General features: G+C 29.5%; 9 protein-coding genes across 11 annotated transcripts; 2 read left to right on the top strand and 7 right to left on the bottom strand.

Moving 5' to 3' along the window:
• Nucleotides 1–512: 512 nt before the first annotated feature.
• Nucleotides 513–1,001, bottom strand: LOC109796529 (ethylene-response factor C3). Its single transcript, XM_020356197.3, has one exon. It carries the CDS (start codon nt 999–1,001, stop codon nt 513–515), a length of 489 nt encoding a protein of 162 aa, XP_020211786.2.
• Nucleotides 1,002–7,356: 6,355 nt separating this feature from the next.
• Nucleotides 7,357–8,987, bottom strand: LOC109795656 (peptidyl-prolyl cis-trans isomerase 2). 2 transcript variants are annotated; one of them, XM_020355141.3, is made up of 2 exons: nt 8,840–8,987; nt 7,357–8,128 (listed from the first exon to the last, which is right to left on the bottom strand). In XM_020355141.3, exons 1-2 carry the CDS (start codon nt 8,900–8,902, stop codon nt 7,574–7,576), a joined length of 618 nt encoding a protein of 205 aa, XP_020210730.1. In that variant the 5' UTR covers nt 8,903–8,987; the 3' UTR covers nt 7,357–7,573. The 2 variants fall into 2 exon arrangements, with proteins under 2 accessions (XP_020210730.1, XP_082915313.1); XM_083059187.1 differs by lacking the exon at nt 8,840–8,987 and adding an exon at nt 8,254–8,805.
• Nucleotides 8,988–10,781: 1,794 nt separating this feature from the next.
• On the top strand, nt 10,782–12,579 carry LOC109795655 (AT-hook motif nuclear-localized protein 20). The gene has a single exon (XM_020355140.3). The coding sequence runs from the start codon at nt 11,305–11,307 to the stop codon at nt 12,004–12,006; it is 702 nt and encodes a 233-aa protein (XP_020210729.1). The 5' UTR covers nt 10,782–11,304; the 3' UTR covers nt 12,007–12,579.
• A 3,755-nt stretch (nt 12,580–16,334) lies between these two features.
• On the bottom strand, nt 16,335–20,705 carry LOC109795975 (protein EIN4). 2 transcript variants are annotated; one of them, XM_020355556.3, is made up of 3 exons: nt 20,205–20,705; nt 18,597–20,024; nt 16,335–17,330 (listed from the first exon to the last, which is right to left on the bottom strand). In XM_020355556.3, the coding sequence occupies exons 1-3, from the start codon at nt 20,346–20,348 to the stop codon at nt 16,803–16,805; spliced, it is 2,100 nt and encodes a 699-aa protein (XP_020211145.1). In that variant the 5' UTR covers nt 20,349–20,705; the 3' UTR covers nt 16,335–16,802. The 2 variants fall into 2 exon arrangements, with proteins under 2 accessions (XP_020211145.1, XP_020211144.1); XM_020355555.3 differs by having other exon boundaries at nt 18,597–20,704.
• A 7,406-nt stretch (nt 20,706–28,111) lies between these two features.
• On the bottom strand, nt 28,112–33,832 carry LOC109796774 (AT hook motif DNA-binding family protein). The gene is made up of 6 exons (XM_020356561.3): nt 33,027–33,832; nt 32,734–32,786; nt 31,566–31,697; nt 29,383–29,535; nt 28,634–28,922; nt 28,112–28,553 (listed from the first exon to the last, which is right to left on the bottom strand). The coding sequence occupies exons 1-6, from the start codon at nt 33,385–33,387 to the stop codon at nt 28,489–28,491; spliced, it is 1,053 nt and encodes a 350-aa protein (XP_020212150.1). The 5' UTR covers nt 33,388–33,832; the 3' UTR covers nt 28,112–28,488.
• A 903-nt stretch (nt 33,833–34,735) lies between these two features.
• On the bottom strand, nt 34,736–37,348 carry LOC109797310 (c-Myc-binding protein). The gene is made up of 4 exons (XM_020357306.3): nt 37,210–37,348; nt 37,012–37,133; nt 36,810–36,933; nt 34,736–35,362 (listed from the first exon to the last, which is right to left on the bottom strand). The coding sequence occupies exons 1-4, from the start codon at nt 37,228–37,230 to the stop codon at nt 35,276–35,278; spliced, it is 354 nt and encodes a 117-aa protein (XP_020212895.1). The 5' UTR covers nt 37,231–37,348; the 3' UTR covers nt 34,736–35,275.
• Nucleotides 37,349–41,942: 4,594 nt separating this feature from the next.
• Nucleotides 41,943–51,467, bottom strand: POK (Vps52 / Sac2 family). The gene is made up of 20 exons (XM_020357153.3): nt 51,217–51,467; nt 50,991–51,085; nt 50,834–50,891; nt 50,648–50,743; nt 50,361–50,462; nt 49,993–50,076; nt 49,602–49,682; nt 48,852–48,995; nt 48,644–48,735; nt 47,984–48,065; nt 46,970–47,152; nt 46,123–46,238; nt 45,973–46,031; nt 44,989–45,089; nt 44,110–44,160; nt 43,491–43,670; nt 43,279–43,413; nt 42,986–43,060; nt 42,571–42,628; nt 41,943–42,482 (listed from the first exon to the last, which is right to left on the bottom strand). The coding sequence occupies exons 1-20, from the start codon at nt 51,241–51,243 to the stop codon at nt 42,178–42,180; spliced, it is 2,124 nt and encodes a 707-aa protein (XP_020212742.1). The 5' UTR covers nt 51,244–51,467; the 3' UTR covers nt 41,943–42,177.
• A 584-nt stretch (nt 51,468–52,051) lies between these two features.
• Nucleotides 52,052–55,696, top strand: ATWHY2 (WHIRLY 2). The gene is made up of 8 exons (XM_083059185.1): nt 52,052–52,212; nt 52,672–52,790; nt 52,884–52,987; nt 53,085–53,177; nt 53,390–53,484; nt 53,648–53,715; nt 53,816–53,904; nt 55,253–55,696. The coding sequence occupies exons 1-8, from the start codon at nt 52,169–52,171 to the stop codon at nt 55,367–55,369; spliced, it is 729 nt and encodes a 242-aa protein (XP_082915311.1). The 5' UTR covers nt 52,052–52,168; the 3' UTR covers nt 55,370–55,696.
• A 7,985-nt stretch (nt 55,697–63,681) lies between these two features.
• On the bottom strand, nt 63,682–68,655 carry LOC109796807 (carboxyl-terminal peptidase (DUF239)). The gene is made up of 7 exons (XM_020356613.3): nt 68,338–68,655; nt 67,927–68,167; nt 67,397–67,723; nt 65,871–66,041; nt 65,415–65,468; nt 64,656–64,802; nt 63,682–64,390 (listed from the first exon to the last, which is right to left on the bottom strand). The coding sequence occupies exons 1-7, from the start codon at nt 68,367–68,369 to the stop codon at nt 64,013–64,015; spliced, it is 1,350 nt and encodes a 449-aa protein (XP_020212202.1). The 5' UTR covers nt 68,370–68,655; the 3' UTR covers nt 63,682–64,012.
• Between the last annotated feature and the right edge of the window lie 2,712 nt (nt 68,656–71,367).

Genomic DNA, 71,367 nt, shown 5'->3' with positions numbered 1-71,367 from the left:
TTATGTACAATATACACCTTAACAATAACGACAAAAGAAAACTGTAATCATCCTAGTACCATATACCATTTATATTACTAATTACAAAATAATAACTACACAGGTAAAAAATAAATAAAAACTTGTTCTATTCGATTAAATTTGAACTAATTTTTACAATTATAAATTGTATTTAACCATATTTTTAATATTTGTTTAATAAGCTAAAATAAATAGTGATAATGTTAAAAGTTCATGGAAGAATTAATTTGATCTAGATGTGGAAAAACGTATGTACTTGTTAAGAAGAGAGGATAATATTATAGAGGCGAAGATTGAAGGTGAAGAGAAGTGGAAAAAGACGTGGGAAATGATTTATTTATTTTAGTTAGACTTGGTATATATGGATTGGAGTGGAAGAGTGAAGCATGCATATGCGTGTATAGTATATATATAGTTGAAAGATTGATAAAGAAGAAGAAGAAAGTGGGTGGTGGGGTGTGAAAGGAAAAAGCAAGAGTTGAGTAATGTAACTAAGAAGCATTCATATCCATATCCATATCCTGGGAGGAGAGAGTAAGAAGTTGTTCTAAATAGTCAGTCCCCAAGTCCTCCAACACTATGAGATTATTGAGATGTTTGAGGTTCTTGTTTTTTAGGGTTTTTCTGTTGATGGCATGTCTCTTCTTCAACTCGAGAACGGGAGAGGAGCCTTGTTGGAAAGAAGCACAGTCGATGTTCCGAAGAGACTGGCGAACGGTCTCAGCAGGAAAATTCAAGACAGCCATGGAGCCTCGCATGGCCAGCGCAGCCTGGTCGTAGGCCAAAGCAGCTTCCTCGGCAGTGTCGAAGGTTCCCAACCAAACCCTGACTCCGTTCCTGGTGGAGTCCCTTATCTCGGCGGCGTACTTCCCCCACGGCCTCCTTCGGACCCCTCTGTAGGAAGCCTGAGGCTGAGGGTGGTAAAGGAGCATTTGTTGGGAATCATTTTGGTTGAAAGGGAGGGAAGAATAAGAAGTCATAGCAGTGATTTGTTTAGACTATAGGTGTGGTTGTAGGTGGTTATAACTTATATAGGTGAGGAATGCAAAGGCACTTGCTAGTTGCTAGCAGGTGGTGGTTAAGTGGTTAATGGGACCCAACCCAACCCAACTTAAGCCAAGGTGAGTGAAAGGAACTTGTGGGCTTGGCGGCCACTGCTTCTTTAATTCTCCAACCATTTACATCTTAGACTAATGTCTGCCTTCTTTTTCTCTTTACTTTAGGACTGCTTATCTTATCATCTTCTCGCTTTTCCTTTCACATGACTGTTCGTCGCCACAGTTTAAACAAGGAAAAACTTAAATATATTACTCTCATCAATTCTATTTATATAAGAAAAAGGGTAATTTACGTCACTATATTCTCGTCGGACAAAGAAAAATTTGACGTTAAAAAAATGCGGTGGCATTTTTGTAATTAAGTCTAACTTTTTTACGTTAGATCTCATAGGGGTCGACGTAAAAAAGCAAATCTATGTCGGACATAAGCTATATCCGACGTAGATTTGCTTTTTTACGTCGGCCCCTACGAGGTCCGACGTAAAATATCTACAAATTTTAAAATGTATTTGCGCGTGCGTCAATATTTAAACAAGAGAGCTTTGAGTGTAAGTGTCCTTCGGGTTTTCTGAGTTAAGATTTCGTTTGAGTGTATTGCATCTGAGTATATGTTTGCGCGTTTGGGTAATTCTTGAGTTTTTGACCGATTGCATTGGGCTCGCGTTTGAGGTTAGTCTGGAAAATCCTTTCTTAATATATTAGCTTATATGTTGAAAATAAATGTATGTATTTATCTATTAATATACTAGTTAATATTATCATCTTCTTCGCGTTTGGCTGAATCATCGTTTGTTAATACAGGTAGAAAATGCTATGTGCGTGGGTGGATCTGCAAGCAAAGTGGGTGGATCTGTAGTAGAACGGGCCGTTCTCCAAGCAGAACGGGCAGTTCTGCTTGCTTTTTTTTTTTTGGTTTCCAACTTTTTTACGTCGGCTCTTGTGAATTTTCGACGTAAATTTACATCGGCTATCACAGCCGATGTAAATTTACGTCTCCCACATTTATGTCAGACCTGTTTTTGACGTAAAAAACTTAAAATAAGCGACGTAAATTACCCTTTTTCTACTGGTGATCATAAGACCTACTGCTCATAAAAATAAATACTATTCTTTATTTTACAAAATCAATTTGTACAATTAAGTTACTTCAAATTTTATTTTCTTCAAAATAGCTGAAATTTTGAGTTTATGTTTACAATAATAGATTTAAACATATAAGCTTCAACTTTGCTACTAACCTAATCATAACAGTTAACACAAGATTTTATTATATACTGAATTGCCCAATAGATTTTATTATAAGAAAGCGGGGTTCTAGGTGAAGACCAAAAAGCAGCTTTTGAAAGGAGAAAAGAAGGTCGCAAAGCCACAGAAAAAGAACACAGCAAAGAGGAAGTATCTAGTCATGCATATATATATATATATATATATATATATATATATTTGTAGCTTCCAACTAAAAGGCTCAATATATAGTTTTTTGTTCGTTAGTACGTCATTTTGACAATTATTTGGTAATATAATAGGAGGTGCTGGGTTAAGTCTCTTTAAACTTTTCATTTTTTTACAAATTGATTAGACACAGATTTTAATTTTAATTTTATTTCAATTGATATTTTAAGTTTGACCGATTAAAAAATTAGACATCATAAATTTTAATTTTGTTATAATTAATCCTTAAAATTTATCATTTCAATAAATAATAAATTACTAAGATAAAAGAAATATGAATTATTTATTTATTTTAAATTACACTTATTTATTAATGTTTTGGTACATATTATTTTTATTTTCATATATATTAAAATATTATATAATTTAAAATCAAAAAAGCAAATAAAGACTTTTATTTATTTGTTTTTATCATTCTATTCTCTTTCTCTCTCTTTTTATTCTAAATTCATATTTTTATTATATTTTAAAAATAATTGTAATAAAGTGAATGATTGATATTTATGATAATTAATTTAACTCTAATTTAATAATAAAAAATTGTTTGTATAAATAATATTTTGTCAAATGTAAAATTTAAGAATTAATAAAAACACAAATAAAATTGATAGTTTATTTACAAATGAGATAAAGTTTATTTACTTTTTCATATCATGATTTGTATTTAATTACTGATATAAACTAAATTACTCATCAAATTAACGAGTTTAGTTACAAAATATATATTAATCGTTAATTAATTTAGTTTGAATAAGATTTTTTTAATAATTATTCATTTTTTTTATAAAGTCACGGGACTTTTTTTTCTCACGATCTTAATATTATATACAATCGGTTAATTATATATAGATAATATATAGTATAGTACATTTATACTAATATTATATAGACTTAATTTTAAATTTGAATTGAATTTTTCATTATAAATCTTGTTATACCATATGAAATTAACATGAAAAAATTGTATATATGATGACTTGATCCAAATAAATTTTTTCCACAATTTTTCTTCTCAATTTCAAAAGCCTTTTTATTTAATTTAAACCTAACTGAACAATATAAAACCTAATTATTTCAAAAATATTTATTAAAAAAACATAATAAATGAAACAACGCAAATATTAAAGAAGGTCCATTCCTTCCTTTCAGGTCGTTTAGAAAAATGCATGAACCTGTTACCATTGTTGACAATCGATGCTGAAAGGTTACAATCAAAACGTAACAAGATGTTGATGCAGAAATTGTAGTTTCTTTGGATTACAGGACCAAATTAATTAAACAACGCCAAAAACTATATATCAACCTTTTCTTTTTTTCAGTTTCAGTACTCTGACGTTGGTGTGATGTAAATAAATAATTCATACATATTAAAATTTGTAAGAAGCTCTGAATTTTAAACCATTAATTAATTATTTTCTAAAATATAAAGACTATGGAAGTAATCTGATTGATAATTAAGCACGTAAAGGGAGGAGGAAGTAATGAACAGATATATGAAGATGATGAACACGATCGTTGCTTTCTGCATGCACTGTACTTGGTCAATATTCTTCTTTGTGATTCTCTGTTTGTCTTTCTCTGCTTGCAACCACACGTGCATGAGAAAAAGACAATACATAATTAATTATAGTACACTGGGATCAAGAAATAATTAAAATAAAAATGTAGAGGCTAATGCCAGAGTAAAAAGAGCTTTCAAACTTCTAGAAACGTTGAAGGTTGAAATTTGAAAGGGAAATCGTAATATGGCGGCACTGCCTAGTGCTTACTTTCTGACCAAAGGAATTCGTCTAGAAACTACAAATTTTTTTTATACACAGCTAATGGTATTAAAGATGATAATTGTAGTTTACATCTACACGTATTCTTTTATATGCATAAATTTTAATATTATCAATTCATTAGAAATTATTTTAAATGTGATAATTTATGATCAGATGAAGATGATAGCGAAAAATATATATTTTACACAATCAAAATGTATTCAACTTCTTTTAAGAAAAGGTAGAGATTAGATACAATAGATTTATAGAATATTAGAAGTGTAAGTTGTCTTGAAATTGAACTCATGGTTTGATGAATATTAATCCAAATTCATCACAATGATAAAGAAATAAGCCCATAAACAAGTTTGAGCAGTCATTGTGGACGAGTAATTAGAAAAGCACTATTTTAATTGAAATAATGAATTAAATAATAAAAAAGCATATGCGCACTAATTAAATTTTTATATATAACAAGTTTCTATGGTTGATTTTTATAATAAACACTTCGAAAGTGATACATAAATTTTTTATTTATTGATAACCTAAATTTATTTACAGTAACGATATATAAAAACTAATCTCTTAAAATAAAATCTTCTATTTTGATTTAATTAAATAACTAGAATAAGTTTTTGTAACGATAAAGTAACTACTACTTTTATTCATATTTTTCCTTTATAAAATCTTTTATATCATTTTTGCCTAATAGAGAGATCAGGCTTACATATTTTTTCTTCAAATAAATAATGCCAATCATTATTGTTTCTCTATTTCTCTTTTTTTTTTCTTTTTAATTCCTTTTATAAATTAAAGGTTCATAGTTCCAGTGTATTACTTGCTAACTTGCATCATCCTTTCGAAAATGATGGTCAACCATTTCTTCTTACTGTCAAGTATCGATTGACAGCGAGTGTGATGTAATAATTGGGTCACAAAAAAATTTACGACATGTCCTTGTCTCCTCATTAAGGGGGGTCGTTAGTTGGAGTAATATTTACCAAAGAAAGTGGTAAGGTTCAATGATTTAATCTATTAAATTTAAAATAAATTTATTTTTAGTTACTTAAATTTAAAATTACTATTTTTAATTTTTATAATTTTTAAAAATCTTATTTTAATGTTCAGATAATCGATAACATATTTAAAAGTGACTTATTAAGATAGTTAAATAATATCAATCAGATTTAATACGATATTTTTATTAAAAAATACTAATAAATAGATTTTATATAATAATATTTAATAAATTTCTTAACAAAATTTGAATACAAGAATTAAATAAGATTTTTAAAAATTATAAGAATTAAAAATAATAATTTTAAATTTAAAAAATTAAAAATAAATTTATTTTAAATTTAAGGGATTAAAAATATATTTAAGCCTTTTTTTTTATGTTGGAGGTAAATTTACTATTAGTTTATTAAATTTAAAATCAACTTTTTTTTAAGTATATGTAATTTAAAAAATATATGTTTTAATTTATTGTGATAGTAAAATTGATTGATTCAATTCTTTAAAATTTTAATATGATACTTTTATTAATAATAATTGGACTTGTGCCCGATGCACGAAAAATAAATTATTATAATTAATAAATTTTATTTTAATAATTAATATATATAAAGTGAAATTAATTGAACTCAACATAACATGAAAAAAAATATTTAAATATATAAATAAAATGACAATGATAAATTATTGAAAACATGATAATATGAAATATTAGGAAAACTAAATTGCATTTTGTCTCGACTTAAAAAATATCAATATCTACAATCTTATTATATGAACTTTTATCTTTCAATCAATTTTTCATGCTGCAATGTTCTTTAGTAATGTAAACTCCCAAGTCATGTCCTCTAAAAAGAAGATGAAAGTAAAAAAGGAAAAAACTTTTAATAATATGTTAGCTATACATCAACGTTAAAACAACTAACCTTTAAAATTAAAACTTCATACAAGTTTACCAAAAAATGGTTTTCTTATAATTGATAGAGAAAGTGTGAATCATCATATTAGAAGTACAAAAGTAACAAAATCATAAAGTGGACAATGTATATATGAAAAGAGTATTTTTAGAAATAGAGAGTATGATAAAATAAGACAATCAAAATGAAGTTTTGAAAAGAAAAATGCTTTAAAAATTAGAAAATAATTAAGATCAATTGACATTAAAAAACTGCAACTAATACATAAGAAATAGATATCCATAATTAATTCTCTGAGTAAAAGACAAAGTGCACAAACAATTTGATAAAAAACGTATGAAGCAGAGAGAAAGGAAAAGAAGAAGGGTTTATAGTATTATATGATTAAATTCAAATCTCGTGCAATGTTTCTCTCTTAATAAGAATTATCAATTGACATTGAAAAGCTGTAATCAATACATAAGAAATAAATATTCATAATTTTCTTTTGTTCAGAACTCAAAAGTACTAAAGATTTAGAATTTATTAAATTAAAAAATAAAATTCAGAATAATTATGATAACATAAATTACATAAATACCATTATTTTGAGAGGAAAAAGAAAATCACATAGACACATACTTCCTTTTATTATAATAAAGATATTAATAAATAAATTTCATGTGACAACTTTAATTAATAGTGAATTTTATTTGACAAGTTTATTATCAATATTTGAACATAAAAATTAAGATAATGTTTTTTATACTAAAAAATTAATTTAAAAGACTAAAAATAAACTTACCAACTATAAAAAAAAAAATATTTCATATATAAGAAAATAATAATATACTTAAATCTTTTTAAAGAAAATTTAGTCAATTTTTAGTATTTGTGAAAAGGAAGTATGAATTTTGTTTAAAAATAAAATGGGCTAATAAACTTTAAAAAGATCTGTATATAAAAAAAATCCATGATGAGTAATAAGCCACATATAATAGCACTGACTTATTCCCGCTTCTTGCAGATCAACTTCAAAGTAATGATTGATCCTTATTTATCAGATATTATGATTTAAGCATTGCTTTGCAATTCTTTTATAATTTAAAAGTATAATGTATTTGAGGTTGGAAGCATATAAAATCAGAGGACTGTGGAACTAGAGATGGCATTCCTTACTTCAGAAGAGAATTGGGATTTGGGAGTCACGATAATATTTGATACAAAAAAAACTCTTCCAATACAAATTACTTATTATAATACTAGTAATTTGTATTGAATAGTAATATCCAATATAACAAGTCACAAAAGATCCGCTTATTAATTCAGAATTCAGATCTCAGCTATCTGCCATTGCCAACAATAGTTTTCATTTCTCTAACTGCCCACAGTCATCTATTACTACAGGTTCTAATGTTCTGCCACTTCCAGAACCCACCTTCTCCATCTCCTTCACAACATTGTACCCATCAACAACTTTTCCAAACACTACATGTTTTCCATCAAGCCAGGGTGTCTTTGTAGTACATATAAAGAACTGAGAACCATTTGTATGAGGTCCAGCATTTGCCATGGAGAGAATTCCAGGGCCAGTATGCTTCAAATTGAAATTCTCATCCTGAAATTTGGCACCGTAAATAGACTCTCCCCCAGTCCCATTTCCTCTCGTAAAATCTCCCCCCTGACACATAAAATCTGGAATAATACGATGAAATGTAGACCCTTTGTAATGTAAAGGTTTCCCAGATTGACCAATCCCTTTCTCACCGGTGCATAGGGCCCTAAAATTTTCTGCCGTTTTTGGGGTTGCATCAGCATACAACTCCATCACTACTCGCCCAGCTTTCATCTTTCCAATTAGAATATCAAAGAAAACTTTCGGATTCTTTGACATATTGATTACCACAACAGAGTTTCTTAGATCCTATACATATAAAAGTTGTAACTTGTAAAACACCAATCTATAATATTAAAACAAACTGGCAATACACATTGCTCTATTGGCTAAAACTGAGATAAAAACAAATATAACCAACAGTATAGCCATACCTTGATTTTTGCCGAAGAAAAAAAATGGCAAAATTCAAAAGCCCCGAATGGGATTCGAAAAAAATATATTTTTGTTTTAGCTTGAGATATAAGAGTTACAATATTACAATATTTGCCTCAATGCAGAGGTGTTCTCCCTTGTTAACTGGAACACACCAAAAGAAATACAGTGTGGCAACATTAGATGTAGCTTAGGTTAATGTTTTGTGCTGACGTCAGAACTGATCAGCACAAGACCGTCCATAAGCACAACAGAATTAAACAAAATCATCAAGGAAACAATTTTCACATGCAAATATTGTTCCCTTCGCAAACAAAAAAAAATACAAAAAAAAAAAAGAGAGCAAGCCCTAAATAATGAAAACAAATTAAAATTGGGTTAATTAGAGAATGTTCATCATTCTCCACAAAAATCCTCGAGACAGGAACAACAAGAGGATCTGAATTGAAAAGAGGATGAGATGCAATTTAGCACATGTTTTGAACTCACAGGCTGTGATAGAGCGCCTGCAAGTCTTCGATATGCGCGGAATCAAACAAAGGCAACAGAAATGAAACGAATGAGAGAATGGAAGAGTGAAAGTACCTTTGGCAGAGAGCTTGAGGTTGAAATTGGTACTGAACAATGAAGGAGGCGCAACAATGGCATTGATATAGAACAAACCCTAGCCCTAGCCAAGGTTTAGGGTTTTGCATATTTGTGGGTTGGGCTTCCTACTCCAATGAGCTCAATTTAAAGGCCCAATATTGAGAGCTGGTCTTACAACCAAAAGCCCAATTTCTAGCCTTTTTCTTTTATTGACTCTACAATTGATCCCAAAATTGCGGACGAGCACCAAATGAAATTTTCGTGATCATATCATACCCTAAAATAATATATTATTAATTTTGTTATTCAATGCAATGATGAAATTATAATTTACTTTTTTATATGTGAGAATCCTTTTATTTTGTTGTTTGAATATTTTATAATGGAATGTAACGCTAACTTCATTATATTATTTGAAAATGAATATAATGGAATAAATTATACATTTTTTAATTTTCATGTTACATTTTTTTAAATATATTATCCATAATATTGTGTTTGGATTAAAATTTTTGATAAATTTCTTATTCTTATATTTTAATTTGAGTTTTTTCTATTTATTAAATATTGTATTTAGATAAATCAATTTCAACTTATTAAATGTTAAAATTTTAATTTAGATAGGATAATTTAATTTTCATTATTTGTAATTTTTTTAAATGTATATATAAATCAGAATTTTAATATTAAAGTTTACAAAATAAATATAACTAATTTTAAATATTTAATAATTTAAAAACAATTAAATATTAGACTATATTCAATAATTTAAAATATTTAATATTTTAACAAATTATTAATCTTTTTGTCCATAATAAGTGGTGTCATGTTAGTTTTTCAATGTGATATTAATTACACCTTTTCATAATACTCTTTAGATAGTAATTATTATGTTGCATCATTTATAACAAAAGAAAAATAATTATAATATTAATTTTTTAAAATTATTATTCTCTCTCATCTATTTATCAATTTTTATTTATCTATGTAAAATAATTTAGAAGGATATTTATTGTGAGACAAAAATAGATGAGAAAGAAGAGAGAGATTAGTCAAAAAAGAGAGAGAGAGAGAAAGGAAAAAAAAAAGAGAGGAAAGAGAGGTGATGATTTACAATTGGTTTGGTTTGAAATGATTTACAATTCTTAATGTTTTTTTTTGCACGTTTCTATTTTTTAAAACATAAAAATAGACAATTTCATCTCAAAATTTAAATATTAATATAATAATAAAATAAAATAATTAAACATAATCAAATAAAATAATGGGTATTAGGTGAGATAATGTCGATAAATGATAAGAGATAATACATATGTGACATTGGGTATAATAAATGTATGGCAAAATGAGTTGCATAAGGGGTACTAAGTATAGTAGGCGAGTTTGGGAGTAATAGAATCAAGTAAATTGTGTTAATGTGTTAATAATTAACAATAAAATAAATTTATAAAATATTAAAAATTTTAATTAGTTTAGTACTCAAACATTGGATTTTTAAAATGCAAAATCTATTATATATTTAGGGTTAATTATTTTTTATTTGAATTGGAATTGATTTAATCAAGAAAAGAAAAATCAAACCATTTTAATTAGTTTGGTACATTATTGACAAGAGGAAGAAAAACAAGAAAAACAGATAAATGAGATAGAAAAAGAAAAAATAAGAGATAAGAAAAAAAAAATTAGATAACATAGACAAGCGAGAATAAGTATGAAAATTTTTACTTCTAACTTTAAAAAAAAATTGAAATTGTATTAATTTAAGTAATTAAAATACTTTTATAAATGATTAGAATTTCAACTTTCGGTCATTCTTTTTCTAACAAAATATTTCAACTAAAAATAATTTAAATTCAACAAAAAAAACGTATATTCTTTAATTTCTCAATCCAAATACAATATAAATATAAAAGTTTGAGTTCTACTTTTTGAACATCCAATTTTTTTTATATATAAAAAAAAAAAAAAAAAAAACTCAAGCAACACCTCATTTCCCATTTGCTCATTTCTAATTATTTCTTCACCTCAATTTTTTCACACAGAACACCGGAAAAGGAAAAAAAAAATTAAGAGTGTTGATCTGATCTTGTCTTACACAAGTGTCTAAAAAAACATTTTTGCAACAGTTTCTTTTTAGTTACAGCTATGATCGGTTAAATAATGGAATGGAACAACTTACATTACCCTTCACTCCATTCTTCTCCAAAGTCCAAACATAGTCTTAGTCCATTCGAAGAGAAGAGCTATTTCTCCCCCGGTAGAACCCAAACACAACATAAATGCTTAGTAATTAATTTGTCTACTTTCTCTTCAATTTTCATTGCCGTTTCAATCCATAATTACGTCCACCGTCCATCTATATTTATTATCGATTCATTATATTTATTACTCATCCATTATATAAGTGTCTAGTATTTGTTAGAGTTTGATTATATCTCCACTTCATTTTTGTTGAACTAATCATGGCGAACCAGTGGTGGACCAACACAGTTCCCGTGGGCGCGCTTCAACCCGATCTGGGCCTCTCCCTAAACGACGTCGCGCCGCCACCCAACGAGGAGCCCAAAGAAGGAGCGACGGACGCGTCTTTGCTCGTGTCCACCTCGCGCAGGCCCAGGGGCCGCCCACTGGGCTCCAAGAATAAGCCCAAACCGGCCCAGTGCATGGCCCAAGACACCGCCAACGTGATCGAAAGCCACGTGATCGAGATACCCAACGGAGCTGACATTCACAACAGCCTGATTGAGTTCGCGAGAAGGCGGCAACGAGGCGTGTGCGTCATGAGCGCCACCGGCGCCGTGGCGAACGTGAGGCTCCGGCAGCCCATGCCCCCCGGCGCCGTGATGGTGCTGGAGGGGCGGTTGGGGATTGTGTCGCTGAGCGGTTCGTTTCTTCCCGGAGCGTTAGCGGTGGGTTTAAGCGTTTATGTGGCGGGTGGGCAGGGACACGTCGTCGGAGGCAGAGTGGTGGGTCCACTCGTTGCCTCGGGAAAGGTTATAGTCATTGTGGCTGCGTTTTCCAATGCTTTGTATGAGAGATTACCCATTCAGGATGATGACGATGATGATGATGAAGACGATGATCCTTCAAATAATATACCAGACATGAACGTTGAACCTTGTTCTCATTGCTCTCTTTCTCGTACCAGATCACCACCCTTTTAATCCTTAGACATAGACTCATCTCTATTTCGATATTTATTAGTACTATGTTGTTGATGGTAGCTTATGTTATCTGGTTTTAATGTATCAATGTTGGTTTAGAACAGAAACAGTTCCTTCCAAACTCTTCCCTCGTAATAAAAAAACTTATCTCTCTTGCTGTCTTGCAGTTGTAAGTAACCGATGATGCAAGTACGTACGTTAACATTTTACAAATTTATAACATACCAACATGCAAGCTGCCTCTCGGAAAATGGAGTTTACTTTTATAACAAGAGAAAGAGAAGGAGTGTTATACCACGTTATTGAAGGAAAAACAAAATAAAATTCAGTTTTTCGGTCTATACCAATTTCTTTCTAATATACCATATGCATGAATTCCAGGGCCAAAACATCAAAATTATGTTAGCTATTCCTTCCTGTAATATATAATATGCTATTTTCTACTATTTTTTAATTATTAATATATTATTATTGCAGCAATATTAATTTTTTCCTTATAAATAGACTGGTCTACTGTCAATTTTTTAGTATATATTTTCATAAAAGTAAAACTAATAATAAATATAATAGTACAATAATACTATAATCTTAAAATTAAAAATTAAAAATTAAAAAATAATAGTACAATAATACTATAATCTTAAAATTAAAAAATATTGTTACAATAACAATGTATTAATAATCTAAAATAATTATAAAAATAAACATAGTAAAATAGGTTGCATATAATACTACTAAAATTTCTCTTATTACATGTCACTTTTCCTGCAAATTTTTATGAAAAATTCGCAGGAAACGTTGTTCCTACAATATTTTTTGCAAAATTTTATTTGCAGGTAATACTTTCGTGGATAATATATTTTTGCGAATTTTAAAATTCGCAGGAAATTTTCCTGCAAAATTTATTGCGAAAAAAATTTGTAGGAAAGTTTCTTGCAAAAAACAATTGCAGGAAAGTTTCTTTTCCTGCGAGTTTTTCCGCAAGAAATACTACAGGAATGTTTTTTTTATAAATTCTATCAATAATTCTTCAACTTTCCATCCGAAACATTTGTTTCCATGCCTCCAACATGTGATACGTAATCTTTTAAATTCTAAGATTGTAGATTATAAGCCTAACACTCAACCATACAAATCAACTTGTAAGGTAAGTGTTGTCCCAACTTATACACTCTTTAATTGTTTTATTTTCAATCGATGTGAGACTTAAATTTTTTTAAAAATATTAAATTTATAAATTAATTTTTTTTAATTTTTCCTATGAATTAAAACTTGCAGGAAAATCCGCAGGAAAAGTTACCTGCAAAATTTTTCTATCATTTAGTAAACATTACTTGCAAATTTATTTTTGCAAGAAAATCTGCAAGAAACAAAATAAAATTCTTACAATATTTTCTACAAATTTTTACTATGGAAAAAAATTTATAAGATCATTAAAATTGTAGCAAAATTTGTAAGAAATATCTGTAAATTATTTTTCACAAATAAATGCGCAAAAAATTTATGCGAATATTTTTTTACAGGAAAATTCGTAAAAGAATTCTACGAATATCTTTTTGCAGAAAAAATTGCAAAAAATTTTTGTGAAATTTTTTTGCAGGAAAATGACATTTTTCTAGTAGTGTAATGATGATTTGTTACTATAATAATAAAATAATAAATTTGTATTATAAAAATAATTAAAATATATAGTCTCGTACATGTATGACTATCAAATCTAGTTATTGCTCTCTCTCTATATATTATTTAATTAAAATCTAAGAAACTGAAATAATTTTAAAATTTATAATTCTGATTAATATTTAAAAAATTTAAAACATAAATAATTATTTAATAACTTCAGCTGTAAAATTTTTTTTATTTATAAATTCAAGAGGAGGAAAACAACATTTGAATTAAAAAAAACGAAAATGAAAGTTAATACAAGTTATTAAAAAAGTAACGAAGACTTACGCGTAATATTAATAACAAATAAATGTCAATATTAAATGGCGTAACTTTACATGTTTCTACGCATTAAAGCATCTTTAATAATTGTTTTTCCAAGTAATTTATTAAGATTTTTATTTTATTTTAAATGAGACAACATTATTTTTAAGCAATTTATATTACATTTTTTTATAAATTTTATTTTAATGGTGAGATTTTATAAGAGCATCTCCAGTGGGAGTTGCTTATAAGCAACTCCTGTACCACATCACTGTAACATCAGCTCTGACCTACTTTATGGGTTGCTTAAATTTTAGCAGAGTTGCATAAAGTGAGTCAGAGCTGATGTGACACAGAAATTGCTTATAAGTAACTCCCATTGCAGATGCTCTAAGTAATCTATATTTTTTATAATTATTTTTATTTAAACTTTGTTTTTTGATAACTTAAAAATTAATGTAATTATTATAATTAAATATTAACTTAATTAACTATAATAAATAATATTTTAACATATAAAAAAATTAATAGTAACATTTACACAATTAATTTAATGTGTATAAAAATATTAAAAGTAACGAAATTACATAACCATGAAAAATATATAACAATGATGGATAATTAGTTTTTGATTTGTGGGTATGGATAATTAGTTTTTGATTTGTGGGTGATGAAAGGTTGATGATTTATACTTTTTATCTTTATTTTTGAGAGTTGTTTGAATTTTCGGTTGTTCGTTGATAAAATTAATACTAAAAAATATTATTATTTTTAATTCATAAACAATATTGTTTATTTGAGAATCGCTTCTTATTTTAAAATAATTTTTTGTATATGATTTGTTAATAAGTAATGTTGCTTATTGATAAGATACACTATAACTACTCTCTATTGAAGATGTTATTGCTAGACAAGTAAAAAAGGCATTGAAGCATTTTATACTTTTTTTTCTCCCCATTTTATTTGACATTTTGACAATTCATTTATTTTAATTTGATTTTCGTTTTATAATATTAATATAACAATACACATTTTTTTTATTATACTATTAATCGTTATTAATATATTCTTTAACTAATATGTTACTCTCTTTTTTTCAATAGTTGTTTTATTGGTCAGAATCCCAAAGGATTAACAATATATTAATAAGTTACATGATTTTTTAAATAGATAGTATATTTCTAAGTCTTTGTGCCAAAACCTTAAGGGAGTATTTGGTAGTAGATAATTATTTTCTTTAAGAATCATAATTTTCAAAAATTATAAATTTTGAGAATCATAACTTATGGGAATAATTAAATATGTTTGATTATTCATTCCTGAAAATATTCATATAGAATTTTTGAGAATTAAAAATTTTAATGTTTTATCACAATAGTATATTCATGGACATATAAATACTTTTTACAAAAATATTCTTTATTAAAAATAAAATCATTATATATATATATATATATATATATATATATATATTTACTCTTATCACAAGCATGACATTAAACTATTTTTCAAAATATATATATTTACTCTTATCACAAGCATGACATTAAACTATTTTTCAAAAATTAAAAATTTATAGTTAAAATTATTTAAATACATAATTTAGTAAAATAAATAAAGAAAATAGTTACATAATAATTAAGAAAGATAAAAATATATTATTTTATTTCATTCAAATAAATAAATATTAACAAATATCTTTAAATTATAAAAACAAAAGAAATTTTGATAATATTATTAAAATTAACAAAATCAATAAATAATAAAATATAAAAAAGAGAGAAATAGAGATGTGAAAGGGAGAGATATGACAAATAATCATCATTTTATACATTACATATAATAGATGATATTTCTTTTATCAAAACATGACACCAATGGAGATAACTTTAATACAATTAAAGTTGTAAGAAAAATTAGTTTATGACAAAATCGATAAATACTTTGTCAATATCATGGTAACAAAAAAAAATATACATTATAACACTGGGTATAAAACATGTGCTAAAAAAATTATTCTAACTTTTTTTTGCATTTAAGACAAGACCAATTGTAATCAAATTGTTAGCAAGAATTAGGAATGACAAAAATTCATACACATAAATACTCATGGATACCTGGTAGATAATTAAATGAATATCCGCTAATAATGAGATAAGGATGAAAAATAAAATACTGTGTCCACATGTATCCGCACTTAAAAAATATAAATATTTTTAATTATATATTTAGTAATTTAATTTAATTTATTTTTATACTAAATATGTCTCATAATTACCTTTTTTTTCCAGTACAAATATGTTACAATTTTTTCAATATAAATATATATTTTAAAATTATTTATTTTTAATTCAATTTTATTTCTTATCTATTTAGTTAAAATTTTACATATGATCAAGTATCCATAAAATATATGTAGATACTCATACATATATAAAAAATTCATAAATATCTTCATTAAATAGAATGAATGACAGAAAACAACCACCTACCACTGTCCCGTCGCTATCCCTAGTAAAAACTTTAACCATCGTATCAATTTTTACAACTTTACCGAATAACAAATATCACAACAATATATACACACTTGTGCATCATAGTTTTGGCACATGCCTCCATCTTTTCATAAATGCAAGAAAATATACGCATTTTTAGAAATTTTGCATTTGATCATTTTTCTGTTTGATGGTGGGAAGCAGTTACATACACCTTGTAGAAAGCTAACTCATTCAGAAAAATGGTTAGCAAAATGAACCTAGTATACTATCTAGTATATTTAGTTTGTTAAGAATTCCAAGTTTTCCTTTAGAATGTCGAAGTAATGAATTTTGATGAACCAAAAAAATTTTAGATAGTTAAAATTGTTCTCACAAATTTTCACCTGCACGTTCCAGGACTGTTCTAAGTTCATCTGCTATCTCACGAAGGAGGATAGGTTTTCTAATCAATCCATTCATTCCCACCTGTAGACATCTCTCCTTTATGTGTTCTTCGGCACTTGCGGTAAAAGCTATGATCAAGGGCCAATTATGGCTTTGGAATTTCCGAATCCTTCTTGCAACTTCAAAACCATCCATTTCAGGCATGTGAAGATCTAACAGAATAATTCTGAATGAGTTACCTGAGGCAGTCATAGCACCAAGACATTCGAATCCTGATGAAACAGCAGTTACTTGACATCCAAGTTTCTCAAGCAGCTTCTTGGTCACAGTCCTGTTTACATCATCATCATCGGCTAATACAACCTTAAGCCCTCTAAACTGGGAATTTGAAAATTCTTTAGGTACAAGAATGAATCTTCCCTGAGATGATCCTGTCTGAAACCTGAGAAGAAGTGTCACTCCTTGTGCCAAACCCAGAGAGTTAGTTGATATCCAAATATTACCTTGCATCATCTGCATATTATTCCATTTTAACAGTCAGAATTACAAAAAAAAATACACCATGGTAAACTAAACATATTTCAGTTGGTTTATCACTGAAGGCTTCTCAACCAACCCACAATCAGCAAATAGGCAAGGACAAAACCAAATTTGGTTTTAGGCCGAAGTGTTCAAAATATACAGAACAAAAATGCAAGAACCGATTTACTGTTTTGTATTCAATGTTTATTGTTCACCTAATACAACAGAACAAAAGCGAGAAACTTGAGAGTCTATTTCATGTTGAAATCCTAGAACTAACTGATCTTACAGTTGAAAAAAGTAGACTACACTCTTAGTATTTCAATCTTGATTTTCTCCCTGATGTTTGAATCCATATTTTTAACTAACTAGGTTAAGATCTCAAAAGAGGATAATATATCATATACATGGGATAAACAAGACAGAATCCTTTAGTTATAGAGCAAAATTCCAACAGTAAAATGTTGCTAGACCTGAAGGACACCATGACTGACATTAACAATGACAAAGAATATATATATTTTTATTACTGAAAGGAAAATGACTGGTGTTAACATACATGAGAAAAATTACAGGTCATGACAAAAAAAGGCTGTCTCCTTGGCTGAAACATGCAAGGAGAGAAACATGTGCAAAATTGAATGTCACTTTCACGGTCACATACTAGAGATCAGTGATTTTGGACTAACAGAATGGCAAAGTCAGTACTATGATTTTAATTGAATGGCAATGTCTGTCACATTAAACTTTAAGATTTTCTACCATACAAAATCCTTATATTTTAATGAAAAACATTAAATGTGAAGGAGACGTCAATGCATACAATCCAATTTGGAACAGAATGTCTCCTTTGAGCATTTTAAAAGGACACTGCTATTCAGCATCATATGAGTCCATATTGCAAAACAAACACCAAACTAACCATACTATATGTGGTTTTCAAATGTCAAGTAGATGACCAAAAAGATTAACAAGACACCTGAGTGAATCTACTGACAGATTCATTATTACTTTCTCAACATCATTAACAATTCCCAATGCATCATAGGGGTCAATCCAATAATCATCTTCTACGCATAAAATGTAATGCAAAGGTTTACAGCCAACACAATCCATACAATTAATCAAGCAGCACATAATTTCTCAAGATGGTGCTTTTAAATAAACAGTTAAAACATAAACTTGGGAATAATCCATATAACTACAATCACTAACAAAATTGATACATAAATTTTCAAAAGAGAATGATACACCTACCTGCACCAGCGTTTTGCACATGCTGAAGCTCAGGCCTTCCTCAGGTTCATTTTTGCAGCTTCTACCAGTGTAAATTCTTGTTGAAACTGATTCATCTGACTGGGAACTAATACCATTTATCTGAAAATTAAACTTTATATTTATGTAGTCATTTTGCATGCTTGATCTCCATATTCCAAAATTTCTATCATCTTTATCTCCACCATCACTTTCAACATAAACTTGAAAAATGAGAGTTCCTTTATCATATACGCTCAATAAATAGCCAATCATATGTAAAATTACTTGGAAAGACCTTGCCTCATCACCTATGACCAGATTAGGCAAAGACTTGTCAACATCAACTTCAAGACCAAAGCCTTTATATATACACAAACACTTGGCAGTGCAAGACGCCTCCCTCATCATTGAATGTAGATGGAAAGGTTTCATCTCTAGCTGGAAGCTTCCATTGTCTTTCGCAGCAATCTCCATGACATCATTAATCAATCGTGAGAGTGCATTGCTTACTTTCAAAATTGAGTCGATAACAATCTTATGTTCATATCTTATATTATCCTCTTGAAACATTGAAAGCAAACCCAGGATTGAATGCATAGGTCTCCGCATTCCATGACTCATGACTTTCTCAAACGAGCTCCTCGCCTTCCTGGCCATCATTGCATTCTTTTGAGCCAGTTGCAACGCCTGGTTTTGCTCTGCAAGTTTCTGGCTTATAAGCTGAGACTCTTCAAGCACAGATGCATGAGACAAGGCTACAGCCACCTGGTCAGCAACCACTTCCACTATCTCCATTTCATGGCAGGTCCAAGCCCTGGAGTTTGAATTTGGAAGAACCAAAACCAGCACACCGTAAGATGTTTCAACCATCTCTGGTGTCCCTCCTTTGAAATTGGAAACATGAAGTATTGGCATGCGAATGGCTGCAATGGCACCCGAATCCCCAGATCCACCACCACTACTTGCTGCTCCTAGTGCTGAATCAGGCCTCAAAATCCAAACCCCTTTGCTCTTTTTAATGTCCAACACATCAGGGTCACCAACAGGAATAGAATTGCGAAAACTCCTTGCTGAGCTTGGTTTCAACTCATGAGTCAAATGCATTTCTCTCCTGCAATCATCAGGCATCCAAACTGCACAATTGTGCAAATCTAATGCCTTGGAAAGCTCAACAAGGGTCGTGTACAAGATTGTGTGCTTATCCAGCGACTTCCTAATTTCACATGTGAGCATCCTAACATGCCAACTAGCTTCCTTCTGTTTCTTCATCATCCCAACCTCTTGCCCCAATTCCAAGACATTCTTCCTCAAGAATAACTCCCTCACTTTGATTTTCAGCAGAAGAGGAATGAGGGTGGGAAAGGTAATGGCAGTGGCACATGAGACAAGTGCAGTGAGGAACTTAGCAACAGTGAGGGAAAGAAACAACTGGAAGGAGTGAGGGCCATAGTAAGTATAAGCATTGAGTAAATGAGTCAGTCCACAGAGAACTATGAATGCAATGAATTGAAGGAAGACCAATTTGAAGGGGACATTGGAGCAGCTCACAAAGTAAAGAAGCTCAATGGGAATGGAAAAGTATGCTATGGCAATGAAAAAGTCACTCACTTTCTGGCACACCAGCACGTTCTGTGTGCTCCAAAGCCCTAACCCTTCCTCATCACAGTTGCACTGTGAATATTCCACATCGATGGCACACACAGAAATCACCGTAACCAAAAGGAACAACATAAGAAACAACCCTCTTTCCATGGCAACAACTTTTTCCTTTTCTAAATCACCCCCCTAAGTTAATAGCTCAAATTAACATTACAATTGCCACATACATATATATGCACATTATAATGCCAATTTAAATAAATTCAAATGATTAAACAAATAAATAATTGATATAGTTAACTAATTGGATACAACAGTAGAAGCTGACACCAGTAACAATTTGGGGGCAGAGACCAAGAAGATAAGAATCACGCTTTAGGTGAACGATACGGTGCCAAAGTCCAATGACTTAGGAAGAAATTTTAATCTAAAGTTTGAACTTTGAAGAGAGACTTGATTGGTCTTGAAAGCATAGTGGGACCCACAGAGCTTGACATGAACCGAACCAAGACTCCCTTGCTCTGCTCACACACCTTTACATGTAATAATAAATGTCTTTACCATTTCCATCGAGGCATCAACCATTAAATTAATTATAACATAAGATTTGAAAGATTACATAATATCACTTTTAATAATAGTTAAGCAGGTATTCTTGTTCCTCTTCAACCACAAACTGTCAACCATTTTTTTAAAATTAAGTGCGATACATCGCATAAAGGGAGCTAGTAGAGTATTGTCATTTCGTGTACTCTAACTTAGGATACCAATTGACAATTGATTAAAAATTAAAAGGTGTAAATACGTTTTTAGTATAAAAATGCTGGATCGCCGAATGAATGCTTCGAAACTTGTTTTGGATTATTAAAAAACTGATTTAAATAATAAAATATTAAATTAAATAATTATTTTATAATAAATTTATTAAAAGATATTAATATTTTAATCATTCCTTGAATCATATAACAATCCTCTTTTTAGTATGTTAAATTTAGGATAATTTTAATTTTAATTCTTTAAATTTGAAATTAAATTTTTTAATCTATATAATTTTAAAAAATATTAATTTAACTTTTATGTTCAAATTTTGTTTGTGGATTTAATAAATATTATTGTACAAAATTCATTTACTAATGTCTTTATTAATGAAAATATTTCATTAAATTTAATTGATGTTATATAACAACTTTAATTTGTTATGGGTAACTTAGAGCAACTCCAATGGGAGTTGCTTGTCCCATGAAGCAACTCAAGTCCGGGTTTCTTATTATTAGAGGACTCTGACGTGGCAACATGAGTTGTTTGAAGAAGAGAGAGAGTTGTTTCCTCAAGCAACCGTTCCTTACCAGATTTCAAGCAAATCTTATTGAACATATTTGAGAACGTTTCGGAAATAATAATGATGAAAATTAATTTCGTATAATGTCTATGTATTTATTATTATTTTATTTTATTTTTAATATCTACTTATTATGTATTTTTTCTCATAATTTATTTTCTTTCATTGTAGTGCAATTACCCTTTTTAATAAAAATTTAAAATTAATTCATAAATGATTAGAAAAAAATTCTAAAAGTTGAATTTCTTAAAGTTTCTTACCATTGGAATAAATTTGTGTTTGAGTTGCTTAATACTGACATGACACTTGGGACCACTTTTTTCATTTTTCAATACATGAAGCAACTCAAATGAGTTGCTTCCATTGGAGATGTCCTTAAGAAAATAAAATAAGATTTTTTGAAACTATAATAATTATAAAAAAAAAATTCAAAATTTGATGGAATAAAATCAAACTTATCTTAAATTTGAATAATTAAAAACATATCTAAATCAAGTTAAAATATAAAATCATTCTAGTTTAATACACGAATACGATATACCAACCCTTTTATAATATATTTGAAATAATTGCGAAAATTAAATTATTTCAACCATCTATTATATGAATAATAAGTTTTATTTTGTTAAGTTTTCTAAAAAAATGATTTTAAGATGTTTAATTTCATTTACATGCAATAAAAAAAAACCAGTTTTATGAAATAAATTGATTTCAAAAAAAAAAGTTGTTGAAAAACAATAGTTTTAAAATTTTAAATTCTAAAGCAACTTATTATTTAGGAAAAAAAAGTTTACATATATAAGCTGATATAACAAACAACTAGCTTACTTCACAAACAAATTCTTCTTTTTAAAAAATTTTTTTTTTTAAGAAAAGTTGAATCTTGTTAAATATTTTTTTAAGGGTGTTTAATTTGATGAATCAGATAATCTGAACTGAACTAGTTAAATTGGTTTAGATTTGTTATTTTGGATCCAACTCAAACCAAACTGATTAAATTTGATATTAATTAATTTAGGTGTTAGATTTAGACATTTAAAATCTAAAATAACTTGAGAAAAATCAATTAATTTATATATTTTTATTTTTATTTTTAATTTGACTAACAATTAATATGTATGTATCATTTTGATTATTTTGAAGATGTTTTTATGTTACAAGATGTATATTTTTTCATTCCTTTTTCAAAAAATTATAAAAACCAGGAAAAATCATTTTACAATATATTAAGGGGGGTGTATTGGTTTAGGATTTCGTAGAATTTTAAAAAACTTTTTTTTGAGTAAAAAAATTCATTGGTATTCAATCAGAATTTTATGTCACTTAAAAATAATCTAGTGGTATTCAATATGAATTTTCAATATTTTTTAAAGAGTCCATTAAAATCCATTGGTATTCATTTGAGATTTTTTACAACTTAAAAATAATCCATTGGTATTCAAAAATATAAGGATTTTAAAGGATTATTGTGTGAGAGGGATTTTGAAGGACTTTCTAGTGTTATTTATAAATACCAAATTCATAAAACAATCACATCCAAACCCATCGGATTTTGAAGGATTGTTTGAAGTGACTTTTCAAGAATTTTCAAGTGAATTTTTCATATTTTTTTTTCTATGCTTCTGTCTTCTCCATTTTTTCTCTGCTAATAATACTGTACTATTGTTCATTGCTCATATATAATATTGTAGTACTGTTCTCATCTCATTCCCCTATTTTGTGAAACTCCGATATGTAAATGATAGTGTCATTGATTAGCTATATTTTTCTGTTCGTTCTCTTTAATTGACTTGCTTTATTTTATTCTATATAGTTGAATTTGTTCCTTTATATAACACAAAAAAAAATGCTTAAAATTTCAACTTTTAAGTGATAATTTTTTTTATAACACACGTCAAGAAAAGAAAAAAGTAAAAGATGAAATTGATATCATAATCTCTACAATATATATATATATATATATATATATATATATATATATATATATATAAAAGATGAATTTGTTAGGGTTTCTGTGAGTAGAATGAGATGAAAATGGATTTTAGTTGGGGGAAGAACCCTCTCAGCATAAAAACTGCGATTTCTCTCCTTCCTTAAGTTTGTTACTCTTATCCCCCTTCTTTTACGACTCAACAATTATTTTATTTTTTTTACTATGAATTTTTCTTTTTATTTTTATATTGTGAAATTAGGACTTTTTTATATTTAAAAAAAAGAAAATTAACATATGACATTGCAATATCTAATTTTTTAGGGTTTAGGATCTATGTCTTCATTAACTTATTTTTTAAAAGAGGAAATATTGTTAAAGTATTTGTTAGAATAATTTACATTTATAAATATCGTTAAAAGTTATCATATAATATATAACTAAAATAATATATATATATATATATATATATATATATATATATTCTATATATCTAAATACTTATTCTTTAAATAATAATAATTATTATATATAATAATAATTATTATTATACTAATATTATATATATTACATATGTAATTAGGTAAATATTTTTTTGGTGGATTGTAAATTTCCTAATCGACGCCAATTTTTAGCTCCATTTCGAGGTGTAAGATATCATCTACAAAATTTTGCAGGTCAGGGTAATGATCCTGAAAATGAGAAAGAATTGTTCAATCTTCGTCATGCGTCTTTAAGGAATGTGATCGAGAAAATATTTGGTATTTTTAAATCAAGGTTCACAATTTTTAGGTCAGCACCTCCATTTTTATTTAAGACACAAGTATAACTTGTGTTAGTATGTGCAACACTACATAACTTTTTACGTAAAGAATGTCGTTCTGATGAATTTCCAATTGAAGTGATGGATGAACCTTCATCTTCAACATTACCAGTTAATGAAGATCATACTTTTAAACCTATTATTCAAACCCAGGAGCAAGAACGAAAAGACGCTAATGTTTGGAGGACTAGTATAACTATGGACATGTGGGTGAATGCTATTTAAGAGGATGAAATATTATGAAGAATTATTATTATTATTATTTATCTAGACATTATTTTTTTATTATTTTTGTCTTTAACTCTTTTTAAATTTGAATGTATGAAATTATTTTTGAAATCTTATCAAATGTCAAAAATCCATAAAAATTCTACAAAATCCCACAAAATCCATTAAAATCCTGATTTAAAAGTCTTGCAGAATCCATTAAAATCCTGATTTTAAGTCTTGTAGAATTCTACAAAATCTTAAAAGTCATGAAAATCCTGCAAAGTCTTTTAAAATCCGCAGGATTTTTTTTAACTAAAAAAGTCATTTAAAATCCTAATCCAATACACCCCCTAAGTGTCATTTTCACATATTGTAGTGCATTTGAAATTCTTTAGTAGATTAAGAAAATAAATCAAGAAAAACATATTGGAAATCTACTAATTTAATTAATTTTTGTCAATATATCAATTTAGTTAATGTTAAAAAATCTATTTACTTTAAAAAAATATTTTTTTTTAATTTAATATTATATTATTTTAAAATTAATTGAATATTTGATGACCCAAACTGAATCAACTCAATCAATATCAAATTAATTCGATTTAAAAAATTTATAAAATTTAAACCAATACAAATCAATTAAATTTAATTGGTTTGAATTTGATTTTCATCCAAATTTAAACCATAAACACCCCAATTTTTTTTTTCCAAACACACTCTTAATCATAAATACAATTAAGCAAACCATGAATTGGGTTGTTCATACTTAATTTTAACTTGTCTCTAAATTTTAATTGAATTAACTTTTTTATTATATTACGTCTCTAAATTTTATCGAATCCGATAATTTACAAGTTAAATTAGGATTAAAGATATTGATTGAACTAAAATATAGATAATATAAGTCTTTATTTCCCATTAATGTGATTAAGATTTTAAAAAATTTATTTCATCATTATAATTTATACATGAGAATATCATATAAATTAAACGATTACTTATAAATTACGGACAAAACCTAACGTGTTTACATCAACGTAAAAAATATAGACAAAAAAGGTGAAAAGTGCTATAATTATGTAATAATTAATTTTAGTATGAAGTATTTTTATTTATTTATTTATATATTTTATTATTAACAAAATAATTTATGAAGCTATATTAATTTTACATAATTTACAAATTATAATTTCAAATCTACCTCTATATTATAAATTAGAATATAATTTTTTAAAAAACTTTTTTTTTCAAAAAAAATAACTACAATTAACTAAAAATTTACCTATACACCATATCAAATTATTATTTTTATCTGTAAACTTAATCTTTTTGATCGTTTATCTTTTTAATTTACTTTATTTTATTTTTATTTTTGAAATTAATTTTTAATAATTTTTGAAAGAAACTGTCGATATTTAAAATAATTTTATATCATAATTTAAATTATTTATTATAAATTAAAACTAAAATTTAATATTTAAAATAATTATTTAGTATAAATTTAAATTTTAAATTATATAATCATAAATATTTATTTTGGATAACATGCAAACTAAAATATAGTTTAATTTATATTTATTTATAAATACATAAAATAATACTTAGTCTCGTATTAAACTATATACCATAAAAAACAAAAATATCCACACAAAAAAAGTCTCGTATTAAACAAATATCTTCTTCGACCCAAAATATCTTTTGCAATATTTTGTATTTGTCGAAGGATAACGAAGAAAAGGACGTGAATAACAATATTTTATTTTTGTAAAGTGTTAGTGACGCACATAAATGGCACTATCGTGCATTATGACCCATCCATTCCTCACTCAAAAAATCTTGCTTCCAACCAACTTGTTAAATTATTAACCAGCTTAAATACACCACAAAAGAATAATGTTATTTGTATTAGGATACAAATAAGTCTTACATTGATAAAATAAGATAACAAATAATAATTTATATATCACAAATATACTTTAATGATTGAGAGGCCTTTTAGGTGATGATCAAAAACAAAACCGTGAGAGCTTAATTCAAAAGTAGGCAATATCTCATTATTGTGGAGTATACTTATTTAATAACTTTATAAAAATAATCCTCGTAACCCTCATGTCCCTTATTTGAGGGAAAGAATGTTGGGATACAAACAAGTCCCACATCGATAAAATAAGACAACAAATAACAACTTATATAGCACAAACATACTTCAATGATCGAAAAACCTTTTGGATGATGACCAAAAGCAAAATTGTGAAGGCTTAATATCTCATCATTGTAGAGTATGTTTGTGTAATAACTCTCATAAAATATCCCAGAGAAATACCATAAAATAATCCCATCAATTTGCACACATACATGTTAATACATATTTATGTTTTGTTTTGATTAATATTTTTTTCTTCAAATAAATGAAAAAAAATCAATATTTTTTCCTACCTTCCTCTTCTTTCTATTTTATTTCAATCAAATAAATAAGAAAAAAATAAAAACTATAATTATAATAGATAATATGATCTAATAAGTAGAAGTAGATTAAAAAAATTAGAAATGTCAAATAAATGTTTATATCATTGAGTTGTAATTATATCATCGTTGACGAGAAAATAGTATGTAATATCAATGTACAGGATATTATATTGTTATTTATAAAAAAATTATTAATTTTTATAATAATTATCTTGAAAAATATTAATTATTATTTGTAATTAATTAGTTGTCCGTCAGTCTACTTCACAATACAAAATTTAAACTCTAGATATATTTCTAGGCCTAAGTATATGTTTGATATACATAATTTGATTTAATCTTTATATTTTAAAAGTTAATTTTCAATCATACAATTTCACTTTTTTTTTATACTAAATTATATATTATATATTTTATCTTCATTTTAATTTTTTATGTTTTAAATTTAGATTAGTTTGGCGTTTCCAAAATAATGACTATTTTTAATTTTTTGGACATGATTTTCAATCATTTGAAAAGAAAATAATTATAAACAAAAGTGTATACGAGGATGATGACAAAATGATGAAATATATGATAACCTCGTAACTATATCTGGATCAATGGTTAACTTTGTTTACTTTTATCTGGGTATTTGATATACTAATTAAGCATATCCAAGAGTTGATGACTCGTGCATTTTTTTAGTAAATGACAATGCTAGAGAGTCAAGAGGAAGATAAATGAAATGTTAAAGATGTGAAACAAATTATAAAGGCTAATGTATTCTACTCAAACATAACTAAAAAGGGATATATAGATTGAAAATTTAGTTAGACATTTTACAATTTTTTTTAATTTCTTTTAACAAGAGGTATATTTGACTCTCCATCAAAACTGATAACAAAATTTAATAATCATATGACAAAAATACTATAGAAAAAGTTAATAAAAATAAATATTGTTTTCATATAAATAGCTTTATCCAAGCTTTTTTACTTGTATTTGAGCCGTCAATACGAGCCTCATTATTTTAGTTCAATGTCGTTTCCTTTCATATATATTATATACCTTATCAGCTTAACGGCCAACTTCTATCACTTGGCTACCAGAAAGTGAACAGAATTAAAAAAAAAAAAAAAAAGAGACTCGTTACCTTTCAAATAGGCTTATTGAATGAAGAACCATAATAATATATGCTTGACAGAATTTTGAACAATTTGAAGACTGCACTTTGAAAATGGAAGGAAATATAGTCCACAATAGATTAGCTAATCTAGGAAGCATATATCTATGATATTTATCCCGGTATAGAGAAACTAACAGACCAGCAAAAATGAAGTAAGCAACCCTGATTTATAAATACAACATGAGTAAATGAGGCAGAACAATATTTTCAAGGACAAGCATGAGTATTAATTTTCAGAAGCCACGATCCTTAATGAATGGTGCATACTATAAACGGCATCACGTGACAAAGACTGCTGGTATGTAGAGATATCATACATCGATTGTTGCTATCATATCCATAACCTGTCTTCATTTTTCAATCAGGAATTTGTTCATAACCCCCATTCTCAGGAGACTGGTGTGCCCCATGACCTGTCCTTCCTGCAGACAGGAAATCTTGCTTCAGTCACAGTATTCCCTCTCTTGCCCCATAATCTTAGAAGGGGTGGCTAAGTCCATACCTGTCAGCTCAAAACCAGTATTTCTTGAATCCGGATGGCCCCAGTCTGTGGACCGGGGAGGTGTCCCATGCAAACCAAGCTGTTGAATCATGAAATGAGTTCCCCCCATAGCTTGATGCTCATCATTACCACGGATTGGATTTCCACCGGAAGAGTCAACCGTTTGGCGGAAGCCTAAACTTGATACTGGTTCGCTAACTGGAGATGGCAACTTGCTGGCAGAGGCATCACCTTTTACACCAGCACTAGTATCCTTCTTGTTGTCAATAAAAAATGTTCCAACGATGACCTGTGTAGATTAACATTTCATCAAAAGTGACTTCAAGCTGTAAATCATATCAGGCAGGGCTTGGTATGAGTGGAAACAGGAAGGCGTAAAATAAATTAGTGAAACTTGACAGATGACACTATATGTGGATAAAAAACAAGTCTACATGTATGCCTGATTTTATTCCAATGTTTTTTCCCTCTCCTTTTTACTCTTACCAAGTACAATCCTAGACAACCACCTCATCTCCCTCTTCTTTCCTTAGTAGGAAAATTTTATGTATGAAATGTAAGATCACATTTATGTCAATAATCATAAATCATGTTCAATGACATTATTTATATCTAAATCCTTCTTACTGGTTTGACCTACAATTTTTCAAGGCATAAATGGAATACTGATCAAGACCAAGAAAAATAGATGTAGTCACAGCTCATATCTTCCATCTACAAGTTCATTCATAGTTCTTTTTTGAATTTACCTGAACTGGACCAGCTGCTTTAAGTGGCCCACCAACTCCACCACCTATGATTTGTCCATCAGTATTAGATAGGCATACACTGAGACCACCAGTTCGAGTTCCAAGTTCATTACGGACATAAGAACCAGTTAGTGAAATAATCTCAAACCGACCCTGATGTCAAAGCAAGAAAGAGTTAAACTGTGATAACTGCAATATGAGTACATGATTATTGAATATGAAATAAAATTCATTTGATTAAAAAACCAAGCAATAAAAATTAACAATTATTATTTTTGGTGAATAGCCATGTGTTCATTAAGTTGTCGACTATGACTAACTTAATAATTAATTCAGTGACAGCTCAGGAAAATGGTATTACGAGTTTACTGCTGCTTGGCACTAACTTTAACTGAGCAGTCACAATCTAATAGAGACAAATTTTTGTAAAGGTTCCTCTTGGTGTATGAGCTCTTGAAGATAACTGAAGAAAGAAGATCAATTTTCCTGTAAGAAGAGGGTGCAATTGTCTACGGAAAATAAAACCGTTCCAACTTTGACCATCAGAAAATTTGTCCATAGAAGTTGGGTTTATACAAACTAGTCATAACCATAAGCGCACGTGTATGAGAGAAAATAGGGTGAGAGAAAAACAAAAAATATGGAGAGAAAATTATGGTTATTAAATAATATTTTTTTAATTAATATTTCTAAATGCAAACTTGGAAATTTTAATCACCTTGTTTGATGGCAAGAGAGAAAAATAAAAACTTAAGGGGTGAATTATATTTTCTCCCCCAAGTAAATGCTAAACTTACACTTCCTTTCTCTCCAATTTTAAAAAGTACACTCTGCACTTCAGATATATGTTACACTCAGTCCAATTACAGTAAATGATTTAAACAATAATGAATAAGCCTTCTACTAGGGACGGAAATGGGTAAGACTTCAGTAAGGCATTGTATCCATTCCTATAACCACGTTTAGAACAAATACCAATCTCCAAACCGACCCTACAGTAGCTACATGCTTATAACTTAACATCCTCACCCATCACCCGCATTCTAATTAAATAAAATATGCTCCTTTAATGAACTTCCTTTCCAAAAAACTAGTAAAACAAAGAGTAGAAGTAGATGATATGAAGCCACAAAGACTCTAGACAACAGAGTTACAACAAAAGCACTTAAGGTTTTGAGATGAGAAGTATATGATGTTAGACTTTTAGACTTTAATCCGTTATAATTTGTTTTATTGAATAAGTAATTAAGTATAATATTCCTAATTTTATATTTTATATATTAAATGATATATGTGGGGATGGGATGGGGTGAGTATTAAAGTACCCATACTGGCATACCCACTCCTATTCCTAAAATTTTTTGCTAGTATTTATTAACTGGTCCCAAACACATAAATTTTTGCAAGGATTTGTCATCTCTCCCAAGAACAACTTTTCCTCTCTGCAACTTTTAGTTTCTGGATACTAATTTTCAACATCTACTTATTGGTTTTACGCTTTTAAGAACAATATAATGATTTCAATATCTTACTACTGGCTTTAGAGCTTCACCCAAAATCTCTATCTACTCCCTCAGTTTCAAAACTTTAGTTCTTTTAGCTTTTTAGTTTTGTTTCAAAATTCTGGTTCTTTTAGGATTCCAGTATATCTTCATGTAACTTTTCCCAATTATACCCTTACATGTAGTTGAGTAATTAAGATTAGTTTAATAAAAACATTCATGTTACTACTTTTGAATGGAGACGTAATAAATATGGGTAATTTAGTCTAAATGCATATAAATTAAATGTTTCTTAATTTGTGTCTTAAAAACTTAAAGAACCAAAGTTTTGAAACCGATATAGTATTTTTATCTTTTGATAGTAAAAGTTCAAAACTAGTTACCATTACCAATAATGTCTGGTGTCTGAGAGAAATTATCTTTAAGAGGCTCATTAAAATGAAGTAAACTAAAGTATAACTCACATTAATCTCTTTAGGGAGGAGAGTGTAACTTACCCTAAATAAACAATAAAACCCAAAATAAATAAACAAGATTTTGACCCTTGCTTATCTTAATACTCAAGATTTTGAGCAAAAGTTGCAAGTTTCAACAGTTCCATTTCCTTTGAAAGAATTTTTGAAGAATAGGGAATAGAATATAACATAAAGATATGATATAAAACAGTGACTTATATTTTACCTCGTAGGTAATGTTGCCTCCTGAGGTTGCTGGCTGGCGAAGAGAGGCATTAGAGATGGAACCAGATGCTGACAGGATACACATCTCACGCCTACTTTGTTGCATAAATAACATGATTTTCTGGCCAACATCCTATTGAGTACAGGGTTAAGCAGTTATAGAAGAAATGCATATATAAAGAAGAAAGCTGAAAAATAAAACTGGAAGAAAACATAACAAATTCAAACATCATGTCATGGATAGATGAAAATTTACAAGTTATATAAAGAAGAGTGGTGAACTACAAGGAGAAAAAGAATAACATCAGAAAATCATATTTCACTGAAATAAATTTTTATGTTGAAGATAGAGAGAAAAAAAAAAAAAAAAAAAAAAAGAGAATCACAATATATCAGTCATTCACCCACAGGTTAGCTGTAGCTATTAGGCACACCCATTGTGCCTCACCTGGATCCACTATGGGAACCCTTAAGCAAGTGCAACTGGGCAAACTTGAGCAAAAGACCCAGTGTGACTATGCCGACCCCTCAAAGGCATTACTCCTGAATCACAGTAGAGCGCTCTCTCCAAACACACCATCTGATTTAAGAGACATTAGGCCTGCTTGGGTAAGATTTTCCAGAAGCACTATTAGGAGAGGAAAATATGAAGGAACAATGAAATAAACTTCTCCATTAGCTAAAATTTGCATAAGCATAAGCTAATTTGTAGAAACTCACTTCCATTAGCTTCTCCATTTTTATTTTTTTTTTACTTATGCATTAGTTTTACCTTATGGAGAAGCTTATTTCAAATTTTCTTCCTATTTTTTTCTCCTATAACTGCTTTTGGAAAAGTTTATCCAGACAGACCCATTGCCACATTATTCATCAAATCTCTGTCCATCAACTCACTTAAGTCACTTAGAACATGATCTACCAAGACATTACCATTTGACAAGACTGAAATCATCACCACAAAAAGAAAACCAAACACAACGGAGAGGGTGGAAGAGAACATAAATATAGAAATTAATTAATAATCAGTAAGAGTCAGCAGTTGAATTTTGCAATTCTAAAAATGGGCAACGAAATTAAATTAGTTGACATATATAAGCAGCTGCAGAACCCTAAAATGAAGAAACAATAAAATTAATGGAGTGGTGTAGTGTCGTGTGTAGAAGGCATACCTCACCCGCAGCAACAGAAATGACATGAGGAGTGAAGCCTTGCCCTGCATTGCCTGCATCACATTGGCAGCAGAAGCATCAAATTAAAATTGTGGCCTCTATCATGCTCATGCATGCCTTTGCTTTGTTAGTTCTTAACATCAAACGCTTCATAAAACTAACAACAAAAACTTGTATGAAACGCAATCCCTATGTGAACAATACTTTTGGAAATTAGAAGAAGCAAGCATTAAACCTCCAATTAAGAAGCAAAAGAAGAACTAATCGGTGAAATCGAGAGAGGAAAAGCGAACCTAGAGCGAAGGAATGGGATTTCTTAGAAGCGAAAGAAGAGGAATGGAAGGAGGGAGAGTGGGGCTTCTTGTCCGCGGAGAACGACTGAGAGGAGGTGGTGGAGGCTTTCTTGGCGGCGAGGGCTTGCTCCGGCGTTCCGTACTTCCTGGGGCGGCCGCGCTTCCTCTTGGCGGGCTCGAGCTGGGAGGAAACGGCGGAGGCGACGGAGTGAGGGTAGAGCATGTGGGAGGCATCGGCGTTGGGGAGGAGGCCGTTGGTGGGGGAGGCGGAGGTCTGGGGCGGAGGGGGAGGAGGGTGAGTGTGGTGGTGGTGGTGGTGGTGGTGGAAGAAGGAGGTCAGTTGGTTGTCATTAGGTTCCATGTTTGGGTGTGCGCTGTGAGGGCTCGCACTCGCACTGCAAATTAATTTTTTAGATTTTTTTAATTAATTTTATAATGGAAACAAAAACACTTTATCTTGGAAGAAAGGCTGAACCCTGTGATTTGGTGTGTGTCTCTTATTTTGACCCTTCGTTGCTTCATTTTTTGAATAATTAAATTTATTTATTTATGTGGGGAGGAGTGGGACGTGGATATTTGTATGGGTGACAGGCAAGTATTGAGTAGGAGTAGTCACAGACAGTGACACTCACTCACAACTCACAACTCACAACCTTCGCTTGGGCCTCCTATTGGATTGGGCCTTTCTTCCCCTAAGACAAACATTTCTCTTTCCTCTCCTCACGCATAGCTACCTAACCAATTTAATTACCTCTATATCATTTTAATTATTATTCTACATTGTTAAAAACATACAACTTATATGGATACAAATAAAGCATATACATGACAAGTACAGGACGGCATAAGATACAAATTCAATCTAATTTTCAACCCTCCATCAATTCTTACAATTATTCACTTAAACATTGCAATCTTTAATAATGATCAAACTTACATATGACGTAGGTAGTAGCTTCTCCAAGATCCCATCCGGGAGCCTAGTTCATTTGATGAATATTCTTTCTTCTTTATATGGACTATTTAGAAAACTCGATTTCTTTTTCTTGTAATAACCAAATTTAAAATAACCTTTATGTATAAAAGCTAAAAGTCTAGTTAAACCTATTATTCAGTAATTATAATTCAACCACAATTCCATTGCAACTTTATTAGTTGAACCAATTGAATCATTATTATAAAATGTAATAGTTTAGATTGAACATTTTATACATTACTACTAAGTTAAACTTGATTCAAATATGATTGAAATGATTTTTTTTTCTGCCGCATTAACATGTTAGCTGAGAATGGGGACAATGGTCTTATTTACTTTAATTTTGAGAAAATAGAAAGGCCATCACACACTATCCATTAAATTACATATTGTTTAAAATAATTTATACATCTTAAACAATATTAACTGCACAAGCTATTATGACAAAATAATAAAAAGTACTTTAGCAAAAATGTTATTTCTAAAAGAACTAAAGTGTAACTGCAAATTAGTTAAGCATTTAGGTAAAATGATAATAAATAAAGGTGTTGTTAAAAAATAAACTTGATTTTTAAATATTTTTCCAAATTAAAACTCTCAAAATGTCGGATGATTTGAAGTGAAAGGAACAGTAACTTCATAATTGGAAAACACCAAACACTTGTCTTACAAATTAGATAATTTGAAATTGAAGGAATATTAACTTCATAAATATAAATCAACACCAAACACCTATCTTAAATAATATTTACTAAAAAAATAAAACTTTTCCAATGGAATAATGAATATACAAAATTAGTAATTTTTGTTTCATACAAGGACCAAACAAAGTCATTCCCTCTCATGTTTTCCAACAAACTCCTCACGTTGAAGACCGGACCCACCAATATAGAATAACTTGATAAGAAATAAACATCATCTTATCGATATAGATCACAGCTTAAGAAAAAGGAAAAGGTGATTACAAGATACAACAGAACCCACCAAAGACAGGGAGCAAGAACAAAATAAAACATAACCAAGATCAACCAATAGTCACCCCCCCAAAAACAACAATAATAATCTTATCTCATTGGGTGTGGTCGGATATATGGATCATATGACACGCCATTGAATTCGTTTTGAAACCATATTCTCAAGAATATTATTCACAAGCAATAGCCACCCCCACCAAAAAAAAAAAAAAGAAAGAAGAAAAAATTAGAAAAATTGCAAATCAGGTTCAATACACCTTTAAGGACCTCCAAGAATTGCAAGTTTCGATACAGAAGCTTCAGAGCCCATCTTTAGGAGATTCATTATCAGTTGTTTCCTTGGTAGATGCCGTTACCAAGGCTTGCGAGTTTTTCATTTCTTCTAACTGTGAAGCAGTATGGTAGATAGTGTTAAAACAAAAATAAGCATCTAACTCAAGATAATCAATAGAATATTTGAATAGCAGATATGAAGGACCACCAAAATTACCAAATCCAGAAGGTTAACATTTTTATTTTTTGGGTGGGCGGGGGGATATATCGTAAATGGGTATCCCCACAAATGTAACTATGAAGCTAATCTTCAGACAGATAGCTGTGGATAGTACAACTCTGCCTAGATTGATCATTCCAAGATTTGAACCCCTGATAAAGTTCGTCTGGAATCACAATCCAATTATATGGTGATAAACCATTATTGATAGAAAGTTGACATATTTAAGAATACATCTAATGGAAGCAAGATTTTGGACAATCATTTGTGTCCATTTTAGTGGTAAGTGAGGCAACCCACACTAATCAACCAACTATATCACTTTTCTCCAATCCAGATAAATGTTAAATTGACCAGCAAGTGTGTATGTTTACAAGAGATATGTCAAGAGAGTGGGCCTTTTTAATGTGAGAGTGAGATGGACAAATAGTGATCATTAGATCTTATGAATAGTCAAGATCAAAATACAAAAATCACAACTTCTTTAGAAAGAGCATATTAGCTTTTGAGAACTTCTATAAAGATTTTTTTTTTTTCAGTAGAAAAACTTTCAAAAGTACTTATAACTTGTAGTCAAACAAACTCAACGTCATGTGACTATAAGTAACTTTTAATCTAGATTGGTCATGCATATAAGAAGGGTAACATGTGAGTGAATGAGAAGAGCTGCTAACCTTGATCATACAACACAATCAAACTGTATGGTCAAAATTAGATTTAAGTAAAACAAGCCTTGACTATCCATAGGTGGTAATATGACTAAAATTATCTTTAATCACTCCTCACGTTCTCACCAGATACAAAAAATCTATGATTTCCTATCAGGAAGAGATAATGATTGGATGGTGTCCTACTTTCTTCTCTTCTGCCAGTCCCCAACTTCTTTCCCTTCAATGCAGGTTCATAGCTCTTTTTCAATCCACACCCCCCTTTTTGTTTCGTACTTTACCTTCTAATGTCCCTAAACATAGCCAAGTTCCATAACCACAAGACATTAAGTGCATGACGGGAAAACCGTTGGCACAGACATTCCCTCCTTTCCAATTGACCAAAATAGGAAGTAACAAAACATACTCTAAGTCCATCATAATCAACATTTCAAGTCCATACTTTTGTTGCTAATCAAGGATCCCATTTTTATCACAGGCTTTAACTAGATAGCATTATGTAATTATACTTTTTAAATGTTGAAAAGTATTATGCAAAGCCACAAACATTTGAGAAAAAATAACAAACGAAAATGGGTTGGTGCCAATATTACAGGAATTGTATTGTTGAGTAAAAAAAAGGTGAAATTTTCAGCATGGTAAATAATTAAATTCCGAAAAAGGAAAAGGCACCTCTTTGCAGGTTTTGTGATGTGCTGCTAAAAGGTCATTGTATCTGATTTGCAGATCTGAGAATTCAGCCTGGAATTTATCATATTCTGCGATGGAAGGACAGCTGAGTTTCTGTTGAATGAAGCTGCGAAGGGGAAGAGAAGCGTGTGAGTCACACGTGTGGCGTCAAAGATGAAATAATGAGAAATGGAAATGAACATACTCGAGGGCAGAAGAAGGCTTGTCGTTTTGCTCGTACAAAGCAACGAGAACTTTGGTGAGAGCATCCACTGCGCCACTTGTTTCCAGATATTTTCTAAAAGCTTCCTTCTTCGCTTCTTTTTCCTACATTGTCATTCAATCATTCTGCTTTCTGCGACCTAAGATAAGGAAAAAGGGAAAGCATAGTAAAGAATTGAACCTCTTTGTATCGCATCATCATCTCCTTTGTTTTGCTTCACGCCTGCTCCAAAACCCAAATTCAATGCAATCGCCAACCCTCTTAAAAGGAAATCCTTTTCTGTCCAATAAACAACCAATTTCCTCGTTTATACACATTCTTTCTTTTTAATTACAATTTATTACAAATTATAAAATTTCGTACAAAGACAATTAGTTGAATATGTATATATATTATATATAAGTATCCAACTTGATTGACATACTTGTTCAATGATCTAGATTCCATTAGTTAATACTCATTTTTCCGTTTCAAGATGTCAAAATAACTTAAATTCCGCAGATTAACCCACTTAAATGGATTATATTGGGTGATTCAATATTTTAATTCGTACAAATCTTTAATCAAAAGGGTTTTAAATATTTTTATTTTTGAAAATAATATTCCTCGACTATCTGAATTGTCATAGTGATAATTTCCTATTGAATTTGTGTCCGCAAATACGAACTTAACAAATTCTCACTTTGCAAGTTTCACTTGGAATGTAATGAATTGTGGTGAAAGTGTTGCGACTATGAATCATTTCCTGAAGTACATATAATAAAAACTTTACAATAGTGGGAGAATATATATATATATATATATATATATATATATATATATATATATATATATATATATATATATATATATATATATATATATATATGAGAATGCTAATATATTTTTACCTATTTTTTAGTTATAGTATGTTAGTAACCTATACAAAAATTTTAAGATAAGAAAATCACTCATTTCTTTTAATTTAGTTAATTTGTATAAAAGATATTATAGTAATTTAATTTAATTTTTTTAAAAAATGGAATATTTTCTCACTCTTATTAAATTTATTCTCTAACTCATTTCTTTTTTTTTTCTTTTATTAATTAATTTTTTATTTGTTCAAAGAGAGGAGAGACATCATGAGAGATGAGCGAGAAAAGTTAAAGAAAGGAATTTAATAGGAAAAAGAAATGAGTTGGAGAAAGAATTTAATAGGAGAGAGAAATAACTTAGAGAATGAAGTTAATAAGAAAGAGAAAATATTTTATTTTCTTTTAAAATTAAATTAAATCATTATAATATCCTTTGTACAAATTAACCAAATAAAAAGAAATAAGTAGTTTTCTTGTCCCGGAATTTTGGTATAGTTGCTAACATACTCCAACTAAAAAATAAGTGGGAGTATATTAACATTCCCCACCTATTTTTTAATTAGAGTATGTTAAAAACATACACCAAAATTTTAGGACAAGAAAATCGCTTATTTCTTTTAATTTGGTTAATTTGTATAAAATATATTATAGTAATTTGATTTAATTAAAAAAAAATTATCTCTCTTATTAACTTCATTCTCTAATTCATTTCTTTTTTTTTATTAATTAATTTTTTATTTGTTCAAAGAGAGGGGAGACATCATAGAGATGAGAGAGAAATGAGTTAAAGAAGAAATTTAATAGGATAGAGATAAATAAGTTAGAGAAAGAATTTAATAAAAAAGGGAAATGAGTTGGAGAAGGAATTTAATAGGAGAGGGTTGGAGAAGAAATTTAATAGGAGAGAGAAATAACTTAGAGAATGAAGTTAATAAGAGAGAGAAAATATTTTATTTTCATTTAATAAAAAAAATTAATATAATATCCTTTATATAAATTAACCAAATAAAAAAAATGAGCGATTTTTTTGTCCTAAAATTTTGGTGTAGATTACTAACATATTCCAACTAAAAAATAAGTGGGAGTATATTAACATTCCCCATATATATATATATGTATATATATATATATATATATATATATATTTTTTTTTATCTTTCTATCATTAATAATATTTATTTTTATGATAAATAAAGTGATGAAGAAAGATAAATGAAAAAATAATATTATTCAAGTTATACACAGTTTTAAAAATTGATCAAACAAATTGATCGGATCAATTTGATTGAAAACCATTTTTTAACTAGTTTGGTTGATTAAAAAATCGTTTGGTAATAAACCGGTGAAAAATCGGTCTAAAATTGGTTAAAGCAGGCAAAAAATCAGTCAAATTAATTTGAACTGATTGAATTAAAAAATATTTTTTAATTTTAAATTTTAATTTAAAATATTTTTAATAAAAAATATGTTAATAAAAATTATAAATTAAAATAATTTATTTTTAATACTTGTCTTATAAATATAATTTAATCATTTATGTTAATTTGTAATTTTTAATATAATTATTTTTTTTGTAATTTACATCATGTTAATTTGATACTTTTTTTTTAAATATAAACTTGTTATTATTAATGGACATTGTTATATTTTATTAAAGTTAAAATTTAAAATATCATATTATATTTAATTTAGGTATACATTAAATGTTAAGAACCAATAAATAACATTTATTTTAATTTTTAATGTTATAAAATTATGATATTATATTTAATTAATTAATTTAATATTAATAATAGTAATAATGATTATTATTTTATTAATATTGATTTGATTACAGGTTAACCGTTAAATCTTGAACTAGTGTCTAGACCAATTGAATGATCGGTTTGGTTTTAGAAACATTGGTTATACAATTTTTGTTGTATGTGTAACATTACTTTTTCTCAATCATCATTATTGGTCGAAAAATAATGATAACTCACTTTTTCTAAGTAATCGGAAAGAGGACCGAAACATATTACTATAAGACTCTATTAAGACAAAGATGAGTTGTCAAGAACTTAAAGGAGGTAAGATGGAAAATTGGTCTCTTTATCCTTTATTATAAGCAACAAAAAATATATACTTTTGGTTCTTAAATATATGCAAATTTTAACTACTTTTACTTCATTTAATAATACTTTCTCTAAAATACTCCTTTAATGCACTACCAATTTGCACTATTTAGTTTGACATTTATAGCAAAGATAATATATAAAGAATATTATGAAATTACTAAAATTGAATGTAGATAACTAACTTTTTATTATGTGTAAAATCATTTTTTTTGCTTATAATAGATAATAGAGTGAGTATATGTGTGAAGAGAAATTTATTTATATTAACGGTAAGTCTTGGTAGACTTACTCTAATTAATAACTTATTTTTTACATCAAATTTCAACGCTCTAACCGTTAAATTAAAAGTTCTTAATACATATATCAAATCTATAAATATTCAATTTTTTTTGAAAAGTATTTAATATATTATTTTATTAATTTAAATTGATGGATAATTATAAAAATATTTTTATGTTTATTTGAATTTACATAACAAAGTATCATATGATTTTCAAATTTATAAAAAATGTGTAGACTTAATTTATACATTAAATTTTTTTAATTTAACGACTAAATTGTTAAAATTTAATTTACAATATGAAGTATTAAGTAGAGTTAGTCTATCAATACTCCTTCCTCTTTCTCTCTCTATATACAAATAATTATATCGTTCAATAATTTATACCCTATAGTAAATTTCAATGATCCAATCGTTAAGTTAAATTTTTTTAATGAGTTATTAGAAAGTGACGAAGAAATTCGAGTTATAATGATTGAGTTTTATCAAGGTGTTATTCTATTGTAGTGGGATATATATTTTAATATGAAAGACATAGCAACAAAAATAATTGATCATAAAGTCCACATCATGCGTGCGCCACGGAGATTACTCATTGGTTTCGAAAATAAATACGTAGGACAAATATCACGGTGGAAAAAAAAAATAATGCCAACAGTAGGCCTGAGCACGGGGCGGGTTCGGACGGTTTCGGGTAAAAAATATTCAGCCCAATTCAAACCGACCCAAAAAAAAATTAATCCATTTTCGACCGTATAAGTGTTTCGGATTTGTCGGGTTTGGGTTTGTCGGGTATCGGGTTCATTGGATCGGATTAGTCGGATTAAGGGATGATAGAGCCCTGTTTTCGTGTCTCTGTCTGACGAGCAAAGCAGAAACGAAGGAGCATCTTCCAATCTGGTCTAGAATCTCATACTCCTCCATTTTCACTTCAACACAACATAGAGAGAAAGGAAATAAGAAAGAGGAAGTAAATGCAAGAGCAGAAAAGGAGCGTTAGACCACCTTACCTTTCTAATGTTCTTGTTCTTATTTGAATTCATCTTTTCAACTTTCTTTTTTCAGTTTCCCTTCCCATTCTTTTCGTTTCTTCTGCCCCTCTCAAATATCCATTACCAGCATTTTATTTCATGCACCCAATTTAAATAAAAGTATAAAATATTAACGCAGGTGGGTTGAGGAATCAGATTTGCCATTATAGAATCCTAACAACTCGCAAAACACTACCTTTCATTTTCAATTATATGCAGAAGGTTTCGCGGCGTTGCGACATTAGGGTTTTAGTTTCTCGCATAAGAAATAACATACTTTTTAATTGTTATCTATCGATCGGGTATGGATACCGACAGATTTAAATATTTTAACCCGAACCCGACCAACAAAATCCATTTTAAACCGAGCTAAATAACCCGCAAAATCAGAAAATTCAAAAATAACCGACCGAACTACAAAATTGACCCTGGATAATTCCGGTTTCGGTCGGTTCGAAACGTCTTGCTCACGCCTAGCCAACAGAATAATAGTGGCACGCAGCTTCATATATTTTGAATTTACGAATTCACGACTATTATTGCATCTAGTGGTTGTCTTTCTATTGAGAATGCCTAAATCACGGTTTGATAAAAAAATCTATTGAATTTACTCTGTATGAAAAACCAAACATGAACAACGGATGAGTTTGCCATTATACAACAATGATGTGCTTTGAACCTCTTTCACTTCTGTACTCGTGTAATTCCCAAATATGTTGCCCCAAAAAGTGCACTCACCTGGGTGTCCCGAAAGAAGCAAACTATCTTTCATTTACAAAATCCAAAAGTGGTTTTTTTTTTTTGGCATAATATTAAATGGAATATCATTGATTATGAGTTAGATCCACTATGACATCCTCATCAAATTAGAAAGTCCGCGAGTATTTCCTAATTTCATACATGATCGAAGATATGGAAACAAGATCTTTGTTCAGTGCGGATCCACCGACGATCCTCTTAATGCAATCCGAGAGTCTTGTGTAATAAAGTAACAATTGAGTCAACGCAGCCCTTAAGATCTCCATGCCGCACAAGAAGTTGCTGAAAGAAGTGATAACGTCTTTATGCATCAGCTCTATTGCGGCCTTCCACCTACTCGCAAAATCCTTCACTAGTGGCTCGACTTCGGCGACAGTTATGGGTTTATCCGGACTTGATGATGGGTCCTCGGCTGATAAAATTACACAGTTAAGCCATGTTTTTCAAAATAGAGAACATAAACAATGTGTGTGTCATTGTTATGATGCTTAGTTACTTACAGGCTTTGGCCTTTACAAACTTGATCAAATCGTTAAAATGTTCTTGAAGCAGTTCTTCCTACAAGAAATGAAGAGAACCGTAAGGACAACCCCACGAGAACAAGCGGGAAAATTATATTATATTCCTACAAGGAATGGTCTTCCACTTTTTTGTACAAGTTAACAAATTGAGTTATCATGAAATGAATGGTGGAGCGACTAAGCATGCTTGTCTGTTTGAAAGCCATTATCTCTGGTCTGGGACTTGAACACAATTTTCTATTGGACCTTAGATGTGCACATTATATGGCAAAATAAGCAAGAATGTGAAACAATAACAACAGAAATAATTGACTCGCTCATTTCTTCCTGAAGCTATCAAACACAAATTTATCATTATATTGAAACTACATATACAAGAAATGATTGCAGTTACCACAAATATTGTTGTATTGCTCTTCAGCAGTTCCTCAAAGTGCATTTGAATCTTCCCACCTTCGGGACCTGCTTCCTGGAATTAAGCAAGTGGGAAAATTTTAAAGTCAAACAGAAAACCTATCTGGCTATGTAAACCACATCAAAACTCAGTTAAAGAAACTTATCCTATTATTTTTCCCATTCAAATTTAAAACTTTCACTGTCCAAGTAATTTTCATGTCTCACCCTTGACCTTTCCATTGGTGCAGATATAACTATACTTTAAAACTAAGTTATTTTACAGATTCTTACCTTCAGAACAGTAATTGTCATATCGTAATTGTTTATAAGAAACACCGTTTGTAATTTTGGTTTTGGGAAGTTCTTTGCAAGCTTGATAAGTAAGTCATCAACAGCCATTCTAAGTCGTTCCAAGTTCAAATCAAGCTGCAATTGATCAGAGGACAGATTACATAAGAATTTTACAAAAGAAAAAATTGTTGACTCATTTTTATCATACTAACCTGACCATCTCCACATTCAGCGTTTAAGTGGATAAGGGAAGCAGTAAACTCAGCATAACGCCTCATGACATAGTGAGGATGAACATCATCTTCCCATAATATCTTCACATTTGCATTACGCAAGCTGTTGAGGTGCATGTCAAATACCATTTTAAATCGAGGCCACAGAGATATATTGACCTGCCCAAAATAAAATTAGCTTCATCATAGATCAATAATAGTAAATTCCATTCGATACAAATTTTCGTTATCTTATTAGCTTAGCAGTATTCCTTAAAGCCATTAATATTGCAGTCTATCTAAATTCAAAAGTAACTTCCAACTATGAGCCAGTTGCAAGTGAAAGGGATATCAGACTTGAGTTTTCCTGTCATCAATCAATGTAAATCATATATTATTTTTTCTCTTCTAACTCATTTTTATTTTAACAAGCGTAACATCCCAGTGACTTGAATGCCTTGGTAGTAAACGGTGCTAGACTCACGGCTCAATGCATGTACTAAAGCTACTCCCAAACATAGAAGTCCAATCACCTAGCTAAATGGTTTCCCAGTCTAAACACTGAAGAAAAGACTAATCTTGTTTAAATAAGTCTATATACATTGCATAGAAAACTGACCTTGTCTAAATAAGAATCCAAGCATGGAATCCGTCTTCGAGACATGATGAGCTGAAATTGAAAAAGTCAGTTACAAGTTTATTGTAAAAGTGAAATATCTCCAAATGCAGCATACTACAATTTATTCTGTTGATTGCTAAGTGTTTCTTACAGAGCTTTGTCTACACGTTTTATGTGCTGAAAAAGTTTAAGAGCAGAGAGTCATCAAAATTTTCATGATGTTGCATCGATCATTTTGACATTATTCATTCATATGGTGGTTACTTCCTAAATGATGTTCCAGGCCCCCCAAAATATTGAGTTATTTCTATTTCAGTCTATTTGGAATCAAATATTTTAAGAATTGATTTGATTTAAAAATGAAATCCTTGGTTTGTATAGTTATGATATAAAAATTGAATTTACTTGGAAATCCTATTTCAATAGTTGTGTAAAATAGAAATCCACTCAAATTTGGTTGGAATTGACTTAATTTTAATTTTGATAGTTGAAATTTGGTTAAATGACTTAACCTATTTTAAGTAAACTTCTAATACAAAGTCAATTCAGTATATCTTTAATGTGTTCTAAACAAGGAATCTGATTCGTAAGTAAGTCAAACCCTTTTAATGTAATGAATTTCAAACATAAGAATTAATTCATAAATCAAATCAAATTATTTCTTAATTTTTTTATTCCAAACAACTTTCAAGAATTTCAGGAGGGGGTTAAGATTCAGGCTTGGAAGTTGGAATAAAATGCTAGAGTTATTAAGAATCACCCATTGAGATTATACTTACTTAGGCTAGAACTGTTTAATTAGCATCGCTATGGTGTTTGATTAGACACAGTCTTCTCAACCAAAGATCAAAATCAGAGGTTTACAAAATAAAACATTACCTGATGCTTGTGTATTATTTGAATCATAAGCATGAGGCCTATAGCATCATAACAATTTGGAAGTATTGAATTGAAGTGCTCATCAATGACACCAAATGGACCTGAAAATATGAAAGAGCAAATAATAAGGATCTGCTTGCAAACCCAATTCGGCAATGAAATGAAATTCAACACTGAAGTGATCTAGTAGTGTTGGTATAATTATAATATATACCTAAAAGAATCTAACAACTATCATTTCTTTATTCAAATCATTACAACAACAACCACCAAAACTATTATCCACAAGGTAGTGTCAGCTACATGATCTGAATGAAGCTATTGTGTTCTGTCTATTACTAATTCTTCAAAGAGGTCGTTAAATTTTAAAACCTTCTTAATGGTTTCATTTTGGTTCTTTCTTGATGTTCTATAATACTGTGTTTATGATGATGTTATCTTTATATATGATTACGGCTAGTATGCTTGTTTTTTAGGAGTTAATTTAGCAACTACAACCTTTCATTTATTAATATACTCCCACAAGTGTAACCTGCTAGATCTTTCTGAAAAACAAGTGATAGTATAATAATAGCAACCCTCATGTGTGTGTGTGAGAGAGAGAGAGAGAGAGAGAGAGAACTCTGGTTATTGTGAGAAATGAGAACATTTAATTACAATGGTTAGATTAAAATTAACAGTTCTGATTGTGTATTTAATCACAAGTTCCATGTGATCTTCAATTAAAAGGAAGAAAATCATGTGGGATTTGTAATTAAATATGCAATTTAAACCATTAATTTTAATTTTATAGTTGTAACTAAATGTTCCTATTTCTCACATTAACTAAGTTTCACCCGATGTGCTCCTTACACACACCAATGTGACAATGAATCCAACAACGTTCATCTCACATATCAATAAGCTAGAAGTCCTCCGTATGTATATTATTTGTTTGTGTTTTAAGTGAAAAAACTCAAAATAATCAAGACACTCCAAAAATACCTGAAAAAATTTCATAAAATATAGATTCTTCTCCAAAGAAATCATCACAGAAATTATATCTGCAGATGAATGAAAATAATGTCAATATGCATAACATTTGGGATTGTATGCTATGACAATATGTCAAGACATAGTGAGTTTTTAGAGTACTCTGAAGTAGCAGTATCCATAAGCAGCTTCTGCAAGCTCCTGAACAGAACCTCATATGGATATTTAATGGAGCTGGCTTCAGCTATATGAGGAATTAATGCAGGTTCATCAATTTCCTGTTAACAGTATAACATTTAATGTACTGTCAAATCAAATGCAGTTACCCAAAAGTCTGTAAAATATGTGAAGTCATCTAATAATATATTGCTCCAATTAAATCATACAAAGGTTCAGAATGACTCAATATTACAACAAAGGAATAACAAGTGCATAACAAATGGATTAGGCTCAATACCACGTTAGAAATGAGATATCTTACACCCCCCCCTCCTCCCCCACCTTCACACCTTGGCCTCTGGAGTGTGAAATTATCAAGGTTGGACGTCAATAGATGACCCAAAATAAAAACAGGATAGACTTCAATATCATATCAGAATGGACCGAATATACCTCAAACCCAAAGCTAGCTTAAGATGGGAGAGTTGTCCAGATCTTATAGAGTATTTTGACCATATTCCTAGTCAATTGGTATATCTCAATTCTCAACAATGTGATTTCTAGTATGAATTAATTTATCTGTTGAACCAAAGTAATATATAACTGATCATCATTGTTTATAAAATTAGTAATAGCTTCCTAAATCTTGAAAGCAACTTGCTAAAATATTAATGTTTCTTTCTTTTCTAACAAATATTTTTCCTAGTTTTAACTGATTTTCACTCCTTGAAGAAAACTATTGACATCAAAACAATATAATTTAATCAAACAACCGCGTGGGTTCTAGGCTGATTAGTAGTCAAAAATAGAATCATCTGCATATATTTCCTTTTTTTCTAGACAGTTATACCTTCAATATATTAATCCTATCACCAAGAGCAAACACTGCAGATCGATTCTTCAGTGGTTCCCTTGCTCTTGTGAATAGACCACTGCTTCTTGTCTCTACACCAATTAAATCATTATATGTTGCTATATCCAATTGTAGTTTCTCCAATGCTTGTATATAAGCCCGGAAATGAGCACTGAGAACCTGCAAACATTCAGCAGCATTAGGGTATTTCTTGAAATTATCTTCAATTTCACTGTTTTATCTAATATTATCCCAGAGTGAATTTGGAAGAGTTTATCTGGGCTTGTGAAAGTTGTTTATGACCTTCCTATGAACTCTTTTTAGATTAGTTTGATAAGTTTCACAGAGAACATAATAAAAATAAGTTCTTTCTAGCTTATTTTAGTAAGGTTTACAGTCAGACTTATGAATAAGCTCTCATTTAACGAGTTTATTGGATAAGAGCTTAATTTTGCAAATTTCAGCTAATACAACCTATGCAGATTGATGATTTAGCACTAAAAATCTGTGAAGGTCAACTATAGACTAATCAGGTATACCATCAAAGACAATTGAATGACTTGATTATAAACCTATAACCAGTAACATCTTCCATACAGCAGTTTTCTTTCTCAGGACAAAGCAGAGCTACCTAAAGTCTATAATGCTATCATATCCATATCTCATTTTAAACTCCATTTTAGAAAATATATATCATATTTTTGGTGTGGTGGGCTCCGGCTTCCTTCATTATTGAACCTAGATTTAGGTAGAATCATAATCCTATGACAAGGTTTTCGTCAACAGCTTAGAAGTTTAAAGGTGGCTTAGATTTCAAAACGCTAAACTAAATCTATCAAACAAAAATTTGTCTTGATGACACATGGGTCATGACGTTGAAGTAAAGTTCATTATACTTTGAAAACGATGCTTTGGATCAAGATTATAAACAAAGATAAATATATCAAATGTGACCAAAACTTTTCTACTCCTAATAGCCAATTGATTCAAGATTATAATTTTAACAGTTACCTTGTTCATTGTATCAATGTATGCTGCCCGAACTTCATTATATATTTCCTTGCCATGTTCTTTGAGGAAGGTAACAACATACCTACACATATACATTTATACTCCCATTCATTAGATTAATAGAGAACCAAAAGCTCACAACATTACCACAATGATCCCTTTAAAGAGGGGCAAAGAAGTGAAATTTAGATAAGTAGATTTCACAGCCTTCCATTGTTGGCAGGCAGCATAAAAATTACCCAGAATATGGAACCAAAACATTTAATTGAATATTTAGTAACTAGATTCTTCAAGATCAACAGCTCTGTTTATTACCACAGGCTCTAACAATTTAGCTACCAGTGAACACTGAACATGAAAGACCGAAATACAAAACCAATTTAATCAAATCATATTCAGTCAACAGCTTATGAAAAAAGTGATTTGGTTGAATACCATCTAATGCTTGAAGTGATTAATTATCAAATAATCTGTTAAATTCAGGATATTGAAAGGTAACAGAATAAAATCATTCCATTCAATTGGTAACCGAACTCATAAAATGCAGATGTCCAGAAACATGAGTTTCAGCATGAAATAATTATATTTTCACTTATCACAACTCACAAGCAATCATCACCTAAGAAAACTACTATGCTCTAAAAAACAAGAAAAACTCACTTGTATTTTAAGAGGACACTTTGTTGAAGTATTTGGATATTTGTTTTGGGTTTTCTCAGTGCATAGAGTTTCTGAACAATAAAGTCAAACACCTGCAGATGGATAGCCATAGCCATGGTGGATATTAGCCTACCTAATACATGATGTACTGAATAAATAGAAAATTCAGCAAGCTAATATTATTCTTATTGTTTTAGGTGTCAATAACCTTTGAAACTGCTTTCTGCCTGAGCTTTTCAAGTTCAGGTTGAACATCTTTCAGAGCCTTTGAAGCTTTAACAATTGGATCTACTTCTACAAACTTCAGTTTTTTGCTAAGAATCTCAAGAGTTCTCATATATTCCTCGTTGACCTGAAAAGAAGTCCAAAGAGTACAAGTCTAATTAAAAGAGAATATAATAATAACATGTAAAATATAATGAAAACTATACCCATCAAGTACTAAGTGATCTAAATGAAATTCAAAACATACCTAGATAGTTAAAAAAAATTAACTCTAGGCCAAAATGTCAAAGAAGACCCAGAAGATGTATCTAATTGGAAGAAATAAACTGACAATCTATGCTATATTCTAAAATCCAATATAATCATCATACTTTTTTTTAAATGTTGCCATGGCTACCAATGGCTATATGTCAAAACTAATAAGTCAAACAAGATTCAAGCTACAACAAATTCCCCAAGAAGATCAATAGAATTACCAAAAACAAGAAAAGATATCAAGTCTATAAAATCATAGACAAGAAGTGACCAATGATGTGAACAACCAAAGCCACAAACAAAGCATCTGATAGATCCTGAATTAGATTTTTTTTTTTAAGTCATGAAAACTAAAAGGGGCGTAAAATGCGAAAATAGTATAACTACTGTTGGAAAAGAATAAATATACTTTTCACACCACCAAAAGCAACTCATGCAACACTGGAGAAAAGTAGATCATGGAAAAAAACACAAATACCTCTCCATCAACAAGAATGTCGACCATTCTTGGAGGGACTATTATGTCTTCCACAAACTTGGCCAATTTGGATTCAGCTACCTGTTGGATGAAACAAGACAAATCATAACACAAGTAGAGATAGGAAAAAATAATCTTATTTGGGGTGGAAGGAGAAGAGACAAAAATGCTGAATGAGCATGTTATAGTGAGGCTAAGTTTTCTCAAACATAAAGAAATCCAAATCTTAAAATGTAAGAAGCCTTCAGGTGAAGATTGCTTCCCAGATCAAAAGGACAGTTACATAGCTTTGGTCGCATTACTATTAAGATTAATATTAAACAAACGCCAATGGGTGTTACAATTTATGAACACCATTGAAATCATTTTTGATTAACTTAAACATCCATACCTTGCGATTCTTAAGTCTCAAACTCATATCCATAGACTTCTCTTGGAGAATCTTTATGTCTGAACTAATGGAACCAATTTCAGCCTGATAAAAATAAAGAATGATTTCATGATTCAATATTCAATATAAACAAGAAAACATGTACTCCAATTTGTTTTTTAGTTAGTCCTTCAAATTATTGAATGTGTTACTGTGATTGTACAAGTTTTTGTGAGATGATTATTAAAGATGAAAAACAGGTCAGTAAGTACTTCAGCATTGCAGAGTGAAACTAATAATTCTCACAGGGATAAGTTTTCATAAAAAGAGAGGAAAATTGAAGTGTCAAATTCAAGCTTCAAGATAAAATTTACTTGGCCAAAAAATACCTGAAATCCACTTAGAAGGGTTTCCATCTGTGACAGGATATTATCACAATCACGAATTTGATCGTGCAGAGAGACCAGGTTATCACTTTCTTTTATATAATCCTGCAATAAAAGGAACAGTAGTAAAACTTATGATCAAATAAAGAAAAGCAAAAGCGTTAGATTAGTAGTTGAGTACTACTACAACCACACTTTAATAAGATATTCATAATAATCACCAAATGGCAAACCGTGAGAAGCAAAATAAACTGTAACAGCTGTTAAAATTTTATAAAATTGACCACAACCTGAATTGAATCCAATTCAACTTTGCGCAAATCGTTCTCAACTCCCTTGGTATAATCCCTAAGTTTGGTGCCTTTAGCCAGTATATTTGCAACTACCTACACAAAACAAAGCAGCATAATAGCTCAATATATGCCGATCCATTTCTATAGCAGCGTTTTCATCACAACAACGACAAAGTAACTCACATCATTGTTCTTACACTCTTCCAGTTCCTGCTCTAGTCCTTCCAACGATATATCATCGCTGCAAATTAAGTTAACCGAAACATACGAAACAAGGAGTAATTAATCTGGTTTTGATTCTAAAGTTGCACGTTCAAAATTGCACGAACTGAAAATAAACCTGCTTGGATCCTCTTCCAAAGTTAGGTCTCCAACAAACGCTCCCAAATCGAACACATTCTTTTGCGCATCGTTGGTTTCATCAATAGAAGGGCTCTGCAAAGAGCCGAATCACCGAAAGAGAAAGAGAAAGAGAAAGGAAAATTGGTGATAATAATTGAGTGAAACTGGGAACTAGAATCGTTTCAGTTGAAGTGCAATTAGAAAGAAAGGTAAGGAGTTCGCACCATTGGAGTTCCGGCAACATCGGCCATTGTTGCTTTGTTTGACGAGAGTGTGAAGTGTATGGAATGAGTCGTTGTGCGATTACTGGATTAGAAGAAGCGCGGCTTCAGCTTCAGCATCGTCAAAATCAAGTGCACGCACACCGTTGTTGCTTCGATGAGATCTGAATGGATCCACCAAGATGAAACTACAAACCTGTACGCGATACCGGTCGAAAAAAATTTAGAATGGGATCGGGGAACCAAACCAAATTATATTACCGTGTCATTTGTATTATAGAACCAAAAAAAGTTTTTATTACAGCTAAATAACAAATAGTAAATAAATAACTGCATTTTTTTTAATATATTGTAGGTGGGAAATATTTATTTATTTATTTATTTATTTAAAATTAATTATATTTTTAAGTGTTGTAATTGTAAATTTTATTAATTTAAAATGAAATGTTTCATGTTTTAAAATAAAATTAATACAAGTGATTATATGATGATTTAAAGTTTAAACAAATATTTTTATCTTTAAATAAAATGTTAAATTACGATTTTGATTTCTCATTTACTTAGTTTGGTTCATTTATTGTTTAACAAATTAATTTGGTTTAATTTTCAAAAGCAATGCAATATTTTGCTTTTTGTCCACCTGATATGAACAATGCTAACTCTTTGTATACGTGAGATGATAAAAACACAATACATACCATGACAACACTATCGGAGAGTATGCAGAGACAGTGTACATTACTGAAGGTAAAAGAGTAGCAGGCCTGATGTTTGGGCCTGGGGCTGGGCCTGGACCAGTTGTAGCTATGTTTTTTCTTTTATGAAAATATATCTAGGTCACGGCGTCGTTTCACGAAAGGTGAGATAGAGCGAAGAGCATTTTGAATTGAACATAAGCTCTACAGACAGACATAAACCCCAAAATCTCGTGAGTTACTGCTACTGTCGTTCTAAAATGTTGAAGCTTTCTCGCGTGCTGCCTCTCACTTCCACTTCCAGGTTCTCTTTCTTTCAACTATTTATTCGCTTACACTTTTATTTTCACTTCTACTTACTAATCGATTATTCTTCGCAGTTCGCAACTTTTTCTGAACACTAAATTAAATAATAAACATCAAAGTAGGGCGGCCCAGAAAAAAAAGGGCTTGAGAATTGGGATTATTTCTTTAAACTTACTGTAATTTGCTTTATGTGATGTGAATCTGGAGATGCCATACGCCAAAAGTAGAATAATTAAGTACAACACATGAAATCCTAACTCTGTTTCGCTAACCACTTAACATTTATATTATATACAACTGTTGGCATGTTATATAAACATGGTGGCACATGGAATCTCGTTCATTGGACCATGCTTATGCAAAAAAAAAAACGTATGCTTTTGATAATTTGAGATGAATGTATTGTGCACAGTTAAACTCATGTGTTTCATCTAAATTTTGCAATTTTGCAAAACAGGCATCGGCTGTTGGAAGCGTTGTCGCCTAGGAAAGTTGAAGTTGGAGACTGTTTGCGGGATCGGCCTGAGTTTACCTCTTCTTCAGCTGGCATTTCTACTGCTGCAAATAGCTATGCTGCTAAAGGCATTGCTTTATACAAGTGTTTATAATTTTGCTACCTGTTGAGGCTGACATTGAACTCGGCCTTACTTCTGTTTTCCTGCTATGAACTTGCAGGGTATACTTCGGATCGTGTATTTGCTCCTTATACTGTTTACAAGGGCAAAGCTGCGTTCTCGTTGAGTCCTTGTCTTCCAACTTTCACTAAGTTGGAGGTAAGATTGTGGTTTTCTTTTAACATATTTATTGAATGTGACTTTTTTGGTGTGGTATTAACCAATACGTCATATTTATCTATTCCACCTGTTTTAGTCTGGGAGTGTTGTAGTTGATCGACGCGGTACAATGATGATGAATTTCATGCATTCTATTGGAGAGCGCAAATATGACTGGGAGAAGAGACAGGTAATTAGTTTTGCTATTCCATTTGCATGGTTAAAAGTTTCTGGGTTGTGACTTGTGACTGTTTTACCTTCGTTTTTGGCGATAGAGAATGCATTGTCAAGATGACTTATATCTTGTTTCTGATGTTCTATTTAGTAATTCAAGGAGGAAAGACACATAGAATCTTTTGATGTTCCATTATCTCTCTCTTATAGTAATTACCTTTCTTGTAGAGATTTGCTCTTTCGGCAACTGAAGTTGGTTCTTTGATAACCATGGGCCCCCAAGATTCATGTGAATTCTTTCATGACCCTTCAATGTTATCAAGGTTGGTTTCATGGCTCTTGGATTCTTTTTTGATGGCAAACGAATGATCATGAGAGCACTATAATGGGATTGAATTAAAAGTACATTACCATTAACCTATTAATGAAAACTTATTTTTATGTTTATACCACTTCAAATATAGTAGTAATCACCTTATGTTGCAGTAATGCGGGTCAAGTAAGGAAGAGCTTATCAATTAAGCCTAACAGCAATGGCTACTTTGTGTCTTTGAGTAAGATTTTTTTTGTTAGTTTTTTCTCCTTCTGTGCCATGTACTATGGATTGCATAATACACCCCTTTTTCTCTCTGATTGTTGCCCCTTTTTTGGCAGCTGTTGTCAACAACCTGTTAAACACCAAAGACCAGTTCAGTGTTCCTATCACAGCTGCTGAGTTTGCTGTAATGAAGACAGCTTGCAGTGTATGCTTTTTATCTGCTTAGTTTCTCTCAAGTTTGAGTTAATTATATTTTAGCTTCCACTAGTTATGGACTGACGAGTTTTTGCTTGCAATATGTAAGACATAAGAGGGTTATCTGTTATCCTTTTGTCAACAATTTTGTTTTTATCATTGGAAGGGATAAATAAAATAATTATCCTGTCATTTTGCATGCATATTATTCCATCATTCAACACAGTTCTTGTCTTAAAACCATAGTTAACACATTACAAAAACCTTGAATCTTGATTCAACATTTGCTGTCCATTAAACTTAGGAGCTCTCTGATCAACAATTTAGAATTTCAGAGTGCCAGGTGGGTTTCTCTTTATATTTTTATTAGCGTGTTGAAATGGTTTTTGCACATATAACAATGTTGGCAATGGCAACCCACTCGTTTTCTGGTGAGGATTGAAATATAGTTGAACACATGTTGATTTTATTCACAACTTATTGTAGATAAACAGAACTCAAAATCAGTATAGAAAACTGTACTAGACATTAAACCAGTGAAGGTATTCATGGTTCACTAATCTAAGCATGGTTGAGCTAAATACCCACACACGCCCACGTGCTGTATTCTATGTCCTGCAAGAAAAGAAAAACCCAATATAAGAGGTTAAATAATGATAATGATCATTCTACTAATAAGACATGCCATAAAGCATTAAAGCAAAAGAGGCTGAAAGTGAACAAGTGTGTTGCTTGATGCTTGGAAGTCTCACATTGGCCACGGAGTCCAACATACAACATATATAAAAGCCAAAAAGGAGGTTATATTTGCAAGTCCCTCATAGGATAATGAGTAGAATATCTTAACATACAACATATATGAAAACTAAGAGAAAGACAAGTCATCTCATGCCCTGCTTCTATGCGGGCCTTTGTTGTGTGAACTGACAGACACCTGACTGGTTGGTGTAGTTTTTTTTTTTTAAATTAATTCTCAAAATAGCTGTTTGTTTTGGGCAACTAGAAGCATTCATGCTAAGTTTCTTCATTTGTGGGGCTAGAATCCAGATCTTACTTCCTAGTCCCTGCTCCTATATCGAGTGGCTTTGGATCCAGTTATACATACAAATCATTTTCTGTTAATAGAAGTTAGTCAGTTACTTTCAGTTTTGTTGGTTTCCTTTCTGACATTTTGAGGTTATGGTAGTCAGTCATCCGAATATCTTGTATAAGGCCACAGTATAGCTGGCTCAATGAAACTTGAATTCCATTTTCATCTCTTCATTTCTTCTAAGATCCCTCGCACCCAAAAAAATAAGGAGTGTCTTCTTGCACCTTGTCAAGAGTTTTGTCACTTATTAATTTGTCTTTTAATGCAGTTTGCATTGCCACACATTATGGGTTGGGACCAGATAACTAAACAGCAATCCAGAGGCACAGCTGGCCTTCAACCGAAGAGTGGTTCTCAAGTTCTAGACTTGGAATGGGAAAAGTGAATTGCTGCAGAGGAATATGAAATGGGTCCTTGTTTAATTTGCTATTCCATTTTGTATATTATCAATATGAAGACTAGGATTGCCAGGGGAAGATAATTTGTAAATTGCAATCTTTAAGAAAGATATGAGGATATATTTGATCAGGGGTCAACGGCATTTTGCCATTAGTCATTTTATTGTGTTGTTATAACTAGTAAATTGCAATCTTCTGCCTGGCTTTGAAAATACTATTGGCTGTCTGAACATCATCAGTCTGATATCAGTCGTTATTTGCTGGCAAGTTTTTAACGATTAGATGTTGATGATTGTTTCCGGTCTTCTACATCATCAGTATTCTTTTTTCTCATTGTGAATAAACAATGGTTAATGTTACCAAGTGTTCTTAAAACGCTGTCAAGAAAAAAAATAAAAAGAAGTAAGAAGTATGTAATGAAAAAAGTATTTATTATATTAAAATTAAAATTAAATAATTTATTTGGCTTTTGACTGGATGTTTCCACGGGTATAATTCTGAAAGTAACTCTGAGACAAGGGGTCTCGATTAGATAATCCTGATGTTAAAGATAGAGTTTTTCTTTTGGTCTGGGTATATTTGAATAAGATTTTTCTTAAGTATTTTTAGAAAAGAAAAGAGAAAAAATTAAGATAAGTTTTAATAGAGTTTTTCTTTTGGTCTGGGTATATTTGAATAAGATTTTTCTTAAGTATTTTTAGAAAAGAAAAGAGAAAAAATTAAGATAAGTTTTTTTCATAAGTTAATATGAGAAATCTTTTATAAATTAATTTGTGCATAAATTAATTTTAATTAATATAAAAAATTTATTTCATATTTTTTCTTTTAAAAATATTTTTTAAAAAGTTTATCCAAAAAGATCATTAACTGGTTTGCCTTTTGTTATTTATTGTTCATTAAATGTAGAAATTTCTTAATATTTATTTATTAAATAGTAGAAAATAATTATTGGTGAATGTTCTGTAACTAACCTTACACGTGAATTTACGTAAGGTGGAAACCTAGAAGGCCAGAACTTGCTATTTGGAAACAAATTTAAGTTGTATCTATTGACATTTGAGGTCTTTGGTGCCTATTTTGAAATAATTTGTTTAAAAGATTTATTAATTATTATGTCTCGGTATTTTTATTAAGTAAAATAAGACAGAAAATTAATGAAGTAAAAAAATAATGTAGTAAAATAAATAGATTTTTCTTAAAATTAAGCATTTTTAATTATTTAACAGGAGCTGAAAAATATTTATTATGAAATAATCTACCTATTGACTATTGCTATCTGGCTCTAACTATATATTACTTTACATTATTAATAGTGCATAGATTAATCAGTTTGTAGTTGTTCTAATTATAGTTTTAGTTTGAATCTTGAATATATAACTGTATTATATAATTAAAGTGGTATATAAAAAATGCAATTTTTTTACAACTACTTAATTATGCATATTAATAATTTAGTATATTCATGGACCCAAAAAAAAAATTTCCATATACACATGAAATATTAGAAAATCTACCACGATTTCAAGCTGTGCTTATAAGGAGGTCATGCACAGAATGTGCATGATTAGTAATATTGAGTTAGAGCATAATGAAGGCAAAAACTTGGAATTGAATTAAATACATGCACTTTATCCAAATGATATAATTAATTATTGAAGTTTAGTTATATAAATAAGCTGAAAAATCGCTTACAAGGGATCTATCAAAAAGGAATTAAACATTTCAAAATAATAAACTATTATTCGAATATCTGCTAGAAGAATATCCAAATTCAATATCTGAAAACGTAGATGTACTTTTAAGTTTTAACCATCTTAATGTAAACATCCTCTTTTGCTATTGTTCTTAGGAGGGTTTCATTTAGGGGGTGAGCAAAGCACCTGTCGATACAGGTTTAACTTTTTTTCTTATCTGAAAAATTAATTGTATTATTATTTATTTAATCTCAAATTCAATCTGATTAGGATATGAAATATGTATGGGAGGGAATCGGATCAACCTAATTTTTTAATTTAATATATCAATATTAACATAAATTATGAAATAAAGAGATATAAAATTTAAATAAATTTAATGTGTTATGTAAATTATTCATTTCATTATACTCAATTACTAACTTTGTTAGTTTTTTTGAACAATCAAGGATTTAAGTGTTAGATCGAAACATTCTCTCTCCTAGTTGATTGTTCTCTCTCTTGATTACTTAATATGAACTATAATACAATGTTTTAGTACTTTTTGACCAATAACAAACATTTTATCATGTTTAAATATTTTAGTTATGGATGTTCTGATTAAAATGAAAGATTGTTATTGAATTTCGCATAATTTTTAATAATTAAATTTTTATATCTCAGTCATCCATAATTTCTTTGTCTATTTTGACTACAAGTTTAAAATTGTAAATTATAAATTATTGAATTTATGATTTAACAAAATGAGTGATCGATCTAAAAGATCTTAAGTAAGAATGTGTCAATTGAATATAAGTATTCTTGTAATTGTTACATGTCAACCGAGAGAGAAAATAGATGTAATGTGATAATTAATTATTGACCAATAATAAAACTAACAAAATTAGTAATCGAGTATAATGGAAAGATTAATTGCATAATAAAATTAAAATTTAAAGACTTAAATGCTAAAAAAAATATTTAAAAAATTTATGGACTAGTATGACCTTTCAAGAATCAAATTAAATGTTTACTCTTATTAATACACAATTATTTTAAGAATTCATACACTTTAAAATAATGAAATACAAATTGAGATGAGTCAAAGCATAATTCAAACTCATTCTAAAAATTATATCAAATCTAATTTTGAAATCGATCGAAACCCGTCCCAATCAACGAGAGGCGGTTGGGTCTTGCTAGTTTCATTCATTTACCTCGATTCAACATTTTATATTGACGGGGGCTCTGGAGTCTGGACGTAACCATCGCAGTTAAAAGGAAACCTTCAAAATCAAGGTTATCAGAGGTGGGGTTAATTCGTGGGGCAAAATACACACACACACACACGTTATTTTGTGAGGAAGAGTGATGCTGGATTTTCCAACATATGATTTTGTTGATATTGAGCTTGCTGCTGGCGACCTTGTTCCCTTTCCCAAAGGATTAAAATGCACATGGCAAATCCCGGTTTCAGCTAACTTGCATTACAAATTATAGTTCTCACACTTGTACTATATATTTTATAAAAAGGTAAATATATTTATTTAATTAAGTTTTAGAAATTATTTTAAATAAATCTTAGGGGGGTGTATTGGATTAGGATTTTAAAGGACTTTTTTAGTTTAAAAAAATTCTGCGGATTTTAAAAGACTTTGCAGGATTTTCATGACTTTTAAGATTTTGCAGGATTCTACAAGACTTAAAATCAGGATTTTAATGGATTCTGCAAGATTTTTAAATCAGGATTTTAATGGATTCTTTGGGATTTAGTAGAATTTTTGTGGATTTTTGACATTTGATAAGATTTCAAAAAACTTTCATACATTCAAATTTAAAAAGAGTCAAAGATAAAAATAATAAAAAAATAATAATGTCTAGAAAAATAAAAATAATAATAATTCTCATAATATCTTATTTTCTTAAATAGCATTCACCCACATATCTAAAGCTATACTAGTCCTCTAAACATTAGCGTCTTTTCGCTCTTGCTCCTGGGTTTGAATAATAAGTTCAAAAGTATGATTTTCATTAACGGGTAACGTTGAAGATGAAGGTTTATCCACCGCTTCAATTAGAAATTCATCAGAACGACATTCTTTACATAGAAAATTATGTAGTGTTGCACATATTAACACAAGTTCTACTTGTGTCTTAAATAAAAATGGAGGTGCTGACTTAAAAATTGTGAACCTTGATTTAAAAATACCAAATATTTTCTCGATCACATTCCTTAAAGATGCATGATGAAGATTGAACAATTTTTTCTCATTTTCAGGGTCATTACCCTGACCTGCAAAATCTTGTAGATGATATCTTACACCTCGAAATGGAGCTAAAAATTGGCGTCGATTAAGAAATCTACAATCCACCAAAAAAATATTTACCTAATTACATATGCAATATATATAATATTAGTATAATAATAATAATAATTATATATAATTATTATTATTATTTAAAGAATAAGCATTTAGATATATAGAATATGAGGAGGGTTCAAACGACACTGGTGTAACTTTTACTAAGTGTTACACCGCTTAATAACTTTATATTAAATGTAAATTTTGAAAATCTAACCGTTAGATTGAAAGTTCATATCTCTTAGATCATATATATCAAATTTTATATTAATCTAAAATGATTTGATACTTCATTCTCATAAAACAAAATTGACGTAATATATACATTTCAAAATATACTAAAATATGAACACTTTGATTACCTTCAAGTTGTTGTTCAATTTTAACAAAATTTGACATATATGATTTAAGAGATATGAACTTTCAATCTAACGGTTGGATTTTCAAAATTCACATTTAATATAAAGTTATTAAGCGGTGTAACACTTAGTAAAAGTTACACCGGTGTCGTTTGAACCCTCCTCATAGAATATATATATATATATATATATATATATATATATGTATATATATATATTATTTTAGTTATATATTATATGATAATTTTTAACAATATTCATAAATGTAAATTATTCTAACAAATATTTTAACAATATTTCCTCTTTTAAAAAATAAGCCTAAACCCTAAAAAATTAGATACTGCAATATCTTATGTTAATTTTCTTTTTTTAAAATATAAAAAGTCCCAATTTTACAATATAAAAAGAAAAAGAAAAATTCATAGTAAAAAAAATAAAATAATTGTTGAGTCATAAAAGAATGGGGATAAGAGTAACAAACTTAAGCGAAGGAGAAAAATTGCAGTTTTTATGCTGAGAGGGTTCTTCCCCCAACTAAGATCCATTTTCATCTCATTCTACTCACAGAAACCCTAATAAATTCATCTTATATATTATATATTGTAGAGATTATGATATCAATTTCATCTTTCACATTTTTCTTTTCTTGACGTGTGTTATAAAAAAAATTATCACTTAAAAGTTAAAATTTCAAGCATTTTTTTGTGTTATATAAAGGAACAAATTCAATTACATAGAATAAAATAAAGCAAGTTAATTAAAGAGAACGAACAGAAAAATAGAGCAAATCAATGACACTATCATTTACATATCGGAGTTTCACAAAATAAGGGAATGAGATGAGAACAATACTACAATATTATATATGAGCAATGAACAATAGTGCAGTATTATTACCAGAGAAAAAATGAAGAAGACAGGAGCATAGAAAAAAAAGATGAAAAACTCACTTGAAAATTCTTGAAAAGTCACTTCAAACAATCCTTCAAAATTCGATGAGTTTGGATGAAATTGTTTTATGAATTTAGTATTTATAGATAACACTAGAAAGTCCTTCAAAATCCCCCTCACACAACAATTCTTTAAAATCCTTATATTTTTGAATACCAATGGATTGTTTTTAAGTTGTAAAAAATCTCAAATGAATACCAATGGATTTTAATGGACTCTTTAAAAAATCTTGAAAATTCATATTGAATACCACTGGATTGTTTTTAAGTGACATAAAGTCCTGATTGAATACCAATAGATTTTTTTACTTAAAAAAAATCTTTTAAAATTCTAAACCAATACACCCCCTTAGTTTTTATCAAACCATATTTTATTTATCATTATTGTTGTTGACTTGATGTCTTAGAATTTATCTTATGTTATCCTTCTGGTGTCATTTTTTAAGGTATCGATTTCTTCTTATCTCCTTGATTCAATCTCATGTGACTCTTAAAATATCTTTTCAATTATTTTTTGTTTTTTCTCTTTACGAAGAATTATTCTCACTATTGTACATCATACAAATAAGTTTTGAAAACAGTGTCATTATACAGGTTTATAATAATTATTAAGTTTAAGAATTTAAAATAGATCGTAGTTCATGAATAATCATAAAAATAGATAATAAATACGATATTAATTCATATCAGAGTTAAAATAAATTGTGATTCATTGATCATAAATATAGATAAAAAATATAATATTAAAGTGTTATATATATATATATATATATATATATATATATATATATATATGATCGTGATTTGTGATTGATCATAAAAATAAATAAAAAATATAATATTGATTTATATTATATTAATTATGTATGTATGCGTGAAATAGACAATATTATAGTCATTTTACACTCTTTATTTTTCTTTTCTTTTATCACTATATATATCTATACAAAAATAGATTTTTTTTTTTTATGTTGGATTTTCACTTGGATTCTTTCCGGTAAAAAACTAAACCATTAAGACTTTATACCTCTTTCTTTTTTTTTATTACTCAAATCTTCTCTTTCATTTGAGATTTCCACTTGGATTATCCTTTCATGTGAAAATATACGCCATTGAAACTTTATATCTCTGTTTGTTTATTACTCAAATCCAAACCTTTTTTAGAAGATGATTAAATTGAAAGCCTAAGCTGACCCCTCAAAGAACCATGAGAAGCCCTGCCACAGAGAAGAATTTTTTTTTTTTTGAACTTTCAACATTGAACATGATACTCATATTTATTTCTCCTGCATATAAAAAATGCGCGTATATACACTACAATAAAATAGATTTTTAGAGGTATTTAATATGACTTTTAGTGGCAATAAAAATTGTTACAAATTTTTTTACCGACATTTCACACATTAGCCATTGTATGTAGTGTCGCTAAAACATTTATCGGCAATTATTCTATATGCTGGTAAAGACTCTCATAATAGTCGAGAAAAGTGTATAACTTTTTGTGTCATTTGTTACTGTCATTTAAAATTGACGCTAAAAATTTAAGAAAATATTTATAATACTCTTTAATTATCTTATTTCTAGTCGATTGACTTGTAAGATAAGTACAAATACTCTTTAGTTACCTTATTTCTAATTGATGTGGGACTTAGAAGATGAAGGTTATCTTCTAATTATATATTCTTTAATTTTTTTAATTATCTTATCTCCTAAATACTAACTTAGAATAGTAAGTTATAGGTCTAACTCAACCTTATAAAACATACTTGTAAGGTGAGAGTTATCATTCACTTATATACTTTTTAATTATTTTATTTCTAGTCGATGTGAGACTTAAGTTTTTTTTAACAAATAATTATCGTTAATAGTAAATTTTGATGTGATGTAAATACATTTTTAGTAGTCATTATATAATAGTCATTAATATTTTTATTAAATAATAAAATAAAGGTAATTAATTTATTGCTATTAAATAATTTTTTATAATACTAAATTTTGTTGTAGTGATATAAGTATTGGTGCAACTTTTGATTTTATTTTCCCCTATAAATATTAAGGATAAAGATATTGACATTGACAATCGAGAGAAAAAGAGATAGAGATCAAAATGCACTGATATGAGTTTGGATACTCTAGTGACATTTCTGTGGGTTAAGAGTTCAACCCTTAATTAAGAGAGAGAAGCACTTGTTTTTGTTATATTATATGCAAGAGAAATGGATACGAGTATCATGTTCAATGTTGAAAGTTCAAAATTCTTCTGTTATATTGGCTATGTGGCATGGGCTTATTTTCATGTTGCTTTGAGGGGTCAGCTTAAGCTTTCACTCAATTTTTTATATTATGTTGTTCTGCTTGTACCGTATCTTAATATGTATTATTCCATGAGAAATTTGTCGTGTACCCCAAAATTTTAGGAGTTTTAGAAGTTAGAACAATTAGTATTAAAAGCGATAATTATTTTCCTCCCACCTATTTTATGTATATAGATCATTTCGAATTTTAAAAAAACAAATGCATTTGAAGTGAAATGTCACGTCATAACTGAAGCAGCCAGTTCTTACTTCTGTGTCTTTTTATTGTTGGACGTGAAAAATTATGTTCTAAAATCGTTTCCAAACACACGCTTAAACGAGAAAAAATTGCAGCACTAAGAATATCAAGAAGAACATCCACCTTGCGTTAAAACAAGAACATCCTCCTTAATTGCTACTAAACTTTTAAAATGTAAACTTAAATGCATACAAAATTATAATAATAAATTTTTATTTAGTATTTCTTTTTTAATTAATCTTAATTTGTTGAGACTTAAGGAATATTATCTTAATTTTAGTTTTAAAAAGCTATTGTTGAACTAAAACATTTAACAATGTTACGATTTATGAAAACAAGTACTGGTAGCAATAAGACATTTAAGAGAAGAAAAATAAAAGTGAAGAGAAAAACAAACAAGATTAAGCATGATCGAGTGCATGACATTAACGATGATAGTCGTTCAATAACCATTTCCAATCGTGTTTATGCATCCATGTACATGTGTCCCGAAGTTCCTTAATTGCTTATTGGCTACAACACACATTTTCCTTCCCTTCGAAAGGAAACAAAACAAAAAGGTGGCAGAAACAAGAACGGAAATGGCTCAACAACAATAATTCTATATTTACGTACAAGCAAAGAATGCAACAAGACTTAGACGTTAACTAACTCAAAACAATAGTACCATGTAAAGAGCTAGAACGCAAAGATAGGTACGTCATGATGAAGAAGAATAAAAATATGATATGATCATGGGCATTGAGGATTATGGCCTGGCCCACCATAGTAGAAGTATGTGCCCCATTCGTTACTATAGGAGCTCTTGATGTCATAACAATTGGTGTTCTCAGCTAGGGTTAAGATATTGCGCACCGAGCTTAGACTATTGTCGGTGTCTACGATTTCAAGGTTACGAAAATAGCTTGCTTTTCCAAATCCATCCTCGGCGAAGTGGCCAGATCCCATTTGGGTCGATGTGTGTTGGCCGTTGCCACGTGTGTTTACCACTTCGCCACCCCATTCCACCATCGTCGCACGGGTGGCTAAGTGTGTGAACAACTCTTCTGGCCAATACCCTACCAATGTGCCATCACCAAAACTCATCCACCAATTCCCTACTTTCGGATCCTAATCAATGTTTCAAAAAGAAGGGAACAACATTAAAAAGGTTGTATATAATTCATATTGGGTCAGTTATTTGGACAAAAATAATTAAATCAAATAAACATCCATAATATAAAAAATGTTAATGATATTCTCTCTAACATTTTCTTATTAATACTAATAAATCAAAAGAAATTTTAACCAATAATAAAAAGGTGTAAAAAAAAAAGTATTAGAAACCATCTATTTCATCATGATATATCGATTTGCACGGGAGAGAAATATTAACCTTCCAAATGAGGATGGTGATGTCATATTGATTGGCATCATAAGATGAGATGGGGGAAATGGCAGCTCCAATAGCTATCCTGCTATTTGTTTGCACAAAACCCGCACAAAGAAGGTTGTAGCATCCGGTTGCTTGATATGAGTCACTCTGCATCACCCACAAACTAGACAAAATTTATAAAACTCCACAAGGGTAGTTTAATTCTACCCAAATAATTCTTTTCTGGATGATAAATACATGAGTTTAATTTATATATTTTATTTTTGTGTTTTTTTTTTTTACAAAGACGTAAGTCTAATGGGAACTCATTCTAGGGCTAGCTACATCATATTAATAAATAAGATGAGAAATGTTATAATAGAGTGAATTCCTATGGATGTTTGTATTAAGAAGCATTAGTTTCACCGTACATATACAAATTAAATTCTAAATCCATTAAAATCGATTAGTGATAATTGATAACTAATGTGGCAAAATGCTAACCTCTTATTTGTTTTAAAATAAAATTACAATGATAATATTAGAATTTAAATTTATAATCATATATATACTATTTCAATTTCTTATCACATTAGGTCAACTCTAATAGTTTGTCAACCTCCTAATTTGATTTGCTAGCTACTTGACACATTTAGTTATGGTCTTATGGATAATTATTATGACAAAATCTCGGTGCATAACATATGACATATTAATTCTAAACAGGTTAGTGTTTAAGTGTAGAAGGAAAATGAAGAAAAGAGAGAGATGGATGCTGACCGTCCAGTAAGTGAATAATCTGGGTCTGCTGTCACCATAAAGCTCCGGACTGACCTGACTAGTAGAACAATCAAAGCTTCAGAAACCATTTCTTCATCCCCCAAAACCCAAAAAACATAGAGAAAATGCAATGTTCATACGTGTAATAATCTAATCTAATATATTAATTTGTGAATGTCCGGTTTCTTCAAACTGGAGTTTAAATTTACAATACAACTTGAGTCACATTAATTTAAATGATATGCAAGTATGTACGTAATAAAGGGAAATATAACTCCACACAAATGTAAATCTACTTACTCTTACCATATAATATTGTTGTTTAATGACTATATGATACAAATATGTAAAAATGCAATTATAATATTTCTACATGATCTTGTTAACTATTGTGAAAAATTGAAGAGAGATAATGAATGGATTTGGAAAATAGAATATAGAATATAGATAGAATACCTGCCATCCAGCTTCAATGCTATTGAGATCTGAGCCATCGAAGGAGCCTGAAAGGATCCAAATTTGAGAGAGACTGAATTCGTTGACCACTTGAATCGAAGGTTCCCACACATTTATTGTTGCCTTTGCACCGTACACCTCCTGTGATGATCCAGTGTATGCGATAGCATGCTACATATAAACACAAAATTATTTATAATTAATGCAATTTTTCTCTCGATCAAAATAAAAATCACACACACACAAAATGTTATTTTTTACATTAATATGTATTGATTAAGTTATATACCCAAAATAGTTAGAATTATGTAAAACTAAGCTATTAATAACTTTTTCTGGATCGTATTCATATATACAGACTAATAAACTTGGATTTAACACTATGTATTCAAGTTTAATATATTATTATTTTTCAGGGACCACATGTCTACTACGTGTGAATCCTGCTCAGATAATCGATTAGTATATGATGAGATATTATAAAATAAGACGTCAAAGAAATATGCACATTGATTGATAAAATGTGGGTAAAGCTATTAGCCGAGGGAGGTAAGATGGGATGATCGATCTGGTATGATAATTATTTGGTAATCAATATCAGAGTTGTACAACAAATTTTAAGACATTATTTTTTTACGGTAATATTTGATAAAAATTAGTTAAAAATTTAATTAAAATTAAAATATTAAATTAAATTTTATACCTTTGTTTTAGTCAAACATATTTATAAGTTAATAAAATAAACTAACATTAACGTATTAAACACCTTTATTTCAGTCAAACATATTTATGAGTTAATAAAATAAACTAATTGAACTGACTAGTTGAACTCGCTATTTCGGTCAAAGCATTTATTATTTTACATTTTATTTTCTTTCTCTCCCTCTCAAAATTATATATAAAAAATGTCAAACTTTATTATATAAAAATACTGGTACGATTTGATTTACTATTGAAAATAAAAGCTGGATATTTGCAGAATTAAATTATAAAACGAGACGAGTGTAATTGTGTAAATGCATATATGGTTTGGTCAAAATCATGACACGTATTAATAACAATGACATTAATTGCCAACTCCTTATTTATAACGAAAGTCAAAAGAAGTCGTTCTTGTAACCCCTTGGAGTTTCTCTTTCACATTTTATAATTCTTTTATTACTATTTTCCTTCAGATCGATTTATTTAAAGAGTATATGTACACAAAAATTTGCAATAATACTTTGAAATCCACAAAATATTTTCCCTTATAACATAACATGCTCTAGCTAGTAAATCTATGAATTTAAGTGTTTGTCATTCCTGCAGAATGAATATTTCCAATTCCAAGTATATATAATCCGTGTTTGAATTGAATTCCTTTAATTAAAATGACATTTAGAGTTTGAGATTCTTGGTTAAATGGTATGGCATCCCAAGGAAAATAAATTAATGATATAATAAATGTAGAATATTGACCCATAAATGGAGATAGAGATGGTCCATTGAATAAAAATAAAAAAGAAATGAAGAGCGGAGAGTGGTACCTCATGGCCGTTGCCGCTGACTACATCGGGGGCGTCGCGGCGGCGCGTGAGAGGAAAGCGGCGTTGTTTTTTCCCAAAGTCAAACAAAGACTTTGCTCTCAACACGTCATGCACTGTGCTCCGCCGTATCGGAACCGTTCCCTTTGGACACCTTGTTCCATTTTTGTGCCACATTTGCCATGCACTCACTCTCTCTTCTCTCTTCACATTCATGCCCTTTGGCATCTTTGTTGGCACCTTCTGGATCTTGTGATTCTTTAAAAGTGGGTGATCCAAAGCCGGTTGCTTTCTTTTCTGGACACAATCTATCAGATCACCATCTGGACTCTGAAATAATAATAACATTCACCAATCAATTATTACTTATTAGTAGAGTACTCAATAACAATGAGACATTCACATATTTAGCATAACATTTTTTTTATATATATAGACATGATCTAGGTTCTTCAACGGATAATCAAAGACTAATCTAACAATAACTTTTGTTGATGAAACATTATTTAATAGAAGATAGTATGTAATGTTACCTGTATAGTGAGGACAGGGGGCTTGTTAATGTTGTCCAAGTGAGTCTGGATCCTTTGGAGTCTCAAGGTGCTGACTTTCCTATACCTTGTGTAATTTAAGGTGCTGGATTGAACCGGAACCGTTTGTAGAAGGAGGGAAAGGAAGAAAGCCAAAAGGAAAAGATGATGATGATGACGACTAGGAGGAGGAGGAGGAGAAGAAGAAGATGAACCCCCAACACCAACAGTGCCCATTATTTGTCTTTCAGGGTGAAGAAAGAAAATGGGTAAGGTGAAAATTAAACCATTACTAGGAAAGAAAAGAGCACAAAGTAAAATTGAGTTTCATGGGTATTTCCATATAACACACCCAAATAGTAACACAAAGAAAGAAAAAGAGAGTGTTGTTGTAATTAAGGAGGGTAAGCAAACCTGATATCTCTCTCTGCTAGTATTGATATCATGGTATTAATGATGAGGGAAGGGTGGTGGGTGGGGTTAATTAAGGTGCTGCTCAGAGACCCTCTTGGACTTTCAGCATCAATATCATGATTGCTTGCATTTCATTCATCATGTATAGTTAATGGTGCATGATCATCTCAAATATTTGTGAGTGCACAAACGTTGAAGGAGAGAGAGGAGAAAGGTGTGGTTGTGCCTTCAAATTTGAAACTTAATGAAAACTCAGACCTACCCAACTGGAAAACCAATCCCCCTTTTATTGCACTTCTTCAATGTGCATCTGCCACCATACACTTTGCCATTAATATTTCTCTTCTTTTCTTTTACTGCTCCATAACCATCCTTTCATTTAATTTCCTTGTCTTCCTTTTGGAAAGGAAAAAAAAAAAAAAAAAACTGACAAATTAAAGTTGACACTCAAATGGTTGAGAGATATGGTGTCGGATATAGTCTTATACTGTAACATATGTATAGTGATATTTTATTAGTTTTCGTATAACATGTAATCAAATATTTTATAATTTTCTCGTAGATTAAAAATTTAAACTCATTATATAATAGAAGCAATTGAATATGATGATAGACATACAGTAATCTTAAATTATTTAATAATTGCTTGTAATATTAGTGTCTTTCTAAGCTATATATCCACATTTGAATATTATTGCCTAAAATTATTTAAGAAAAACTAAATTATTCGTTTAGTCCTAATTCTATTGTAATCCCTAAAAAAAACTCTATTGTAATGAATGGACAAAATTATTTTAAATTCTATAAAATTTATTATGTAATTTTTTTTATATTACTTATCTTCTACGTTAATTAAACTCTCTTATTTATTTATTTTTCTTCATTTTTAACTCTACAATGAGTAATTAAAAAGCATAATAAAAGTATGTTATACGTTATTGATATTGTAAAATGAGAATTAAAATGAAATAAAATAGTTGCCAAAATGTCGAATAGAACGAGACGAAGAGATTATTTTGAATTTCTTTACTGCAGGAATATAAAATAACCAGTATGTATGAATATTAGTGTTGCTTTGCTCTTTTGTTTTTCTGAGGTTATATGGAAAATGAAAAAAAAAAATTATTTCTCATCATTATGTAGTTAAGAAAAAAAAAATGTTAACAGTAGTATTTAAAGAGTAATAATGTTCTATTTTTGTTTTGCACATCCCCTCCTCATCATTATGTAGTGATATTATTCTTACAATTTTTTATAAAGAACTTTATTAAAATAAAAATTATTTCTCTCCGTAACATTGTAATTATATCTTATCTTACATTTTTCTCTGTCCTCCTCTTAACTGTAAAATAGTGTGGAAATTAAAAAACAAAATGAGGAATTTCTATATATTGCCCCTCTTATATATCAATTGTTTCTTGTGTAAATAAATTTTATCTAATTTTAATAAAAATTTATTTAAAAAAGAATGACAATAAACACATTAAAGTGATAATAAATACTCTCAAAAAGTGGGATTTCTCTTTCATTATTTAATCATTATTTTATCTTTCTCCGTTGTTGTTGCAATCATATTTTTTTATACATACATATTATACCCTGTGAAGGCATCGGAAGATCCTCAATATTAGAGTGATGATGTTTAAAAGATCCTACAGAGGACTTGTGAAAACGAAAGCAATAAGAAAGAAAATTTAAGAGAACTAGCAATCAAAAAATTACGATTAATTAGTAAACAGATTAATATTTTCAGAAATTGAGTTCAGTATAAATATTAATTATTACATTATTTATTTAACGGATGAAAAATTAGAAATGAGACTAAAATTGTAAGTTTTATAAAAATGACAAAATTAAAAATTAAGAAACTAATTAAAATCATATGAGATATTTATATTTAAAGTATATGTTATCAAATATAGTATATGAGGTGATTTAAGATATAAAAATGAATCTGTAGTGGGATCTAACTAGCTAGGGCTCGTAAATCTTAGTCAACGTATTGGGGAGGCTAAGCTTTGGTTTTTAATTTGAAGTTTAAAGAGAGAGATCCATTAGAACATGTTTGCATGCACGGCCATCCATATGACATGGAAACTAGTACAAATACCATAATTAAAGTATTTAAATCGGGTAAGCTTCTAATCTCGAATCTCGAATTATTCTTTATTGAAGACAAAATTTTAGTTGTCAGTGCAGTGTACCATTTACGAAATAATACTCCATTTGCACCTATAATAGTAGTAGAATTTATTAACAAGTTATTCTGTTGGTATTTTTTTGTGATACTTATTAAAAACATACTCTATATTATTGTTTACAACTAATTAAAAATAAATATTGAATATTTTTAACCATAAAAAAATTAAGTTCTTAACTAATACACAAGCAAACAGAATAATAATAGTTTGACAATCCCATATATTAAAATATAGGGGATTAATCTTGATTAAAATTCTCCATCCTGCACTTGGAAAAATATTTCTACACAAGGTATTCATTCATTAATTATTGCTTTAAACCTAAAATAAAGCAATATCTTCTGTCTTCAAACAGAATGAAGCATTATGATTATGAAATAATATGGGCTAAATGAGTTTTAATTGTGAAGCAACTTTTAGAATGCCAGCAACCGCCTTTTCTTTGGATCCTTAAATTTTTTATTTTATTTAAAAAAAAAGTGAAAAATATGAATACCATTTCATTTGTTGATAGATAATATCTAGATTCCCATCAAGGACGGAGTAAGGCGGGGATGAAGGTGGGCTAATAGTAAATATCAACATTCAATTTTTTATAAAATATTTATAATTGCATTAATAATCTCTATTAAAATATTTATTATACTATAATTGAATCTACAATAAAATTTTATAATTTCTTTTTCAAAATAGTAATCAATCAAGTTTTTTGACAAACCTACTCATTAATAAAGTTATTAGATATTTTATTACTAATTTTTATTAAAATAAAAATGTGTAACAAGTATTATTTAACCATATTAAAAATAATTTAACTAAAGAAAAATAA

The sequence above is a fragment of the Cajanus cajan genome, chromosome 6 (genome assembly GCF_000230855.2).
Source record: "Cajanus cajan strain Asha chromosome 6, NIPB_CcT2T_4, whole genome shotgun sequence".
Lineage (NCBI taxonomy): Eukaryota > Viridiplantae > Streptophyta > Magnoliopsida > Fabales > Fabaceae > Cajanus > Cajanus cajan.
The sequence above is the reverse complement of the archived record's forward strand: the minus strand, read 5'-3'. Positions and strand labels throughout refer to the sequence as shown.

Excerpts from the sequence above, each read along its gene's own strand:
- LOC109795655 (XM_020355140.3), top strand. The coding sequence starts at position 11,305 with ATGGCGAACCAGTGGTGGACCAACACAGTTCCCGTGGGCGCGCTTCAA.
- LOC109796529 (XM_020356197.3), bottom strand. The coding sequence starts at position 1,001 with ATGACTTCTTATTCTTCCCTCCCTTTCAACCAAAATGATTCCCAACAA.
- LOC109795975 (XM_020355555.3), bottom strand. The coding sequence starts at position 20,348 with ATGGAAAGAGGGTTGTTTCTTATGTTGTTCCTTTTGGTTACGGTGATT. Across the intron at positions 17,331-18,596 it reads TGTGCAAAACGCTGGTGCAG|ATGATGCAAGGTAATATTTG; the intron begins GTAGGTGTATCA and ends AATAATATGCAG.
- LOC109797310 (XM_020357306.3), bottom strand. The coding sequence starts at position 37,230 with ATGATGATGCGATACAAAGAG. Across the intron at positions 36,934-37,011 it reads AAGCCTTCTTCTGCCCTCGA|CTTCATTCAACAGAAACTCA; the intron begins GTATGTTCATTT and ends TCCCCTTCGCAG. Across the intron at positions 35,363-36,809 it reads ATCACAAAACCTGCAAAGAG|TTAGAAGAAATGAAAAACTC; the intron begins GTGCCTTTTCCT and ends ACTGCTTCACAG.
- ATWHY2 (XM_083059185.1), top strand. The coding sequence starts at position 52,169 with ATGTTGAAGCTTTCTCGCGTGCTGCCTCTCACTTCCACTTCCAG. Across the intron at positions 53,485-53,647 it reads GACCCTTCAATGTTATCAAG|TAATGCGGGTCAAGTAAGGA; the intron begins GTTGGTTTCATG and ends CTTATGTTGCAG. Across the intron at positions 53,716-53,815 it reads TGGCTACTTTGTGTCTTTGA|CTGTTGTCAACAACCTGTTA; the intron begins GTAAGATTTTTT and ends CTTTTTTGGCAG.
- LOC109795656 (XM_020355141.3), bottom strand. The coding sequence starts at position 8,902 with ATGCCATTGTTGCGCCTCCTTCATTGTTCAGTACCAATTTCAACCTCA. Across the intron at positions 8,129-8,839 it reads CCTCAAGCTCTCTGCCAAAG|GATCTAAGAAACTCTGTTGT; the intron begins GTACTTTCACTC and ends TTATATGTATAG.
- LOC109796774 (XM_020356561.3), bottom strand. The coding sequence starts at position 33,387 with ATGGAACCTAATGACAACCAACTGACCTCCTTCTTCCACCACCACCAC. Across the intron at positions 32,787-33,026 it reads ATCCCATTCCTTCGCTCTAG|GCAATGCAGGGCAAGGCTTC; the intron begins GTTCGCTTTTCC and ends AATGTGATGCAG. Across the intron at positions 29,536-31,565 it reads GAGGCAACATTACCTACGAG|GGTCGGTTTGAGATTATTTC; the intron begins GTAAAATATAAG and ends CTTTGACATCAG.
- POK (XM_020357153.3), bottom strand. The coding sequence starts at position 51,243 with ATGGCCGATGTTGCCGGAACTCCAATG. Across the intron at positions 48,066-48,643 it reads AGTGTCCTCTTAAAATACAA|GTATGTTGTTACCTTCCTCA; the intron begins GTGAGTTTTTCT and ends GTATATGTGTAG. Across the intron at positions 43,061-43,278 it reads TGACAATTACTGTTCTGAAG|GAAGCAGGTCCCGAAGGTGG; the intron begins GTAAGAATCTGT and ends GCTTAATTCCAG.
- LOC109796807 (XM_020356613.3), bottom strand. The coding sequence starts at position 68,369 with ATGATATCAATACTAGCAGAGAGAGATATCAG. Across the intron at positions 68,168-68,337 it reads CTAGCAGAGAGAGATATCAG|ACAAATAATGGGCACTGTTG; the intron begins GTTTGCTTACCC and ends TCACCCTGAAAG. Across the intron at positions 65,469-65,870 it reads GCATTGAAGCTGGATGGCAG|GTCAGTCCGGAGCTTTATGG; the intron begins GTATTCTATCTA and ends TCTACTAGTCAG.